Below are 72,089 nucleotides of genomic sequence, written 5' to 3'. Positions count from 1 at the left end.
TGCTGCTGCTTGGGAACTTGGGGCACATGGCCATGCTGCTGCTGCTGCTGCTGCTGCTGCTGGGGAACCTGGGGCTCATAGCCATGCTGCTGCTTGGGAACCTGGGGCTCATAGCCATGCTGCTGCTGCTGCTGCTGCTTGGGAACCTGGGGCACATAAGCATGCTGCTGCTGTGGTTTGGGAACCTGGGGCTCATAGCCATGCTGCTGCTGTGGTTTGGGAACCTGGGGCTCATAGCCATGTTGCTGCTGCTTGGGAACCTGGGGCTCATAGCCATGCTGCTGCTTGGGAACCTGGGGCTCATAGCCATGCTGCTGCTGCTGCTGCTGCTGCTTGGGAACCTGGGGCACATAAGCATGCTGCTGCTGTGGTTTGGGAACCTGGGGCTCATAGCCATGCTGCTGCTGTGGTTTGGGAACCTGGGGCTCATAGCCATGTTGCTGCTGCTTGGGAACCTGGGGCACATAAGCCTGCTGCTGCTGCAGCTGCTTCTTCTTGGGAACCTGGGGCACAAAAGCATTCTGCTGCTGTGGTTTGGGAACCTGGGGCTCATAGCCATATTGCTGCTGCTGCTGCTTGGGAACCTGGGGCACATAGCCATGTTGCTGCTGTGGTTTGGGAACCTGAGGCTCATAGCCATGTTGCTGCTGTTGCTTGGGAACCTGGGGCACATAGCCATGCGGCTGCTGCTGCTGCTGCTTGGGAACCTGGGGCACATAAGCCTGCTGCTGCTGCAGCTGCTTCTTCTTGGGAACCTGGGGCACAAAAGCATTCTGCTGCTGTGGTTTGGGAACCTGGGGCTCATAGCCATATTGCTGCTGCTGCTGCTTGGGAACCTGGGGCACATAGCCATGTTGCTGCTGTGGTTTGGGAACCTGAGGCTCATAGCCATGTTGCTGCTGTTGCTTGGGAACCTGGGGCACATAGCCATGCGGCTGCTGCTGCTTGGGAACCTGGGGCACATAGCCATGCGGCTGCTGCTGCTGCTTGGGAACCTGGGGCACATAGCCATGCGGCTGCTGCTGCTGCTTGGGAACCTGGGGCACATAGCCATGCGGCTGCTGCTGCTGCTTGGGAACCTGGGGCACATAGCCATGCGGCTGCTGCTGCTGCTTGGGAACCTGGGGCACATAGCCATGCGGCTGCTGCTGCTGCTTGGGAACCTGGGGCACATAGCCATGCGGCTGCTGCTGCTGGGGAACCTGGGGCTCCTGGGGCACATAAGCATGCTGCTGCTGTGGTTTGGGAACCTGGGGCTCATAGCCATGCAGCTGCTTGGGAACCTTGGGTTCATAGCCATGCTGCTGCTTGGGAACCTTGGGTTCATAGCCATGCTGCTGCTTGGGAACCTTGGGTTCATAGCCATGCTGCTGCTTGGGAACCTTGGGTTCATAGCCATGCTGCTGCTTGGGAACCTTGGGTTCATAGCCATGCTGCTGCTTGGGAACCTTGGGTTCATAGCCATGCTGCTGCTTGGGAACCTTGGGTTCATAGCCATGCTGCTGCTTGGGAACCGTGGGCTCATAGCCATGCTGCTGCTTGGGAACCGTGGGCCCATAGCCATGCGGCTGCTTGGGAACCTGGGGCTCATAGCCATGCGGCTGCTGCTGCTGCTGCTTGGGAACCTGGGGCTCCTGGGGCACATAAGCATGCTGCTGCTGTGGTTTGGGAACCTGGGGCTCATAGCCATGCAGCTGCTTGGGAACCTTGGGTTCATAGCCATGCTGCTGCTTGGGAACCTTGGGTTCATAGCCATGCTGCTGCTTGGGAACCTTGGGCTCATAGCCATGCTGCTGCTTGGGAACCGTGGGCTCATAGCCATGCTGCTGCTTGGGAACCGTGGGCCCATAGCCATGCGGCTGCTTGGGAACCTGGGGCTCATAGCCATGCGGCTGCTGCTGCTGCTGCTGGGGAACCTGGGGCTCCTGGGGCACATAAGCATGCTGCTGCTGTGGTTTGGGAACCTGGGGCTCATAGCCATGAAGCTGCTTGGGAACCTTGGGCACATAGCCATGCTGCTGCTGCTGCTGCTGCTGCTGCTTGGGAACCCGTGGCTCTTGGGGCACATAGCCATGCTGCTGCTGCTGCTGCTGCTGCTGCTGCTTGGGAACCTGGGGCTCATAGCCATGCTGCTGCTGCTGCTTGGGAACCCGTGGCTCTTGGGGCTCATAGCCATGCTGCTGCTGCTTGGGAACCTGGGGCTCATAGCCATGCTGCTGCTGCTGCTTGGGAACCTGGGGCTTTAAGGGTAGTTGGCCATTCTGCAGTTTTGGGGCTACTTGTGGTATCTTGGGAAACTGGGAAAGTTGGCTATGCTGCTTTTGAGGCATCGGGGGCTCTTGGGGTAGATGAGCATGGAGCCCCTCAGGTTGGTGCTCATATTCCACATCAAACCAAGTCATATAAATGGGTGGATTGTGGCCAGATACCAACATTTCCTCTTCTCCATGGGTCTCATTTGCTCCAACACTGTAGGCTATAGGGCAAATACTTTAGCACACTTCAAGGAACGTTATCAATTAAAAAAAAAAACAACATAACTTACCATTCAGTCCATGCCCTCCAACAACAAACAAGACCAACAGAAGTAACCTAGACATGACAAGGGTGTTACTTTCAATCTTTATGAATAATTTAACGTGGATTAAAGAAAAACTTACCTAGTTACAGTCCCCATAACTTTAACCAAAGTTAACAGACACTGTCGTCCTTTCTGTTAGTTCCAATTAAACCTGAATATTAAGAAGTCAATAGAGAGTAAATCTGTGAGGCTACACTGACGCTTTTTATAATCTTTCCCTTTCTTATCTAATTAATTCAAGTGGACACAACTGTGATTCGTTGTAGCCAGGTGTGGCTAATGATCCCAGGGGAGAGGCCAACTGCAACAACCAGAAAAGGATACTAAGGTTTGTAATTTGATTTTACCAAAACGGTGGAATCGTTGTAGTTCACCAACAGCATGTTTTTTGTTAAGACAAAGGTCATATAAAATTGTTACCATGTTAATAAAGATTTTCTAAATTCTTCACACTTTTAAGAGCAAACTACCTATATTACTTTGATTTAGAAATTCATAATTCCAGATTTTGGAATAGACTTTACTACTTAGTTTTACATCACTCACGAGTAATGTTTATTTTTCTTTTAAATGCTTCACGTAGGGAAAGCCGATTTAAATAAGCAAGTGTAGGCTACTTCTACATCTGAAGATGTAGCCAAAATGTAACAGTTGTTGCATGAATCCTGTTTTTTTTAGTTTAGCAATAAATTGGCTCTGATAATGTTTTCTTCTGAAATTTCCAAATCAATTTGTGGAGAATCTATCCCCTCATAAACAAGCTCCGTCCTTACTCATCACTTTTAAGTAAGGACTTTTATGCAGTCATTCTGTCGTGTGTCCGTATGACCACAAGGGTGGGATGAAGGAAGATTTTCTCCACAGTCAGTACATTCACATGCACTAACAGATAGTCGAATTGTTGCCTTAACCCGACTGATCATAACAACGTGGTAACAGAAGAAGAGGGAAACTTTGTGTGCATCTTACCTGCGACATGATCAGGCTAAGTATGGACGAAATTTAGAAAGCTACTGCATCATTAGAATCCATTTTTTTGCATGTTGTCATCCTTCGCGCTTGTTTACTAATTGTACCGGAAGAACGTCAAGGCGAAAGTGCGTGTGGTACCACCTAGCATCACGGAGTCGAACGCACCTCACTCAATACAATTGTCTTCTCGCATATGTATAGCCTACTTGGATTTCTCTGAACCTCCAGTTTAATCCTTAGGTAGATTGTTGCCAATAGCTTGATATAGATGTGTATGTAACCGCACTGACAGAGGTAGTAACAAAAGTGAAAAACAGGAAGACTGACCATTTTTCAGTTCCCAAGAAGTTCTTGGAAGTCTGTACTTGGTAAATATGAGTCGGGTGAGCGCAGTTTAGAGTACACAAGAACGCATATCAGTCTTTCTGGAATAGGAACAGTGTACTTGTTTCGTCTTGATGATGTCACAGCTCCACTAACATGTATCGCACTGTACACCTATGGGTCAACAGTTTAATTTGTTAAACCCCTAAAACATGAGAATGGGCCATATTGCTTTCATTTAAGTTTTTACAACCAATACTCTATACAATGTTAATTGATTTTATGCTTCTGTATGCTAGCCATGTTATAGTTTGATAGAAGTGAAAAAAACCTGAAAATGTCAGGAAATTTCAAAATAGACCCTTTATACCTTTAACACATACCAAGTTTTAATAATTATATTCTTCCATGAAAATAACTTGGTCATAACTTTATATGCTTTCCTCTCGTTTGTGCAAAATACATTCTGCAATAATTTGCAACTCAAGTATACACAAGCGTCTGCTGGATGCATCCTCGATAAAATGGGCAGAGCAAGAACACAGCCAGGTATTTCTCCCGTTTGGTTAGATGCATTCATGAGACATGGAACATTACTTTGGCCCCAAATAACGTTTCACCAAAACTTACAAATGGCCAAACTCATCCGCCTTAATGACTGAAAAAATCCTGTGGTGCTACCGTTTATGTAAGCAAGTACTGATGTTGCAATGCAGTACTTCGGTTTGGCCCGTGTAAATTTTCAAAGGAGAGCAGCAGCCATTTACTAAAAATGTTCCTTATGTGGCATGACTGCTATGTGACAAGTGTCATCTTCTTCCAGTGTTGCACAACAGAAGCCTTGAAGTTAAATCATTCTGGATGAATGAATATGCAGGAATTGTGTTCTGGTGCCTATGACAACAGTAGGTATATTTGAAATGCAGTTTTTTGATGGCATGAGTGACTGTTGAAATTCAAATCCTAGTTTGACAACATTTTTGCTATGGGTTTTACATCCAAATTACATTTGGTTTGATCCATCCATGAGACATTAAAATACAGTTGTTTGTTCACGTCATTTTATGTTTCTCAGTTCCCCTCCCCCCAGACTAAGTTACAATTGGTACCAAGTAAAAGCAAACGCAATGCAAATTCACAAAAAAGTTTATTTGTTCCTCATTCATTTCTTCACTGTGCCTGTAAGAATTAAAGAAATGTTACTACAGTCAAACCCTACACAAGACAGGTTTGAGATAAGCATTGGACATTAACTGACCCGTTTGGGCTTCTGAAGTTGCTTTATCTGGTGGCGTGGCCTCTGAGGCCACTGTGCCGCAAAGCCTGGACGCATGGCGCGAGGACGTGGCCTCTGGAGATAATGTTTGCGTGCCTTGGGCACATAGCCCTGCTGCTGCTTGGGAACCTGGGGCTCTTGGGGCACATGGCCATGCTGCTGCTTCTTGGGAACTTGGGGCTCATAGCCATGCTGCTGCTGCTGCTGCTTGGGAACCTGGGGCTCATGGCCATGCTGCTGCTGCTGTTGCTTGGGAACCTGGGGCTCATAGCCATGCTGCTGCTGCTGCTGCTGCTGCTGTTTGGGAACCTGGGGCTCATAGCCATGCTGCTGCTGCTGCTTGGGAACTTGGGGCACATGGCCATGCTGCTGCTGCTGCTTGGGAACTTGGGGCACATGGCCATGCTGCTGCTGCTGCTTGGGAACCTGGGGCACATAAGCATGCTGCTGTTGTGGTTTGGGAACCTGGGGCACATAGCCATGCTGCTGCTTGGGAACTTGGGGCACATAGCCATGCTGCTGCTGCTGCGGAACCTGGGGCTCATAGCCATGCTGCTGCTGCTGCTGCTGCTGCTTTTGTTTGGGAACCTGTGGCTGCTGTTGCTGCTTTTGTTTGGGAACCTGTGGCTCTTGGGGCACATAGCCATACTGCTGCTGCTGCTTGGGAACCTGGGGCTCATAGGCATGCTGCTGCTGTGGTTTGGGAACCTGGGGCACATAGGCATGCTGCTGCTGTGGTTTGGGAACCTGGGGCACATAGGCATGCTGCGGTTTGGGAACCTGTGGCACATAGGCATGCTGCGGTTTGGGAACCTGTGGCACATAGGCATGCTGCTGCTGCTGCTGCTGCTGCTGCTGCTGAACCTGGGGCTCATAGCCATGCTGCTGCTGCTGCTGCTGCTGCTGCTTTTGTTTGGGAACCTGTGGCTGCTGTTGCTGCTTTTGTTTGGGAACCTGTGGCTCTTGGGGCACATAGCCATACTGCTGCTGCTGCTTGGGAACCTGGGGCACATAGGCATGCTGCTGCTGCTTGGGAACCTGGGGCACATAGGCATGCTGCTGCTGCTGCTTGGGAACTTGGGGCACATAGCCATGCTGCTGCTGCTGCTGCTGCTGCTGCGGATCCTGGGGCTCCTGGGTCACATAAGCATGCTGTTGCTGTAGTTTGGGAACCTGGGGCTCATAGCCATGCTGCTTGGGAACCTGGGGCACATAGGCATGCTGCTGCTGTGGTCTAGGAACCTGGGGCTCATAGCCATGCTGCTGCTGCTTGGGAACCTGGGGCACATAGGCATGCTGCTGCTGTGGCTTGGGAACCTGGGGCACATAGGCATGCTGCTGCTGCTGCTTGGGAACCTGGGGCTCATAGCCATGTTGCTGCTGCTGCTTGGGAACCTGGGGCTCATAGCCATGCTGCTGCTGCTTGGGAACCTGGGGCTCATAGCCATGCTGCTGCTGCTGCTGCTGCTTGGGAACCTGGGGCTCATAGCCATGCTGCTGCTGCTGCTGGGGAACCTGGGGCTGCTGTTGCTGCTTTTGTTTGGGAACCTGTGGCTCTTGGGGCACATAGCCATACTGCTGCTGCTGCTGCTGCTTGGGAACCTGGGGCTCATAGGCATGCTGCTGCTGCTGCTGCTTGGGAACCTGGGGCTCATAGCCATGCTGCTGCTGCTGCTTGGGAACCTGGGGCTCATAGCCATGCTGCTGCTGCTGCTTGGGAACCTGGGGCTCATAGCCATGCTGCTGCTGCTGCTTGGGAACCTGGGGCTCATAGCCATGCTGCTGCTGCTGCTGCTTGGGAACCTGGGGCTCATAGCCATGCTGCTGCTGCTGCTGCTGCTGGGGAACCTGGGGCTCATAGCCATGCTGCTGCTGCTGCTGCTGCTGCTGCTGCTGCTTCTTCTGCTGCTGCTGCTGCTGCTGCTGCTGCTGCTGCTGCTGCTGCTGGGGAACCTGGGGCTCATAGCCATGCTGCAGCTGCTTTTGTTTGGGAACCTGTGGCTGCTGTTGCTGCTTTTGTTTGGGAACCTGTGGCTCTTGGGGCACATAGCCATACTGCTGCTGCTGCTGCTTGGGAACCTGGGGCTCATAGGCATGCTGATGCTGCTGCTTGGGAACCTGGGGCTCATAACCATGTTGCTGCTGCTGCTTGGGAACCTGGGGCTCATAACCATGTTGCTGCTGCTGCTTGGGAACCTGGGGCACATAGCCATGCTGCTGCTGCTGCTGCTGCTGCTGCTGCTGCTGCTTGGGATCCTGGGGCTCCTGGGGCACATACGCATGCTGCTGCTGCTTGGGAACCTGGGGCACATAGCCATGCTGCTGCTGCTGCTGCTGCTGCTGCTGCGGAACCTGGGGCTCCTGGGGCACATACGCATGCTGCTGCTGTGGTTTGGGAACCTGGGGCTCATAGCCATGCTGCTGCTGCTTGGGAATTTGGGGCTCCTGGGGCACATAGCCATGCTGCTGCTGCTGCTGCTGCGGAACCTGGGGCTCTTGAGGCACATAGCCATGCTGCTGCTTGGGAACCTGGGGCTCATAGCCATGCTGCTGCTGCTGCTGCTGCTGCTTGGGAACCTGGGTCTCATAGCCATGCTGCTGCTGCTGCTGCTGCTGCTGTTGCTGCTGGGGAACCTGGGGCTCATAGCCATGCTGCTGCTGCTGCTTGGGAACCTGGGGCTCATAGCCACGTTGCTGCTGCTGCTTGGGAACCTGGGGCTTTAAGGGTAGTTGGCCATTCTGCAGTTTTGGGGCTACTTGTGGCATCTTGGGAAACTGGGAAAGTTGGCTATGCTGCTTTTGAGGCATCGGGGGCTCTTGGGGTAGATGAGCATGGAGCCCCTCAGGTTGGTGCTCATATTTCACATCAAACAAAGTCATATAAATGGGTGGTTTGTGGCCAGATACCAACATTTCCTCTTCTCCATGGGTCTGATTTGCTCCAACGCTGTAGGCTATAGGGAAAATACTTTAGCACACTTCAAGGAAAATTATCAATTAAAAAAAACAAAAACAAAAACTTACCATTTAGTCCATGCCCTCCAACAACAAACAAGGCCAACAGAAGTAACCTAGACATGACAAGGGTGTTACTTTCAATCTTTATGAATAATTTAACATGGATTACAGAAAAACTTACCTAATTACAGTCCCCATAACTTTAACCAACGTTAACAGCCACTGTCGTCCCTTCTGTTAGTTCCAAACAAACCTGAATAAGTCAATAGAGAGTAAATCACTGAGGCTACACTGACGCTTTTTATAATCTTTCCCTTCCTTATCTAATCAATTCAAGTGGACACAACTGTGATTCGTTGTAGCCAGGTGTGGCTAATGATCCCAGGGGAGAGGCCAACTGCAACGGGAAATCCGGAAATGTCTTGCTTCTAAATTCAGATAAAACAGAGTTTATCATTCTTGGTCCAGAGCATCTTAGGAAGGGATTAGAGGGTGTTGCACTGGCTTCCAGTGCAACTGTGAGAAACCTTGGTGTTGTTTTCGATGAGGATTTGTCGTTTAAACCATATGTTAATCAGGTTTGTAAAATAGCATTTTTTTTATCTCTGTAATATTGCAAAGATTAGGAAAATCCTCTCGCAGAGTGATGCAGAAAAACTAGTTCATGCGTTTGTATCTTCTAGACTAGATTACTGTAATGTGTTATTAGCAGGATGTCCAAGTAATTTGCTGAATAGGCTCCAGCTGATCCAAAATTCAGCAGCGCGAGTGCTGACAGGAATCAGCACGAGAGACCACGTCTCTCCAGTGTTAGCGTCCCTCTATTAGCTATCCGTAAAATTTAGAATCCAATTTAAAGGTTTATTACTTGCGTATAAAGCCCAAAACGGCTTAGCTCCGCATTATTTGCAAGACCTGATAGTGCCTTAAGTTCCTGGCAGAGCTCTCCGTTCTCGGAGTGCAGGTTTACTCGTAGTTCCTTTTTAACAGGTAACTTGTAAACCTTCCACCCCTGCTGATGAGGCCACAGTGTTTTCTATTCACTCACCTGAAAACCAGAATATAAGTGACAAGAGTGGAAGTGAACCTGGACCGCTTCCTGTTCAGAATCAGATTAAGTGAAATGCTGAACAGACCTAAAGTGAACCGTGCATGGTTCTCTTTAGAGGGTTCTGTACTCTTTTGGAGCCTTTATATGTGAGCATAAAATGCTGACAGGTTGCTCTGAATTTATTTGGACAGCTGAAAAGGGAGTAAAAGGGTGTGAAAACACCCTGAAATCCGCTGCTGCAGGAAACTTTTCAGATGAAAATCCCACTCTTTTGGATTTCGTATTCTGTGGAATTGACTTTCCGTTTTAAATAATTGTGAAGGAAATACAGATAACATTTGCTAAGATTCATATTGACCTAAAAATGTCACATTCTAGTAACTTAAACGAGAGATTAGATATGACCTGTTTTCCATGAATTCATTGTGCAGTCCTGGTGTACCAGTGCATCTCCTTTCTAATCTTAATACTAAAGTATCTGTATTTATCTACAGTGAGGTAAATCCAGTGGAATGAAATGTCTGCACATCTGAACCAACCTGTGTTTGTTAAAGAAATATATCATCATCAAACCATCTATATTTAAACAGTTTATATTAGATCAATGTGTTCTTCTTTGGGGATTCTGACCAAATCAGATTCATGTTTAAATGTTAAAAGATAGACTGGTAAATAAAAGTTCAGTTGGGATCAATTCATATTTGAGAGCAATATACTGCAAATGATGTAACTAAAATGAACAAGAACACAATACTGATACTGCTCACGGACATTTAAGAATTTCAAATATACGGTATTTAAGCATGTGCTTATATAAACTTTGCTCTCTTCTGTGTGTGTGTTTCTGCATTTGTGACAGCTTAGTTTGGTGCAGAAAGATCTGTCACAAGCTCAGGAGCATCTCAGCAGCCTTTTGATCACACACAGCGCACCGTTTCACCATAGTGAATATTTTATCTCCTGCTCACTTGCTTATTCACTTATTCACTGCCGAAATTCAGGTCACTACGATGTATTATGTGATTATTGAAAAGTGACAGAACCCAATTTTGCTTATAACCTCTGAAAAGTATCTGGCTTCTGCTGTAAGATTTCAGTTGTTTTCTCAGAAGGCAAACTCCCTTCACTGCAAAAGGAAGCCAGCGGGAGCTTATCATATATCAGAAACTACAGTTTCTAAGCTTTGGTAACTTAATTTTGTCATATTTGCTAAAAATTCCACCAATTACTGATGATATTACATAAACTTGATAATTTGAGAAACAAATCTGCTGCTTTGCCACCACCTGCGGCTCGCAATACAGTTTACAAGTTTCCACCGCTTTCCACCACTCCTCCACCTTCTTTCCACCAGGGGGTGTGTTTGACAAATGTCAATCACAGAGTCCCACCCTTTCTCCTCATGTCCAGTGCTTCATGTACAGTAGATGTTCACAGGTCACCTGTTGAAGACAGCTAGAGTAGATGTTCAGCAGTTGTACGAGTTGAAATGACGGACAGACAAACGCTGCAGGAAAAGTTGAAGATTTCTTATGAACGTTGGCATGAACGTTGTATGTGTTCAAATTTTTTAGCAGTTACTGAAATTTTAGGGTAGTTCCTGACTGCACCTTTAAATGGCCACTTAAGAAACAGTCACAAACTGTTCCCAAGCACCAACCATCCAACTTCCACATTAAGGCCAATGCAGAATTAAGATTCATAGCAGTTCATCACTGGCCGCTGGAGTCAATCTCCACTGACTCCCATGTTAAAATGTCCAACTTAGTTATAAATAAACATATTTACAACCTGGTTCAAATAAAAAATGTTTGTCTCAATCATTCAATTTCACACCCATGACAACTCTGAGGGGGGTGAATTTTGTTGTAGGAGAATTTATAGAAAGCAATACATTGATTTCAAATATGATCGATTGACAGGCTCAGCCATTAGCTAGACGTTATCACTTCCTCATCTGTAATTGTGATGTTACCGCGATTAGCGAAGCATCTATGTGCTATGTACATTTATTAATATATGTCTTATTAATATATGTAGATATATAATGTATATTGTTGTCTATATATATATATATATATATATATATATATATATATATATATATTTGTATTCTGTTTTTTACTTTTTTTGTACTCCTTTTTTGCATGTTCGAAATAAAATCCTCAACCAAATCATAATCAAAAAATCAAATCTACCCATTTGTTTTAAACCAGTGTTGGCTAAAAGTGACCAGCGTTTTTGATTTTGCCATCAAGTCAACATGTTAATGGTATGTCCCAGTGTACATGTCTGATGGCAGCTCTGCAGATATTTTGGCTGGGTTTGGCTGAAAGAGCTAAGAGCAAAGCCAACTTTGATTGACATGCTGTGGGTGTGTTCCTGTTGGCTTCTCGAGCAACATGGCCGGCCCCGTACAAAGAAAAACAGGATTCAAAACCTGTCTTCAGAAATCAGTGGGTCATTTTTGGTTAGAAGGAAGAGGCTTTCTGGTTGGACACTTTTACATTTCATCCCATTCAAGCAAACTTTCAAGGTATCACACTCTCCACCTTTACGTTCAAAATTTTCTAGCAAAAACTGTGTTAGCCCATGGACTATATACTGAATATCCACATCTTTTATGGGCTTATAAAGTCATTCTAACACACGGTGGACATGTTTAAATGACATCAACTTTTTCACTTACAGCAGTGCAGTCTAATTCTCCTCTGATACAATCTGCTCTTTGTTTTACTGATATCTCTAGAGGTTTGAGAAATGTCTGAGCTTCAGTCAACACGCTAGAAATTATTAATTTAATCAAAGAAAAGACAATCTCTTTGAAAGAATTAAGTCAGTTGAATTGCGATCTTATCAAGAAGACATATGTATGACTTCCGTTTTTGTGACCCGTTCATGTTAAGAATTAATCTGTTCAAAATGTTAATACGTAGTTTTTGATGAACAGTTTTTTTTAAATATTATATTGGAATTACTTGTGGTGTAGTGGGTATATTGTGAGGAGTAAAAGGTGCTTCATTGTAAAATGTTTTAGCAATTCTGAATTGTCATAGAGCACAGTCAAAATATTACTTTTTCCATGGAAATAATCATAAACAAAAATGTTCATATTTAAAAAAAACCAAAGGTAAACATACAGTTAATTAAAATATATTACTGATGTGTTGATTTGAAAGAAGCTTAAATATGTCAAGGCCAACAAAAAATAAAGCAATGGAATTGATTTTGTCGCAGAAGCTCCCTCGCATGGGACACGCTTTGTGTACGGAGCCGGCTCTTCTCCCCGGAGAGGCTTTGTTCCCTCCCCTGCTACACGTCATTCAGGCAGCCAATCAGCACAGAGCCTCATTATCATAGCCCCGCCCCTCCCCTCAGAATCCCTCACAGATAATGAGGTTATAAAGCGGTAAAACTAGAGACAGGGCCCACAGGCTGAATTTCTGTTTTATGTAGAAAAAACAAGCTTTAGATTGTTTTTAAGACATTCAAGGCCTGTTTAAAATATACATTAAATGCCATAATATGTCCCCTTTAAGTTCAGGGTTAAATGCTGACTATGAGGTGTGAAGGGAGACTTGAGGGAAATCATTTTCACTAGATCTTGCGTAGAGAAACATTTCATTATTGTTTAATATTAACAAGTGAACCAAATACAGGCCTTAAGGGAGTGTTAAATATACATATTTTTGTAAATGTGTATCAATATGCAAAATGACAATAGAAGAAAAAAAAAGGAAAAAGCAGATTGAATCACAAATGATCTTCCAAAGTCCCTTTAATGGTTGGGATGTGTAGTTTGATAATCGTTTGTGTATCCACAACACAAGCCCACAACCCAGACCCTTCCAACAACCAAAATGAGTTATATATGATGAAAGAGAGGGTGGTCGTGGGTATTTAACAAAAACAATTTTACACTGCAGTTCTCTATGTAGTTATTTTTGCACCTATGACCATAAAAGAACTGTGTGAATTATGTCTGTGGACACAATTTCTCCAATAATCTCCACTTTTCTGGCAAATTTAAGAATGTACAAGACAAAGTATTTCTATGAGTAGTTGAAGTGTTCAGCTTCAGGTTGTATAATAATGTGGTAGAAATTAGCCAGTAAAGATGGTTTCAATGACCAAATGTTTCATTTCCATTTTATATATTTGCTTCATCAAATGAGTACAAGAGAAAAAAACAGAATTTATTTTTAAGTTTATTAACATTGTTGATATACTTTGTACTCCCATTCATTCAAACCACTACTGAATCAAAAATCTGGTCAAAATAAATAACACTTCTTCAGGAGTGAGTTGAGAGAAACATTCATGAAATATTTCTGATGTCCATCTCTCAAATGTCAGCTGAAGCTCTACATAACAGAATATTGGCCAGGACCTGTCTGGGCTGAATGTACGCCGTCTTGTCAGAATGGTGAGGTTTTTTTTTTTTTTTCTTTTTGCATAGAAAACAGAACTAATCGATGTTGAGCAATGAGAGCTTGGCACATCTTTGAGAGACTGAATGCCAGTGAAGTGTTTAAAGTGCAGAAACGGACAGCATAAGGCAGAAAGTCAGGTTGAAAACAACACATCTATTGCTGTAGTGAGATAAGGATGCAGGGAGTTAAAGATGTGTCCAGATAAACGTGAAAGGAAAGAGGTAGAGAGAGCGATCAAGAAAAGGGTAAACAACAGGATCGCTTGGACAGAACTTCACGCAGCATGTTAAAGCAGGGAAAAGGTGGATGATTAGAAAAACTGAATTCATTCTTTCTTTCAATCATCTGAATGGAATAGATAAGATAAAATCATCTTATTCTGAAACATTTATCTTTATAATGCTTGCACAAAACTCCACTAACCTTTGTTGCGTTATCTCTTCTAGGTTAAAACAGTTAAAGCAAAGGCCTCCCTGAGTCTCCAAAGATAAAAGCTCGTCATTCATTTACTATCAACTGGAGAAGCTGGAGTCTTTTCAAAACCTCTGGCAAAAATGTTCTCTTGGAACTCCTGCTGATTGTCAGTCTCTGTCTTCAGTCCAGCAGCTCTGGACGTGTATAACCACATCTCATTCATATTTTCTCCTTGGCTCGGACAAATATGCATCAGCTACTGAGTCAATACAAGGTACATCGGTATCCTCTTCCACACTTGGTTTGTCCACATTTTCTTCAAAGTTACAGCTGATGTCTGAAGCCTGCCTCCTTTCAGGAGATGTTTCCCTCCTCTCTGTCCCTGGTAGTTCTTTCGCAGTCTTTGCTCTGGCTCCTTTGCTCTGCTCCTCATCATCTGAGCCCCCAGACTCTCCCGCTTCTTCTGACAAAGAGTACATCTCTCTGGAAATCTCTCCTGCACCTGAAGTGACGTCTTTGCTGCCGCTGTGGTGTTTCTGGAACAAACCAAAGTCACTACTGTCTTTGGGGTCACTTCTTTTCTGACTTGAAACATCGCTGCAACTCTGGCCTGAGACCAGCGATAAGAGTCCGTTGGGTAGACCGTTGAAGACTTCGGGTGGCCTGGGTGAAGCTGACGAACTGCTTTGCTTGAGAATCGATGTGGTTATCTTAAATCGGTTTAGCTTGCTTTTCACTTTGCTGCTCGGAGTTCCGGAGGAAATTTTAAGTGAGGAATTTGGATAAGCGAGACCGGACTCTACCGAGCTTCCACTGGCTATTGCACCCTGCAGAGAAGGCTTCCCTGTCTTCAACAAGCCCATCACCTCGTAGCGGAAACTGGAGATATCTTGCTTCAGCTCCTGAAAGAGCAAAGCAAAAGTTAGCTTTGTTTTTGCCTTTAAATATGTTTAAAGGTATGAAAACATTAAAGTTTTCAGTTATAATTGCATACATTTTCTATATTTCATTAGTTTATATACTGTCTTGGGGTTACAGTTGCATAAAATTAAAAACCGAAATAGACCAAAAATGGAAAAAAGTGTGGGAAAAAACTGTGGGAAAAATTAAAACCGATTTCATACATTCTGTTTTCTGCCCTGGATCTGTTTGGTAATTCTGACCCACACAATGTTTCTGAAAGCAGTTCTATCAGCATTCTGGGAGCTGATTGGTCCTTACAGCATCATTAGCTGCCAATACTTGCTGTTGAATCTCAATATAATACTAGTATTAATATGTTGCATAACTACAGTCATATAATTCATGCAACAGCTCAAGCAACTGTTTTAATAACATTAACCCAAATCAATATCGGATTGAATCAAATCAAATCTTGATAATCGATTCTGAATCTTAAGAATCGGAATCAAATCGATTCTTCACATTTGAATCGATCCCCAGCCCTATGTATAAAGTAACATGTGTAATGTAAACATTAGTATTCTCAGTCATTTGTATACAGTACTAGTCCAGTTTTCACTCTTCTGCCCTGCCTGAACACTGTTGGACTGTTCTGACCTCTACATCTTAGAACTGGGAGGATTCACATCCAACTGGGTGGCACTGAATGTTGTTTTATGCTTGAAAAAATGACAGTTCGGAAGTCAAATAATATTTGGGTTGATTCGGGATCAGTGATGAGTAACTATTTAGCACTAAAACCAAACTAAAATACATCCTCTATTTCCAAGGCAGGACCTTTTAGCTGAGAAGCTGTATTCAAAAGACCTAAAAAAACCTAAAAAATTAAAAAGGTCTAGACGTTTCTGTCTTTTGCCAATCAATTCTTTACACTTGTTTGGAGATAACACTAACAAAATTAGCTAATTGTCTTCTGGCTAAACAGGCTATAGAGAAACCCAGCTGTGTGTCAGAATAGCATGTAGCTAAAATATATTAAGACTTTATTGACTGTAGAGAGACGTAAATTTCGTCATGAGTGACTGCTTTCACATGTAGGTAGCACTGTTATTTAAGTTACTTACTCTTTGCTCTGTGGCATCTGAACGTACCTTGAAGTTTTCTTCAGTCAGGCCTTCCTCTGTCTTGGCATCTCTGATCATAGCAGCCACATAACGTTTCACCAGATTCCTTAAAACCTCCTGCACAAGATGAAAACAACAACAATATAAAAATAAAAAAAAAACACAGAACTTTTGAAAATATAATTATGTTGTCATTGTAAAAACCTCACAGTCAATTTAACAAGAAGAATAGAGCAAACATATCCACTAAACACTCATTTTTAGCTACATCTCCTATAAAAATACCACAAACAGTCCAGTGGACTCAGACATATAAGAGAATGTACACAGAAAATGGAGATGGAAGTCCTGCTGAGTGTGATTGCCTCCTGTATGTGACGGTGCTTTCATTTTCAAAGTGGACTAGAAAGGCAGATGAAGAGCAGGATGTGAATATCCTAAACTCACACACACGTCTGGGAGACAATGTACCTGATATTGATGGTTTATCCTCAAGTTCTCTGCTGCTCGTCTCTGCGGACAGCAGATCAATTCAGGTTAAGTTGGAAAAAGACAAACAAATTAATAATCAAAGCTAATTAACTTTTACTTCATAGTTTTACAGGTGAAAATGCTGCTTTTGCTGTACTTCAGTTGTTGTTATTCCACTCAACTCTATGATCAGTTTAATGCAACAGGACACCACATTTTAAAAGTGGATGAGTCGAGGTATGTTTCCAATATTCTCTTTTAAAAAATGTTTACATTATTAAGAAATTTTCTTTTGTAATTTCTAAATGAAAAATTGATGACAAGATTCATTTAACGGTTTTATTTAGGGATGCCCCGATACCATTTTTTTCATACCGAGTACGAGTATTTTAATGTGTGTACTTGCAGATACCGATACAATACTTCTACCACAAAAATAACTAGGCTAAAAATGCAATGAAAAATGCAATGAATTGGAAGACAGGTTTTATTTGCAACAGATAAATTCAATAGAAATAAATAAAACGAATAGAATAACTATTTTAAACAGAAAAATAATCTTTCTGTGTAAATAAAAAGTCTCCACACTGGCACTGTCTTCACATTTAAGAAAATATCAAACAACATATCAATGAAACAATTGCACAGTCTCCAACAAAATATCAATTAACTATGAAGTACTGTCTCCAGCGTGGTCTTGCAGTAGCATTAGCAAACTCCATATACTCAGCTTTATGATGCGCCTTGAGATGTTTTATCAAGTTGCTGATATTAAACAACGTATTCTCCTTTCCTCCTCTTGACTTTCCTCCCACGTAGTTTGCAGTCTGCCTTGCTTCTGTCGTCGTCCCTTATTTTGAAATATGTCCACACTGCTGACGTCCCGCTGCATTAATTGTTGCTATCTTGCCTGAAACGGCGCTGTCATGGGTATCACTCTCTTCTCATCACCACGCTGACTGAGGCTCAACATCTCCCCCTAGAGTCACTAATCAGTAACTACAACAACAATGAAGTATCGGTGCGTGATATCGGAGAATTTTTTTGCGAGTACGAATATATGAGAGCAGTATCGGCCCCGATTCCGATACCAGTATTAGTATCGGGGCATCCCTAGTTTTATTTCTACTGTTATGACCATATAAATAAGAGAAAATAAGTATTAAGAAAGGCAAATAGTATCCGTTATTCAAAACAATAAGATCCCTAATGTTTCATATTCAAGGTCCATCCTACATATAAACCAGCGCAACGTCTTCATGTTAAGAGAACTATGTTAAGGGAGATCAAACTTACTCCGAGCGTTCCGATAGTTTCGCGGCACTTGGACCGTCTTCTCTTGCACACTTGTCTCTTGATCCAACACACAAGATACCAGAAGGATTTGGGGCTGGGGATTATGTTGAAAGGGGGGGGCAGAGTGGCTCCTTCCTCGAAGTAGCTCATCCACAGCTTTGTCCTGGCAAACTTCCACTCGATGTCAGCATGATCCTGAAACCACATCAGAGTACATTTATAAGGCGTTTGTACTGTAGTATGACTTGCAGCATCTGTTCCACAAATATAAGGTCTGCAGAAGGAGCTCACAGCAATGTGTTGGTAGGAGTTGTTCATCATGGCTATGAGCATGTTGAGGAGGACCACCAGCGAAATGATGTTGTATGTGCCGAACATGGTGGCCCCGATAAATTCAGTGAACTGGTGGTCTGCATCCACATTGGTTACATAGAGGCTGATGAGCCCAAAGATGGACCAGAAAAGAGACTGTAGGGTCTCAAATAAACTGAAACAGAAAGATACAAATCAAATAAATAACTCCACCTGATGAGCAGCAACACACTTTCACCTGCATGTGGAAGCAAGATAAAGTAATGTAAACTTACGTTGAGAAGGCATTATTCTGCTCCACACAGCGGATGCCCTTGCATTTCCCCCTCTCATCTGAAGCCTTCGTCTCATAGTAGAAGTACAGCTGGTTCAGCCCGTTAGCAAAGGCCAGTAAAACCTGGAGAACCACAGCACGTCACCTCTGTCATATGTACTGCCCTGCGTCTGTATGTTTATTAGGGATGCCCTGATACCATTTTTTCACACCGAGTACGAGAATTTTAATTTGTGTACTTGCAGATACCGATACGATACTTCTACCACAAAAATAACTAGGCCAAAAATGTAATTAAAAATGCAATGAATTGGAAGACAGGTTTTATTTGCAACAGATAAATTCAATAAAAATAAATAAAATGAGTAGAATAACTATTTTAAACAAAACTCAGCCGGCCCGGTGGCGCTGGGAGCTGCAGCCCCCCCCCCCGGCCACGCGCCGCGCTGGTAGCCCGCCAAGTCCCAACACGGCCGTGGGTCGTCTCTTGCCATTGTCTGTCACTTTTGCAGAACCTGAGCTAATGTTGGCTGTTGTGGTCTTGCAGTAGCATTAGCAAACTCTGTATACTCAGCTTTATGATGCGTCTTGAGATGTTTTTTCAAGTTGCTGGTCTGCCTTGCTTCTGTCGTTGTCCCTTTTTTTGAAATATGTCCACACTGCTGACATACCGCTTGCATTAATTGTCGCTATCTTGCCTGAAACGGCGCTGCCAGTCTCACTCATGGGTATCACTCTCTTCTCATCACCATGCTGAGCTTAGCCGACTAGCGGCGGCTCGGCGGCTGCTCCGTTGCCAGGCTGCACACTCATCCGGGAACATCTCCCCCTAGAGTCACTAACCAGTAACTACAACAACAATGAAGTGGTATTGGTGCATGGTATCGGAGAATTTTTGCGAGTACGAGTATATGTCTTGCCGCTTTTAATGTCGATGTAAAGCACTTTGAATTACCTTGTGTTGAATTGTGCTATATAAATAAACTTGCCTTGCCTATATGAGATCAGTATCGGCCCCGATACCAGTATCGGTATCGCAGCATCCCTAATGTTTATTTTAACTTTCCAATATGTGTGGAAACGTCCAGAATTTACCAGACAATAGATGAAGAGGAACTTCAGGATGTCCAGCAGCATTCGCCCGAGAGAGATCTGCAGCGGCCCCAGATGAGAGTTGGCTGTGAAGAGTGAGATGAGGCGCAGGGAGCTGAATATGTTCGCTATGGCAAACAATGCCTCAGCAACAAGAGTAGGGTGCCACATTTCCCACTGGTTCCTGGGTTTACTGCCACTGTACTGAATAGAGGAAAATATTGCATGCCAGATAAAGAGACAACCCAGAAAAATTACTGTTTCTTCTACTTCTTAGAGGCAATTCACCTTAGTGTAGGCTACAATCTTGAGGGAGATGGTGGCCAGGTACAGAGAGTTCATGACGAAGTCCATCAGGTTCCACCAGTCATGGACGTAGTCTTGGAAGCCTCCATCCCACATCTGCTTGATCTCTGCCCAGATGAATCCTAGTAAGGTTTAAATAGAAATTGCTTGATTGTAATTGGTTAGTTGGTTGATCGACTAATGGGCAGATGTGTGTGTTTTCTGCACAGTATTTTTAACTTGGATTGGCTTTTTTTTCTAAGCTCCTACCAGATATATTGACTAAACCTATAGATTTACGCAAATAATTGTAGGAGCTATGAAAAGTTTCTGTGGTATGAAAACACCAAAACTGTAACTACAGCAAATGTAAACATAATTTATTTCATAGGGAATCTCATCATATCGCGCACACTACGTCTTATCACACATGGGCAGAAATTATTAGGAATCTTCCACTTTTTGATTAACTGTAAAAAAAAAATGACTTGGTTACTCCCTAACCCTAAGAACATTCAAATTATTAGTTAAGCAACATCTTTTGAATCAGTATAAGTAACAATTATAGAACATTAAAATAGAGATCTGAGCTGTCAACTGGAGGAGGAGGTTGGACAGACCGGGCAGACCCAAATGGATTGTGAGGGTCTGTTGGGAACGTCTGGCCGAGCCCTCTGTCAGGGACATCTTCAACTCACACATCCGAGAGAAATCTCAGATCCCGGGGGAGGCGGGGGACATTGAGTCCCGGTGGACCATGTTCTCTGCCTCCATTGTCAACACGGCGGCTTGAAGTTGTGGATGCAAGGTCTCCGTTGCCTGTCGTGGCGGCAATCCTAGAACCCGGTGGTGGACACCGGAAGTACAGGATGCCGTCAGACTGAAGAAGGAGTCCTACCGGGCTATGTTGGCCTGTGGGACTCCTTACGTAGTAATTAGGTACCGGCAGGCCAAGCGAGCCGCGTCTCGGGCAGTCTTGGAGGCAAAAACTCGGGTCTGGGAGGAGTTCGGGGAGGCCATGGAGGAAGACTTTCGGTCGGCCTCGAGGAAATTCTGGAGGACCGTTCGGCGCCTCAGAAGGGGGAAGCAGTACTCTGCCGGCACCGTTTATGGTGTGGGTGGGGAGCTGTTGACCTCGACTGGGGACATCGTCGGACGGTGGAAGGAATACTTCGAGGATCTCCTCAACCCGACTGACATGCCTTCCATTGAGGAAGCAGAGAGTGGGGACTCTGGGGTGTGCTCATCCATCACCCAAGCCGAGGTCACTGAGGTAGTTCGTAAGCTCCTCAGTGGCAGGGCACCGGAGGTGGATGAGATTCGCCCTGAGTACCTCAAGTCTCTGGATGTCGTAGGGCTGTCTTGGTTGACACGCCTCTGCGACATTGCATGGAGGAAGGGGACAGTACCGTTGGAGTGGCAAACCGGGGTGGTGGTCGCTCTTTTTAAAAAGGGGGATCGGAGAGTGTGTTCCAACTATAGGGGGATCACACTTCTCAGCCTCCCCGGGAAAGTCTACGCCAGGGTACTGGAGAGGAGAATACAGCCGATAGTTGAACCTCGGATTCAGGAGGAACAATGCGGTTTTCGTCCCAGTCGTGGAACACTGGACCAGCTCTACACCCTCCGCAGGGTGCTTGAGGGTTCATGGGAATTTGCCCAACCAGTCTACATGTGTTTTGTGGATCTGGAGAAGGCATTTGACCGTGTCCCTCGTGCCATTCTGTGGGGGGTGCTCAGTGAGTATGGAGTCCGGGGCCCTCTATTAAGGGCTGTCTGGTCTCTGTATGATCGGAGCAGGAGTCTGGTTCGCATTGCCGGCAGTAGGTCTCAAGTAGTTCAAGTATCTCGGGGTCTTGTTCACGAGTGAGGGAACGATGGAGCGTGAGATTGACAGACGGATCGGCGCAGCGTCCGCAGTTATGCAGTCGGTGTACCGGACCGTCGTGGTGAAGAAGGAGCTGAGTCGAAAGGCGAAGCTCTAAATTTACCGGTCAATCTACGCACTTACCCTCACCTATGGTCATAAACCTTGGGGAGGGACCGAAAGGACAAGATCGCAGATACAAGCGGCCGAGATGAGTTTCCTCCGCAGGGTGGCTGGACGCTCCCTTAGAGATAGGGTGAGGAGTTTGGTCACCCGGGAGGAGCTCGGAGTCGAGCCGCTGCTCCTTCACATTGAGAGGAGTCAGCTGAGGTGGCTTGGACATCTGAACCGGATGCCTCCTGGACGCCTCCCTAGGGAGGTGTTCCAGGCATGTCCCACTGGGAGGAGACCCCGGGGAAGACCCAGGACACGCTGGAGAGACTATGTCTCTCGGCTGGCCTGGGAACGTCTCGGACTCCCCTCGGAAGAGCTGGAGGAAGTGTCTGGGGTGAAGGAAGTCTGGGCATTCCTGTTAAGGCTGCTGCCCCCGCGACCGGAATGGATAAGCGGAAGAGGATGGATGGATGGATGGATGGATAAAATAGTGATCACTTAAACAAGCAGCTTTCTGAGACTGATTGTCTGACATGCTGGAAATTGAAACATAATTGGTTATGACTTGTTGAATGTATTTTGTCTTTCTTTTTTCCTGTATTAGATCAGTTGTGAAGATCTAGACTGCAAATGAAATGAAATTGTGGACTGCTATTCAGACTTTTTGACGAACCCAGATGAACTCTTAACTGTGCAGTGCTTTTGTTTTGTTTTGTGTTATGTTCTCATTTCGCTGTCTTCATTTTTTGGAATGTCTGCTTTTATCTCTGCAAGTATTTTTAATTTGATATTCTTTTTATCTAGTGGAAATTTATTTGGTTTGCTTTTATTATGTTATGTTTTAGTACTGTATTATTTTAAAATGTTGGCGCGCCCCAGGAAGAATAGCTGCAGTCATGCTGGGGATCCTAATTAAACAATTAAAAAATTAAAGTTCTAACAACCATACCTCGACTCATGCCTTTTTACACTCACCCAGCACCCATGGCAGGATCATCCACTCCACGGGGGTCGGTGCAGGACCCTGTCTGTCTTGCCTGCCCTGCTCTGTGGTGACAATATGCTGGGAGGCGAGGAGCAGCAGGAACAAGAAGATCAGGTAGGACGCCGTGTGGCAGATGAACTTGATGAAGGGCTTGCGGATGAAGAGGCCGTAGCGGCTCTTTGGCACGGTGAGGTAGCAGATAGCGAACACGGGGTAGAGGAGGCCGATGAAAACACAGGTGATGAACTTTCCTGCCCAGTGGCGCCGCCTCCAGCCGGGAAACTCATCGTACCACCTGGATGCCAAAAGCTGCTGACAATTCGGCTGAGCAACAAACTTAAACAAACAGGAGAATATAGGGGAGACTCATCATTATTACTGATCTACAGAAATAAGAATGACTCAGAATAACTTTTAATTTGCTAGTGCAACGTATGCCTGCAGCATGTAAGGCTGCTGGGAGAGAACATGTACAGCCTTGGGCTGTTTCCTGGTTTATCACACCATAGTGCCCCAGTGACTCTACAGTATGTCAGAATTGGCTCATAGCGCAAACTCTAGGAGTGGGATGTGTTGGTGGTGTCGAAAATTGAAGGGTTTTCTTATAAAACATTGATATCTTAGGACCTAACAGGTATTTGCAATCCTGATGATGAAGAAAGTGACCTTACACATAAGACGAGGCCTGCTGTCAAGAAACTGGTGCATTATTGTTTGTAGATGACGAGACTCCATTTCTTGGGCATTTTCTTGAGATTTAGTCTTTTCCCCCCAGTGATTTAAGCCTAAATCAGACAGTATTTAATACTCCATACCCACAGCAGCAGAACTGACTGAAAATGTCTGTGTCATAAATCAGTACCGTATTTTTGTGACCATTAGGCGCATATAAACGTCTTATTTAAAAAAAAAAAAAAAGTACTGCGCGCCCAAGGACGCAATGCGCCCATTGTATTATTGTAAGGCGGATGTAATTGAGGCCACCATGTGAACGTTAAAGGGGGAAGCGGGGCACGTGAATTGCCCGTGATTGCCCGGTGGCGGGCTCCGTGGCGGGACACCTGGGGCGGACGGGGCGACTCGGGCTCGCTACCGAGAAGGAGACGTGGCTCCCTATGGGGGCTGCGCTGCAGAGGCGGGCCGGAAGACTGGAGGAACCACCTGACCAAGCGGCAGGCTCGGTCGGCTGCTCGGGCGGCGGGCTCCATTGTTTACTGTTGATGGATTGTAGATGCGAGGGCTAACGTGTCTGCTGGGCTGGACTGTTGTTCGAGTTTTCGCAAAAGCCGGCATCATTTCCGGGAGAGCAGCGCGCTTGGTTACGTGCCCATCGCAGCGTTGATCAGTTCTCCCGGTCTCAGCGCGATCAGGCTGGATGAAGCCCGACGCGCTGAGTCCTGACAACTGTTGCATATTTGATTCAGCGCACCTGTTTAATGCAGAAACGGAGGATGAAGATTTCGATGGGTTTGATTAATGTAATAACTTAAATAAAGTACAATCAAACTAAGTTTTGCTCCCGCTCTATTTTTAAATACGCACTCTTGTATGCTTGTGTGTGTGTGTGTTGTGCGGCACGCGTGTGTGTGTTGTTGTAAGGCGGCGCTCCATGTGTGTGTAGACAGCGCCTTTTCGGTCGGTGTACCGTGTGTGTGTGTTTTAAATACGAAAATGACACACAAAACTGAGGGGGCGCCTTTCCACACGGTGCGCCGTATGGTCGTCAAAATATGGTATGTTGATATTTCATTCCATTCATTGGGCTTATTTGTAAAGTGGGGGGAAAACAACTCAAAGGAATTTTAATGTAATCACATATTCCCCTTGGTAAGTACATGATCTTAAATGCAGTTGTGCTTGAGGACTGCTTCAGGCAAATGAGCTGAAGCTTAATTAGCTGTAGGGGAAGATAGTCAGGAGATTTTTGAGATAAATTCTTGTTACGAAAAATAGTTTTATAAATGAGTCTATCAACACTGGCAAACATTCATATGATAGAGGTGCACACAATATGGGTAAATATCATGCCGAGCCATTATATAAGAGTCAAAGTGTTGACCGGCATGGGTGGGTGCCAATTCACCAACTCTGGAGCTTTGTTTCCATGGGAACCCCAGATACCTATGATATCTGTGTCGGGGTGTGAAGTAGAAAGGGCTCATATTCCCATAACTCAAGTACAGCATTGACACAAAAATGAAAGGGAATGCAGAGAAGGAATTGAAGGGGTGAGTTTCATGGATAAGAGGAGGATGAGTATGTATGAGCTTCAATCACTCCATCTATGAGGAATAAGAAGAACAAATAGAGGGGGCTCTGGAAGATTTATATTTTCATACAATGCCTTTTGAGCATGGACCTTTTAATAGAAACAAAATTGGTAACCTTTTTTTTTCTTTCACCGAGCGGCTAAAGCATGCCAAAGGGTGCAGGAAAATTCCTGTAACAAGCCATTTTTTTTACATAAACTAATAGAATTAAAAATGAACTATTGTTGCACATCCTAAAGCAGCGAGTTTTTAAACCAAAATTTTTACTTGGCATCTTTCATTATGTCCTAATTAAAAACAGTATACGATATATTCTGGGGTTGCTTGGTGTTTTAACTCTGTGAAGGTAAAAAGGGTAGACATTAGGAAATGTACTTATAACAATACGAAATAACTGACTGATGTAATTAAGCAATAACTGGAGTTTCTTAATCTACGCATGAAAACTCGCTGACTGCATCGTTGCGTAATTTTGCAAAGATGACTTCCTTTTCTGCTCCAGACTTCTCCCTGTTCCTCTCGCTCTGAAAGTCTGAAATACAGGCAACAATCAATGTGATGGTGCCCTTCTTTCGCCTGTCACAAGCACTTAGCAAACTTGCTATGGTTTAAGTGCCATATTTGCCCTAGGTGGCTGTTACCCACAACTCAAGTCCAGCCGGAAAAATGTCTCTCCACAAAAAAAATAAAAAATAAAACAAACTTCCAACAATCCACAAGTTTGAGGAGAGTACTTACCTACGGATGAGTGCGGGGGACATTGTCCCTGCAGCTTTACAACATGAAATGCTAAAACTTATCTCGTCTACTTTCACAGACACATTCTGATATAGACAGGTTTTGGAAGCATAATGGTTTTCAGTCCTTGATATTTTACACTGTGTATAAATACACAGTGTGAAGGTGTCTTTTTTTTTTCCAGGTGTCATCCTATCTCAGCTAATTGCACCAGTATACCCACGTCATATGTTGTCGTCTGTTTTGTTTTTCTGTTCTCTTGATTGGCGGCACTGGAAGGTAATTTTGTTGTGTGGGGACACTGGCTCAATGACAAATAAAGCTATTTGTTCATTATATTGTAGCTTAGGGTATAAATGGCTAGCTGCCATCACTCTGACATTCTGGGTTGGTGTCGAAGGCTTGGGGGTGAAAGCGGCTCAACAGCTCATGGCCCTTTCAGGATTTTAAATAAGGTGGCAGCACAAGTGGACGTTTGTCAGATGCAAGGGGCAACCTGTCCAGCCTGGAAGGGTGCAGGTCTTCAGATGTAGCCCAAATGCTGCTGATGTTTGTTGTTTTTTTTGCCTGCATAATTAGATCATCGACAGCAGTAATGGCAGAACATGAAACTCAAATATCAATATTACACTGGCTGTTGGAAATGCACACCTTGCATGCACAAGCCAAAGCTTTTGGCATGGGAAACAGGTCTTCTAAAAAAATACATAAGTAAAACATTTAATGGCCATCATACTAGCTTTATATCAGAAACAATAAACCTTTCAACATACAAGTGAGTGGAGACAATATATTACAGAGACTGCACTGCAACAGGGCCACAACACTGCAGTACTTTGTGTGAATGCATGCAGGCAGTTGTGACACAGCAGGCTGGCAATACCCACACAACACCACACTGTTGATGTGAAGCCACTCTAAGATTCTTTCATTCTTCATATGAAGGCGTATAAATACTTTGTTTTTCTTGAAATGTCAGATCAAGATGGATTGCGTTCCATGCAACTCTGCAGAAATGCAACAAACACACAAACTGTGAGTCAGACTGCAGTCGGTTTATTTCATACGGAATATTTACGGGGAAAACTGCTTTGTTTTAACATAATGCCCACTGGGAAAAAAAAAGTGAAATAAATGGTAACAGGTTGTTTCAGGATTTTAACTGTAACTGTAACTGTTTAAATTCCCACAGAGCCATACATGTAGAGTTACACTTTTGTGTTAAGGGGTACACCTTCGGGTGTGCCTTCACATCCAACGGTATTTCATGGCGAGACCCTTTTCCACCTGGATTTGAGCAAGTTCCCCAAGTGAAGTGGACGCATTGATCCACAAACAAAACAAACACATTACTGGTAGAAGTACTTGAAACTTGAATTATCACTTCCTCTTATTTCCAAATGCACATGATCATTTTGAGGCACCACATGGATGATTTGCGTAGATTGAATGTTTGCTGGTGAAATGACTTCTGAGTGCTAATGGTTCAACAGCGTTAGTGTAATTTCATTCCCGTTTACCGGACTTATGCTAAAATACTAAATTGCAGTTTTTATGAGATATCACAAGGGGGCAACGTGAAACTATAGCATGTAAAATTGATAGGTTCCCCTTGGCACCTCTGAAAATGTTAAATATGGATAAAGAGCCTGTATTCAAATGCCGTCATCTTGTGACTTACAGCAACATTCAGACTGAGGACCGTTATGAGAGCTTGAGCTTTCAAAGACTTTTTAGTGGTTCGCCACCGTTTTATATATCAGTAAAATTAAAGTAGTAATCCATTAACCTGAGAGATGTTGGAGAGATAATCAGTACTTGATTGGCTATATGTTACTGAAAATATTTATCTGGTTTAGTCTTCCGCTGCATTTTGAGGATTTTAAGTACTTGGGGTCAACAGTTCAAAGCAATGGAAAAGAGGTTAAGAAACGTGTGCAGGCGGGATGGAACGGGTGGAGAAAAGTGTCAGGTGTGATATGTGATAAAAGAGTTTCAGCTAAAATGAAAGGAAAGGTGTACAAAATTGTGGTGAGACCAGCGATGTTGTTTGGTCTAGAGACATCACTGAGGAAAAGACAGGAGGCAGAGCTGGAGGTAGCAGAGATGAAGATGCTGAGGTTCTCTATGGGAGTGACCAGATTGGATAGGATCAGGAATGCGTACATCAATTCAATTCAATTCAATTCAATTTTATTTATATAGCGTCTAATACAACAGAGTTGTCTCTAGACGCTTTACAGAGACCCATACCCAGAACATGACCCCCGAGCAGTTATTACATAAACAATGGCAGGTAAAAACTCCCCTGGTGGGAGAAAAACCTTAAGCCAAACAGTGGCAAGGAAAAACTCCCCTTTAGGAGGGAAGAAACCTTGAGCAGGACCAGGCTCATCAGGGGGGACCCTCCTGCCGAGGGCCAGACTGGTGGGTCAGGGACGGCAACAGCACAGCAGGCAGGTGGAAGCAGCAACGGGATGACCGGGGGTGGGGACCGCAGGCCAGCACACAGCTCCCGAAGCTCCGGCCCAATCAGCAAGTCCCAGGTTGGGGTGCAGGGTCAGGAAAAGACTTGTGCTCCGTAATGCAAGCTACAAGCCACCCACGGCCACCTGCAGGACAAAAGAGAGAAAAGGGAGGAGAAGGGGGGGCCAGCAACGGGATGACCAGGGGTGGGGACCGCAGGCCAGCACGCAGCTCCCGAAGCTCCGGCCCAATCAGCAAGTCCCAGGTTGGGGTGCAGGGTCGGGGAAAGACTTGTGCTCCGTAATGCAAGCTACAAGCCACCCACGACCACCTGCAGGTTCCGTTGTCCGGCAAAGGATGCTGCAACATGGACAAAAGAGAGAAAAGGGAGGAGAAGGGGGGGCCAGCACAAGAAACCACAGGAGCGACTCTGACACACTAAAGTTTACACTACCTAGAGATTTACCAACACCAGCTAGAGGTTTACTAAACACTAACTATAGGCTTTACTAAACAGAAATGTTTTAAGTTTAGTTTTAAAGGTGGAGGTGGTGTCAGCCCCCTTAACCCAGATTGGAAGTTGGTTCCATAGTAGTGGCGCCTGATAGCAGAACGCCCGCCCTCCAAATCTACATTTAGATACTCTAGGAACTACAAGTAAACCTGCACTCTGAGAACGGAGAGCTCTGACAGGAACATAAGGCACTATCAGGTCTTGCAAATAATGCGGAGCTAAGCCGTTTTGGGCTTTATACGCAAGTAATACAATTTTAAATTGGATTCTGAATTTTACGGGTAACCAATGGAGCGACGCTAACACTGGAGAGACGTGGTCTCTCCTGCTAATTCCTGTCAGTACTCGTGCTGCTGCATTTTGGATCAGCTGGAGCCTATTCAGCAAATTACTTGGACATCCTGCTAACAACACATTACAGTAATCTAGTCTAGAAGATACAAACGCATGAACTAGTTTTTCTGCATCACTCTGTGAGAGGATTTTCCTAATCTTTGCAATATTACGGAGATGGAAAAAGGCTATTTTACAAACCTGATTGACATATGGTTTAAACGACAAATCCTGATCGAAAATAACACCAAGATTTCTCACAGTTGCACTGGAAGCCATCGCAACACCATCTAATCCCTTCCTAAGATGCTCTGGACCAAGAATGACAACCTCTGTTTTATCTGAATTTAGAAGCAGAACATTTCTGGACATCCAGTCCTTGATGTCCCTAAGACATGCCTGAAGTTTAACTAACGGTTCTGTTTCATCCGGCTTCATAGACAAATAGAGCTGCGTATCATCAGCATAACAATGAAAGTGTATGCCGTGATTCTGGATTATACTTCCCAACGGCTGCATGTATAAACTGAACAAGATTGGACCTAGCACTGAACCCTGTGGAACACCATAACAGACCCTTGACTGTTCTGAAGAAACCTCATGTACATGAACAAACTGGAACCTGTCAGATAGGTATGATTTAAACCAACATAGAGCTGTCCCTTTAATCCCAACAACATGCTCTAACCTGTGCAGTAAAATCTATCTATAGTGTCAAAAGCAGCACTGAGGTCCAGTAGAACCAGTATGGACACTAATCCCTTATCTGAGGCCATAAGGAGGTCATTCGTGACTCGAACAAGTGCTGTCTCTGTGCTATGATGCATTCTGAACCCTGACTGAAAGACTTCAAACAGATCATTTCTATACAAATAGTCACATAACTGGCTTGAAACTGCCTTTTCCAGAATTTTAGACACAAATAGAAGGTTGGAAATTGGTCTATAATTAGCTAAGGTGTCTGGGTCAAGAGAAGGTTTTTTAAGTAAAGGTTTAATTACTGCGACTTTGAAAACCTGTGGTACATATCCTAAACTTAGGGATAAGTTAATTTGGTCCAGTATTGTCGTACCAATAAGAGAAAAAATATGTTTGAATAGTCGAGTCGGGATGGGGTCTAACATACATGTGGTTGACTTAGCTCTATTAACGAGTGAAGTCAGCTCAGGGAGGTCTATAGGATCAAAACAGTCTAGAGACAAGTCAGAGCCTAGGGAAGTCGCTAAAGCTGAAGAAACACCTACAACCGGCTGGTTGATTTCTTCTCTAATTCTCGCGATTTTACTGTTGAAGAAGCCCATAAAGTCCTCACTACTGAGAGCTGCAGGAATGCACGGCTCAACAGAGTTGTGACTCTTTGTCAGCCTGGCTACAGTGCTGAACAGAAAACGTGGGTTACTTTTGTTATCCTCTATCAACGTTGAATAATAAGCTGTTCTGGCTTTGCGAATGGCTTTTTTATATACTATTAGAATATCTTTCCATTCACGATGAGAGTCTACAGACCTACAAGAGTACCACTTCCTTTCCATTTTACGCACGTTTTGTTTCAACATGCGGATATCTGAATTATACCAGGGAGTTAAGCTCCTGTGGCTAGAAACCCTCCTTTTCAAAGGAGCAACTTCATCTAAAGCTGAATGCAACAAATCAGCAGTGTTACTAGCAAGGAAATCAACATCTGCAGAGGTAGAACCCAGGTCACTGGCCTCGACTACATCACTATTTCGCACTGTCGTAAGATAAGCAATGGCCTCCCTAAATTTAACAATAACTTCATCAGACAAACATCTGCTAAAATAATACCTCCTATTTTGCACTTCAACATCAACAAAATTAAATTCAAACGTTATTAAGTAATGATCGGATAAAAGGGAGTTTACAGGTGACACCAACAGACCATCAGTTTCAACACCGTAGGTGAGAACGAGATCGAGAGTATGATTAAAACAGTGCGTCGGTTTATCCACTTTTTGTGAGATACCCATTGATTCTAGAAGAGAATCGAAGGCTAATTTAAGATTATCGCTTTCAACATCCATATGAATGTTAAAATCACCCACTATGATGAATTTATCTGTGCTGATCAATAATCCAGAAAGGAAATCTGAAAATTCAGACAAAAACTCCAGATACGCACCAGCAGGGGGCCGGTACACTACCACTAACACAACTGGCTTCTCTGATTTCCGGCTCGGAAATTTCAGACCAAGCATGAGGCTTTCAAATGTATTATAGTTGCACTTAGGTTCAATTTTTGTTTGGAGACCGGAGTTATAAATTGCTGCGACTCCTCCGCCTCGGCCCGTGCTTCTAGGAATGTGATGATTAAAGTAGCCGGGCGGAGTTGATTCATTCAAACTAACATACTCTTCCTCCTGTAACCATGTTTCTGTTAAGCAGAAAATATCACTCCTGCTCTCTGTAATTATATCATTTACTAACAGAGACTTAGAGCTTAATGATCGTATATTTAGTAGTCCGCATCTAATTTTTCGGTCTGTAATTGGTACCAAATGTACATTGGTTTTAATTTTTACAAGGTTATCTTGGTTAACGCCTCTATAACGCTGCACCTGGTGAACTTTTGGAGGGCGGGGAACTGCAACCACTTCTATTTTGCTAGGCACCTGGCCAGAGTCGCCAATATCATGTAATCCTACAGTTTTAGAGTCGCTAATTACATAATGCAATCCTACAGTTTTGTTGGCAGGCGTTGGTCCTTGAGAAGCAACAGATGTGTCGCTGAGTGGGGAAAAACGGTTAGACACATGAAGCGGGTGGTGGTGTTCTGTGAGCCCTTTAAGACTACCCTTCCTCCGAACCGTCACCCAGCTGCCCTGCCTGGCCGGCTGCCGGGGAGCTGCAGGGGAGCGGTTACGCTCAGCTGCTACGGGCCGGTCCGCAGAGGATTCTATCGGACTATGGTCTAGTTGGCCAAACCGGACCTCTAACTGACTAAGCCTCGCCTCCAGCCCTGTTAAACTACAGCTCTGCATCCTGGCCTGGACCCTGCATTGTCAGGGGGAGTGTCTAATAACATTGGCCAGATTTCTAGACATAAGAGCTGCACCATCCCGGGTGGGATGAATGCCGTCCCTTCTAATCAGACCGGGCTTTCCCCAGAATGTCTCCCAGTTGTCAATAAAGTCCACGTCGTTTTCTGAACACCACTGAGACAACCAGCGGCGGAGCGAGAGCATGCGACTAAACATGTCATCGCTGGTCAGATTGGGGAGGGGGCCAGAAAAACCTACGGAGTCTGACATGGTTTTGGCGTAGTTACACACCGAGACAATATTCATTCTGGTTACTTCCGACTGGCGAAGACGGGAGTCATTAGCTCCGACATTGATGATAACTTTACCATATTTACGATTACCCTTTGCCAGTAGCTTCAAATTTGCTTCTATGTCGCCCGCTCTGGCCCCCGGGATACACCTAACTAAGGTCTCTGGAGTCGGCTTCACATGTCTCACAATAGAGTCTCCAATCACCAGGGTCTGTTTCTCAACAGATGTGTCGCTGAGTGGGGAAAAACGGTTAGACACATGAAGCGGGTGGTGGTGTTCTGTGAGCCCTTTAAGACTACCCTTCCTCCGAACCGTCACCCAGCTGCCCTGCCTGGCCGGCTGCCGGGGAGCTGCAGGGGAGCGGTTACGCTCAGCTGCTACGGGCCGGTCCGCAGAGGATTCTATCGGACTATGGTCTAGTTGGCCAAACCGGACCTCTAACTGACTGAGCCTCGCCTCCAGCCCTGCAAATAAGCTACACTTTAAGCACTTACCGTCTTCACTAAAGGAGTCAGAGGAATAACTAAACATTTCACACACTGAGCAGGAAAGAGGTGAAGCGGTGGGAGCCGGAGAGGCCATGCTAAGATGCTAACGGAGGCTAACGGACAGAAAATGTATCGGTGATTGGTGACAGTGAAAGTTACGGAAGAGAAAATGAGCGAGTGTTGAAATAAAGACAGTAATGTACCAGATATAGTGCTATTTTACCAGAAAACAGTCTAAGTTTTAGATAAAAAGTCGGGAGAGATCTGAGCCTGCAAACGCCGTGAGACGGCAGCAGCACAGACCGCAAACACCAGGAAGTGACGCGATGCGTGACGCAATACGTTACCCAATCAGCAAGCCAGCCTCCAAGATCCAGTCATGATCATCAATCAGAGGGGCAGCACATGTTAGAGGCTTTGGAGATAAAGTCAGGGAGGCTAGACTGAGATGGTTCGGACATGTCCAGAGGAGAGATAGTGAGTATATTGGTAGAAGGATGCTAAGTTTTGAACTGACAGGCAGGAGGCCCAGAGGAAGACCAAATGGAAGGTTTATAGATGTCGTGAAAGAGGACATGAAGGTAGTTGGAGTAAAAGAAGAGGACGCAGAAGACAGGCTCAGATGGAGGCAACTGATTTGCTGTGGCGACCCCTGAAGGGAAAAGCCGAAAGGAGAAGTCTTCTGCTGCATCAAAGCACAGACTGTCTTAGAGTGCTTCCTACAACAGGGAGCCTGTGGAGACTTCTGCTCAGATCACTATGAAAGGTCTTTCAAAACTCTGGCAGCACAGCAGCGACACTGCCCCTGAACACACAGAGATATGATGATAAATCCTGCAGGATTCTGTTCATTGGGAGCAAGTATGGGTTTAATAGATCCCAATACTGTTTAATAGTTTGGCCACCCCATGTTACCCTACTGTGGAGCTGGTGTTCCATTAATTTAGAAGTGAATCCGTCCGTATTAATGGTGCCATCGGTGTAAACCGGAGTCAAGTTCTCTCGTCTGATTTATGTCTGACCTGGCAATAAAGCTTTTCTGAATAGTTAAGGGTGTGGGCTTGCCGTGCTACCTGGGGGGGGGCTGCTGGACTGTGCCGGGCCTCCAGGGGGAGATGGGAGTGGTGAGAGAATGATTGTCCATGTCTTTGTTTGTGAGTGTATGTTGGTGTCTGTGGGGGTGGGTGTCCTGCGGTGGACTAGCGACCTGTCCGGGGTGTACCCCTGCCTCTCGCTGTAGTTGGCTGTGGTCGTGATCCTGCAAAGGATAAGGCGGGTATAGAAAATGGATGAATGGATGGATGAATGGGTGTCCATTGTCCAGCCTGGGTTTGGGGCCCCTTGCTGTTGGGCGTGTCTGGGTGACTCCTTGTTGAGGGGTTCCCGCACTCCCTGCCCGTCTCCGCTTCCCGCCGCTGCCCTTGCAGCTGGGCACGCCTTTGGCTCTGTTGTTCCCGCTTTCATTTGGGTGGGTGCACCTGCCTGCGTCGACGGTTGGGGTGGCCCCGTCTCTCCGGGCAGGCTGGCCTCTTGCCGGATGGGGGTTGTGGGCCTGGAGGGTGTGGACCTCTTAGCCATGTGATTGGCCCATGCCGGGTGGCTGGTGCTCGGCTGGGTCCTGGTCCATCACCGTAGGTTTCCTGGCTGCCTCCGCCCGGGGCTTCACTCTGTCTCCTGCAGGGAGGGGGAGGGGCTTCCTGGTGGTGGTTTCCTCCCACCTTCTTCTGGTCCTCCATGTGGCTGCTGGTGGCCTGGGTTCGGGTTTCTTCCTTGTCGACTTCTGGTCTCTTGGGTAGCGTGGTTGTGCCCTCCTTCCTCCACTATAGTTGCAGTTTAGGTAAAACCTTGTTTTCACTTTGCACACACGCAGTTACACAGACATACACACCTGCTCACTCATGTACATGCTCACCCCACAGTTTCAGGGACAGATAATCGCAGTAGCCTAGTTCTGATTCAGTTTTAGAGACCTGAAATGGTTGCTGTTTGTGTCTCTGCCTGTTCCCGTGTTTGTTTGTTTGTTTTCTCTCTTGCAGATTCCAAAGGCCTGTGTGCTCGTTGTGTGTTTTCCTGTTTCTCTCATTTCAGACTTGAAAGAGATTAAAAAGATTAAGATTAAAATGCATATATATGCTTTAAATTTGACCAAACTTGGTATTAAGCATTAATATATATGCAGACAAGGTAAAAAAAAAAAAAAAAGAAGTGAATAGTTAAAAGACATCCAGGTCTTTCAATCTGGATGTCAAAATGTTTTTGTGTAAGATAGCGGATTCAGTTTCATTTGAATTGTTAAGTGGATGGGTGGCGGGAGAGAAGCAGGATGGCATGAATGTATGTGTAAAAGGTTACATTTTGCCTTCTGTGGAAAGCACTTTAAGTGTTTAAGACAAGTAAAGAGACGTGTTTTTCGACTGCAGTCCATTTGCCATTTCCAATGAGAGCACTTAGAGAGCTCATCTCCACCAAGGCCAATGTTGTGTTTGCAGTTTAAGCAATACTGATGCAACACAATGTAAAAATTTAATGACTTCACCCTTTTCTCGTGCTCTAAGTCAACCAAGATTCCTTACTTTCAGTGTGGTAATTTTCACGTGATTTTGATAATGAAGAGGAAGTTGTTAACACCCACAAATGGCAATAATCATTTAACTCCACTTAAGCTTCTAACCTCAGTGTTAATGGAGCTGTTGATGGAAAAGTTTCTGTGTGTCTCTTGGTCAGAAACAATCTTCAGAGGGTCACAGAATCAAAGTAGATGTGTTTTGGTACAAAACAGCACTCTATTATGAGTACAGATGTCTTAAAGTAATTCCAACTGCATTTAGAACAATCTGGCAACCAGGATGTCATTGAAACTGATAAATAAGAAAAGCTCCCTGAAGGCAACATGATTAATGCCCATTTATTAAAAAAAATGCCAACCTCTGTCAAGGATTTTTCTAGATATGATGGTTGCTTCACTAGAATGAAGTAACTTTGTTGAAGTTAATATAACATCTTTAAACACGTTAAGCGAGAAGGACAATGTATATGTTTGGAGAGAAAATCGACTCAAAACACTTGTGTATGCGTAGTACTTGATTTGTGCGTACTACTTGACTTGTGTGTATTATTAGATTTGTGTGTGCGTAACTTGCTCGAAGTTACGGACAAAACGATCATTACGAATTCAAAAAGCATCCTACACACAATCTTAGTTACCTACCCTAAGTAGGTATACGTACTTCAGACCACCTTAGACCACCCTGATGCCCCGTCATCACCGTCTTCTCCCGATTTAGTGCAGTTTCATCTTTTCTACAATGTGATCTTCACCGCTGTATTGTACCCCACAATGTCTTGTCTGTACGTATCTTGGTGAGCCAAAGACGAATTTCAATAAAATAAAGATTTATTATTATTATTATTTGACCGTCAGTTTGTTCCAGCAAAGAACAAGTCCACCACTTAGCGGTTGTAGCTTTAAATAATCTAATTACATTTATAAGGCTCATAAATGCATATCTGTCCATATAAGGAATTATAGAATAAATGTGTTATAACCATGGGGTCCTGAGATATTTTTACTTACAGAGCCCCACAATTTTTCACAATTTGTTACAAGTTTGGAGGTAACTAAGTATCGAGGGAAATAACACTTGACTCAGATGAAAGTTCATATGACCCAGCTTTCCACCAGTACTTAAATGCACCACGTACGGACGAGTCTGTGAGGCTTCTTGGTGTCTCAAAACCATTTGTGCGTATCTATAACTTTGTATCAGGCGATTTGTGCACGCATATTTCACAATTTCTGTGGTGGAGTCTTTTTGAATTCGTAATTATTGTTTTGTCTGTATGTTCTTTGCTACTATTGTTACTATATTTAATGTATATATATATATATATATATATATATATATATATACGCATACATACCCATACACATACATATATATATATATATATATATATATATATATATATATATATATATATATACACATACAAACCTATTTATTTATTTATTTTATATTTTTTTTTTCGGGGGGGTCCAGCACCGCCAGAAGACACCCCAGGCTGCGCGGCGAGCCCCGCCAGGCCCAGGCACCGCGACCTGCCCGTCTCAGGCCGGCGAGGGAACGCAGGTGGTGTGGGCCCCTCTTCCGCCCCTGGTGTTGAGTGCATGTGGCTAATGCAATAAAGACAGGGAGGGGGAGGTCAGGGTATCATACTGACAATTACCTCCCCTTCCAGAACTAAGTATCCTTGTTAAATGTATTTATTAAATGTTGAGTGTGCGGCGTCCATGGTGTTATTAAAACCGTGAGGCGGGGAGTACCGGGCCACGCGGGACAATGCCCCCCCCCCCACGCCCTGGTCCCCCTGGCCTTCGCCTATGTGCGTATGAATCATGTAGGGGGGGCAGGAGGGGGAGCGGAGGCCAAAGCCAGGAGGCAGGGCCAGCAGAGCCAGCCCTGGAAAGGCGCCCACGCTCCCCCGCCGGCTATCCATGTCGACGGGGGCCGGCCTTCCGAGCCGGGCCAGGGCCCCACCGTACCTCCATGGGCGCCCCCGGTGCCGTCTGAGCCCCCAGGCAGAGGGTGGGGTGGCCCAACATCCCTCCATTCATACTGACGACATAAGACATAGACACCTGAGAATGACTCCACCCCGCCGCCGCGCCTGCCCGCACACCCCCCGGCCAGGGGATGCCCGCCCACCGGACCCAGCCCCGGCGCCCCGGCGGACACCCCAGAGGCCCTGGAGTCCCCGCAGACATAGGGGCACGCGGCCCCCGCCCAGCGACGGCGGACCAAGGAAGCGATGCCCCCCCAGGGCAGACAGCCACCCCCCACCCAGGCAGAGCCGAGCCCTCCGAGTGGGACCCCCACGTCCACAGCCCAGCCCCCCCCGGAAGGGACCGGAGACACCCGGGCCACAGTCCATAAGTTCAAGGAAGTTACGCATGCATAAATGTAATAATACCCACAAATCAGATAATACACACACACAAATTTTCTCTCCATAGATATGATGCAGCTGCAAAACTCTATCTTGTAACATAAACATAAGATTAAAATATCAAAATAAAGACTTCTTGCATGAACACTCAGTAAAGGAACAAGCCAACAGAACAACTTTACCTTGAAATGACTGCCAAGAAGTCAAAGTATCTTGAGCATTTATCAGTTTAAAAGGGCAGCTAGATGGATTGTTACCAGCAACATGACACACTCCTCTCCATCAAAGTCTGAGAGCAATTGTACGATGTTATTGATAGGTTGTAATCGGCATACGGGGACGTCTTTGGGATAATTAAAACACAGCTGGGGAAAGAAGATGCTAGGAGGCACATTTGTGACACTGGCAGCAGGAGGGATGCTTGTTTACAGAGTGTGCAATGAAGGATGGACTGTCAAAAACAGAGATATGGTGAGACGACAGGAGACTGACAGTCCTTCATCATGTCCCCCACTGCAACTGCACGATTCCCAGTTGTCCTTTTTGTAACTCCACAAGCTCACCTGACATGTGTTAATGATGTGCAACCACTGGCAATAAAACTGCATCAACAGCCACTAATTAAGACTCCTCCAGAATAACATCTGCTCTGGCAAAAAAGATGAACTCCTGGCAAAAGCCAGCTGAGTGAAAAATATGTGAAGTTTGTTTCTTTATCATTCTGAACAGGAATATCAGTTTAATCCCCTTTCGTTGCCAGCAGGCTCCCATATGTTTACAAATTCGTTAAGAATGATGTTTTCCATATCCTCCATTAAACCTAGAAGAGCTATAGTTTATGCATGTTTTCCATTTTATTTTTCCTTCTCCTAAAAGCACTAAACAATTACTATTTGTGAATGTACAAATGTAAATGAACAATAGTGGAGCCACATCTTTTGCAAAGGATGTTTACTACTTAATCTCCTACTAAACACTACATAATCTAGAGACAGCATCTACCAAGGCTGGCACAGGGGGAGCAAGAGCAGCACACATTAATATATTTTACAGACGTTAAAAATATTTTGTTTTATGTTAATTATTCCACCCAGTGGAAAAGCTTTTTATGACAGTGGGAGCATGAAATCAATGGACTGATAAACTGAACATTGTTTTTGGAGGGTTTTTTTTTTTACCATTTCCTACCATCCTTTATTACCATCCCCCTTCAGCGTAGCTCTATAGCAGCATCTACAATGAAGCTCTGTTTAAGACCAGCTGCTCTAGTCTGGTCCTGCAGCTGCAGCTATGACTACTGGCCCTAACACACTAGAGTTTACACTAACTAGAGGTTTACTAAACACTAACTAGAGGTTTACTAACACTAACTAGAGGTTTACTAACACTAACTAGAGGTTTACTAAACGCTAACTAGAGGTTTAATAACACTAACTAGAGGTTTACTGACACCAACTAGTGGTTTACTAACACTAACCAGAGGTTTACTGAACACTAACTAGAGGTTTACTAAACACCAACTATAGGTTTATTGAACACTAACTAGAGGTTTACTAACACTAACTAGAGGTTTATTGAACACTAACTAGAGGTTTACTAAACACTAACTAGAGGTTTATTAACACTAACTAGAGGTTGACTAAACACTAACTAGAGGTTTACTAACACTAACTAGAGGTTGACTAAAAACTAACTAGAGGTTTACGAACACTAACTAGAGGTTTACTGACACTAACTAGAAGTTTACTAACACTAACTAGAGTTTACTAACACTAACTAGAGGTTGACTAAACACTAACTAGAGGTTTACTAACACTAACTAGAGGTTTACTGACACTAACTAGAAGTTTACTAACACTAACTAGAGTTTACTAACACTAACTAGAGGTTGACTAAACACTAACTAGAGGTTTACTAAAAACTAACTAGAGGTTTACGAACACTAACTAGAGGTTTACTAAACACTAACTAGAGGTTTACTAAACACTAACTAGAGGTTTACTAAACACTAACTAGAGGTTTACTAACACTAACTAGAGGTTTACTAAACACTAACTAGAGGTTTACTAACACTAACTAGAGTTTACTAACACCAACTAGAGGTTTACTAAACACTAACTAGAGGTTTACTAATCACTAACTAGAGGTTTATTAACAGTAACTAGCGGTTTACTAACACTAACTAGAGGTTTACAAAACACTAACTATAGGCTTTACTAAACAGAAAGGTTTTAAGTTTGGATTTAAAGGTGGAGGTGGTGTCAGCCTCCTTAACCCAGATTGGAAGTTGGTTCCATAGTAGTGGTGCCTGATAGCAGAAGGCCGTCCTCCAAATCTACATTTGGATACTCTAGGACAGGGGTGTCCAAAGTCGGCTCTCGAGGGCCACTGTCCTGCACGTTTTAGATGTTTCCCTGCTTCCACACACCTGATTCAAATGAGTGCTCGTCAGCAGCTTGACTTCAAGGTGTGTATAACTCTGTTAATGACACAGGGTTAAGTCACTCACAGAGACACTGAACTGTTTTGAGTAAGGGTTGAACATTTGGCGCTATCTGCTCTTCTCTATTGTATGACATAATGGACATTTAAATATTTTAGATGACATTACCTAAACAATTTGTAAATGCTCTGAAGGTGTGGCGTTTCCCTGCATTGGTTTGAACTGGAAATGCTGGTTTGAAAAGAAAAAAAAAGGATAATTAAAGCTGCAAGCAGCGATGAACGGGCCCTCGCACCCGTGCACGTTCAGGCGTACTGCAGTGGAAGCGCTTGTATGACTTGCATGTAGATTCTTCAGGCCTGGACATTTAGAGGACCACCCACGACTCTCTATACCAAACCATTCAAAAGTTATGGCAGAAAGTAGGAACTATCACATATTGACCAATCAGAAGAAGGGAATAATTCATGCCAATTATGTTCAAGGACTCAAAACCAAGTCAGATGACACCACCCACGACTCTCTATGTGAAACCATTCAAAAGTTATGGCAGAAAGTAGGAACTATCACATATGGACCAATCAGATAAAGGGGGGGCGCACTTTTTGCCTTCTAGCGTTGCCACAGTAACGCTTTTGACTGAGAAAAGTAATGCGCGTCTTCGCATTACCTTGAAGTACCAAAATTACACGATTAATTCAAAATGGCCGACTGCCTGTTTGGTTTCGGCCATGGCGCCAAGAGACTTTTCTTTAAGTTGCGACATGAGACAGGTGTGTACCGATTTTTGTGGATGTACATTAAACTGTATTGTGGGGCTTGAGGCACAAAGTTCTCTAGGAGGCGCTGTAGAGTCTTCGTGCTACAGACATCTCTTCAGCTGGCTGGTTATCCGGCCCTGAGTTTCTATGGGAACCTGAGGTACTTCAAATATCTAAACGAAAGGTAACTCCTATGAGACATAATGTTGACTGGGTACATGGTGATCCGCTACGGAGAAGGAAGCAGGGGTATCGTGTGGCTGCTTCAACAACGAGGGACGGTAAAAATTAGGTTTTGCATCGACACTTACCCTCATAAAAGGATCAGTACCAACAGTATGGACCCGGCAACTGCACACGAGTCAGCGGTAATTGACGTTATTTTTTTATGTTATTTATTTTTATATATTTTATATTTATGCATGCACATTTTGTAGGTCAGACTTCTCTATTGAACACAGTAGTCGATCAGATATAATAACACACAAAGGGTCAGAGAAGCCGGGGGAGTATCGCCCCCACAGAAGCCCCGCCCCTGGCCTTGTAACTGTAGTGGATGGCTGTGTCTAATTTTATTTGTGGGTAGGTTTCTGCTGTGAGAAGGGATTAGGAAACAAGGGGGAGAAAGAGCCTGTCATTTAATTTCTATACATGGTTTCCATGTTTCTGCCTACCCAAGCTCTAAAACCAGATGTACTATGTTTGCTTTTGATTTTTGATAACATTGAGCAAGTGGGTTCAGTTTGAAGCAGAGCTTGTAGAAATTGTAGAAACATGTTTTACATCTTCTGTGGTATTGAATTTCCCGAGACTACAGGAAAAAAGTAAATTAAATCTACAGTTATTTTCAGTCCGTGCAGATTTAAATATTCATCTATATCCTGAATATTGAATCAATTCCTCATCAGAAGACTTGGCAGTTACATTCAAGGTTTTCTGTACCTATTTGTCATATTTCACATTTCACTGTCTATATTACGTAATTATATATATTTTTGACTGTCTATATTTCGTATTTATATATTTTTTTTTTACTTTTTTACCCCTTCCCTGCATGTGTGTGTTAAGTGTACTGCTGCTGAACAAAGTGAGTTTCCCCATTGAGGGAGAAATAAAGGATTATCTTATCTTATCTTATTTGGAAGCTGCCAAAAAAAACACATGAGGATTTAAAACTGGTGCTAATATAACATCATTATGGCTGGTGGTGAGACCTGGGAAAAGACTTTGCCTTGATACAGCAGAAACTTAAAGTTTGGCATCTTTTCTGAACAACAAAGGCAGAATATTGCCTGGAGCATGCTGCGCTGACAGTGTATCATGAGGCAAGCTGAGGAGAAGCGTAAAAGAATGAGTTCTCGCTGCGCAATTTAAAAGGCTATAACCATAATACTGCATACTCATGCAGCTCAGCAGGTGAAACTGCAGGTAGGTGCACTGAGATGAAGTGTGTTTGTGTTAATTAGAGCCTCCAGCACATATTTTAAGGGTTCAGAGAATCGCACATTTTGAATTGCAAGCTCACTCAAAGTAACATCTTAGACTTCCCCTTACTTTTACTTGAATGTAACAAAAGCCCAAGCCTTGTTTATTAACGGGTGCAATATCATGCATCACACTAACCTCTTTTTGGTAGTACTTAATCGCTAAATTGAGGCGTGCAAGATCATTGTTCCCCTCTTCTTCCAATATGTTGATATCGTCTCTGTAGTTTAAAATCAGCTCCAGCTCCCTGGAGCTCCTCGTCTGGTCCAGGAGATCCTTAGCAAACTGTTTACACTGCTGAGAGAGCTCCTCATATTCAGATTTAAACTCATTCTCCACCTGGAAGATAGAGGCAAAAGCAATACAAAATAAAATATGATTGAAGGGTTACACCAACAGTTTGGGGGTTGGTTTTTTGTGCAGTGCACTCCCGAGGTTTCAAGGCAACAAAACGAATCCAGAGAACAATATTCAGTGTACACATGATGCTAAGATTCATAAATTGACTGCATGTAATCACACTTGCACTCAAGCCAAACTCTTTACAGAGTAAATAGTTAAACAAGAGTTTTTTTTTCTTTGACATATACCTTCATATCATTTTTGTAAATCTGTCAACACACTTATTAGCGCTCCCATAATTTCGGCATGGAGTCACAGGCGAGAGAGTCAGAGGGGACAAACTTTTTAACGTGTGCCGGCCAGGAGGATTGTCACTAAAAATGCACTTCAGTAAAACGCATAGTTTGTGTGTTCAGTATAGTTGTGCATTCAGATGAAATGATGTAGAGGGCTGCATTGGGATTGGGTCCCCCGGGTGCCTGCAGGACATTTATGCTGAGTGCTGCAAAGCATGCAACATCATTAAGGACTCCACTCATCCTTCTCTTGGCATGTTCACATTTCTGCAGTCCAGGAAAAGATACCGAAGTATAACAGCAGGGACTACTGAGCTTCTTTCCCACAACAATCAGATCTCTACAAATATGTATAGATATACTGTATGTTAGGTATTTGTACGATATCATGTAAGTGTTTGTTGATTTAAAAAAAAAAGATTTTGGACCACATGACTGTGTGGAAAACCATTTCATTTTAAATGAAGCTTAAAAATGACAGACAATTGTCAAATTATGAATCAATACATTACGTTTTTGTGTCCATTTGACATTTAGTTTTGAGCCCAGGTTATTTATACGAACCAATTGTCCGGCTTCACCTCCAGTCCCTCAACATCCATCTTTTGAGACTATTTTATATTTAGAAAAAATGTTACAGCTTATTATAGTTTGAAATGAATATAGCCTACTTATCAAATTACATTTCATAGGTGCAACTTTTCACAACAGCACAATACTCCACAGGCTTGAGTCTCCCTCATCATAGTGCACTCATATTGCTGCTGTTCTAAATCTACCAAGCAACAAGTGTCCCAGCTCAAGCACAAACCGGCTCTCTCGTCCTCACCTTGCTGAGCTCCTGCAGCTCCCAGCTGAGCCTGAATGCAGTGAGGAAAGGGTCTTCGCTGGAGAGTGCTATTAATGAGGGGCTTGACAGCGCTTTGTAGATGTTTAAGCGGGAGCGCGAGTGCCGCAAGCTGTCCACGTCTGAACTAGACACACACTCCACACAGTTGCAGCGCACCTGCAACATCAAACACAGCATGGACATGCCTAAATGAGGCTTCACTGTTCAGTGACGACAGTCACAGATTGTGTTCTGGGTGAGCAAAGCAGGCATGACATCCAATTATATCAACTGTTAAAAGCACGGTCATGTCTGGGCGAGATTTTTACATGTTAATGACAAACCAGTAAGCTACCGACTTTACACCTCATGTACGTGCTTACATTTGTTTAATTCACTGTACGAATTGTTACAGATTACTTTTGTAATACTGTATTTGACCCGGTCTTTGTACGTTTTGACCGTATAGAAACGTAATTCTTGCCATTTTAAGAATGTGATGTACCTGCTGTACTTACTTACCCTTACTTTTTAATAACTTGTGCTTTTTATTATTTTGCCTCTTTTCTTATCATTTTATTTCATTTTATTTGTTATTTATGTTTTAATTGTGTCTTGCCGCTTTTAATGTTGATGTAAAGCACTTTGAATTACCTTGTGTTGAATTGTGCTGTACAAATAAACTTGCCTTGCCTTACATAAAAATGTGTAGCATGTTATTACAATTCAAAAGCACCGATAAATACAAAATGATTAATACATATAAAACTATATATATATATATATATATATATATATATATATACCATATACCAAAAATTATATTTTTTTGTATTACACTGATTTACACCTGTACTTTGGGTTATTTGTGTTGTGGAAATTGAAAGGACCAATAAACTTAACTAAACTAAACTAAACATACTTTATTGCATCTTAATTACGAGCCAAATCGAATAGATACTGGTGAAAGTATTGACTTTGCGGTGGTTTACTTACCTCATGTGGCTGTGGCATAGACACACCTTTCTGCACCAGAAGCTTGATAATTTCATAGTTATTGGTGTGTGCGGCGAGGATGATGGGAGTGATGTCAGGGGTGAAGTCTGAGTACTGCTTGTCCAATAAGATAGGAGGGACCTTTTCAGAGAGGGGAGAAAATAAAACCTTCAACCACACACATACTGAAGCAACAAAGCAACTCATTAAGCCTTGGCCCGTGATCTGTCGGCAATTTAAACCCCTCATAGCCTGTTTCTACTTCTGACAGACTGCTTTGTGGATATTAGAGGGAATGTGCTGTTTTGAACCCAGAACTGGAAAGAAAACAGTTTATGGCTCTTAGAAGCTGCAGGGAAAACAGAATGCGTAAGAAAAAACACGCTTGATTAAAAGACATAGACCAAATGCCAACCGCATCCAAAGCAAGAGTCTATAAAAAATATCAGCACCTTACACCTTTCCAACAAAACAAAAAAAAGGTCTTATTTCCATTTCCATATCATTCATTGGGAATGTGCACCCTATCCGTAGGCAGCAAACCTCCCTTTAATTGCAGGCCTATTATCTGATTCATTGGTGTGGGAGAAAGGGAAGTTTGTCAGAGAACAGCTGCAGGATCATTTTGAGACATTTGAAGACGTCAACATGAGGCAGTCTCATGATGCTCTAGATATAGCGAGAGAACATTAATGAAATTATTAAAAAAAATTGAGAATTTGTTGTTGTTTGTCTGCTGTTTTAGGTCTGTCAAAAATACCTAACTAATGCTATAATGCATCAGTCTATGGACCGTACAGAGTTTTTATGACTGCTACATACAACTTTTAAATATACTAATTTGATACATTTACAATAAAATATCAATTTGAATCCACATGTTGTACGTTTTGAGAGGTTTTTAATGAGATTACGTAAGAAAAATTATGAAATCTCTCTTCCCCTTCTATTTTGTGTTGGGAAATCATGTTTCTGAGACAATGAACTATTTGTTCACAGAATGACTTTTAAAAGACTTACCCACTATACCCACTTGTGCTACCAAGACTGAACTGATAATAATTAGTTGCGACAGGGTCTTATCTCTCGCGCTCTGGATTATAGTCTTTTGTTGGCCCTTGTCAATCGTATTTTTAAAAAGTGTCGCTGGTATTACACCATTACATTTTTCAAGTGTTTGAAGGTAAAAATGTTTGACCTCGTTGGTCTAAAATTCCATGAACGAGAGACGGATGGAATTTGTACATGTAAGTTATGAATTTCTAAACTATTTGGCAGAATTGAAGCACATTGTTTTGCAGAACAATATAATACTATAGATTTGGCAACTTTCAAAATGAATAAAAAAAAACAAGCAAAGGAGATAGATGCATGTATATCATAAAGCTCAGCTTCAAATCTGTACTTAAAGATTATATTTAAAGAGAAAGGTATTGTGCCTTTGAAATATGCAGCCATAACTGCATATTTCAAAACATCTATCAATACCCGTAATGGTGGGCCAGGTAAACACTCAAATAAAAGGATCAGAGCACGTATAAATGTTGTCAATAGCATGAAACCAATTATGCTTAAATATAACTTGACCTCCGTGACTGACTTCTGCTGTAGATGTACATTGCATTATGGGATACAGTATACAAGGTAGTCAGTTGTATACTGGAAATGTGCACAGAAGTAACATGCCACCCAGGTATCCTTTGGCAGACTGTAGATTGTGCATCTACTTGCAAACAGCATACTCCCTAGTATATTTTGTCAAAAGTATTAAGCACTACAAGTATAGTTTCTGGTTTCCACTTCACTTCAGTTTCCACTTGCTAAGGATACTTTTATTCTTATTCTTTGTGATTGCATTTCCATGCTTTGGTTGTTCACTTTGTATCAGAAAGACTCAGTCTGCCCAGTCCTGTTATTTTTCTATACCAGCACTTGTCTTGAAGAAAGGCCTCCATCGCTGTCTTATCTGTGACTTTTTCTCTTAACAGTCTTACATATCCACACTGTTAGTCACACTTCAGTGGTTTGTAAGCTCCATTGGTTCTGTTGAAATACATTGTACTTTGCAAAGAATAAACATTACTTTGTATTTAGACACTTTGACATGTCTAAATTCCAGTCTCACCATACCGTTATCATATATTTTTATGTATTTCTTTGTAACACTAAAGCTAAACTTGGCTAAAGTTAACTATGTTACTATAAATTAAATGGACAATTTCATATTCTGCCACGATTAACTACTTTTTCATGTGAAATTAACCTAATATCTGAATGAATGACAGTGAAAATCATGAAAATTTGTCATCTTTTGGTGGGAATCTGGTACATCTTGGGACTTCTTGGCAAAGCTCAATATGTATTATTATTTGATTTCAAGTAACTCTTATAGATGAAAGACAAAAATGCACAGTTCAGAGTTAAGAACAGATCCTAGATGTACTATACTTTGAGTTTCATAATACTCGTGTTTAAAAAGGAACAGAAATAGTATCGGTGAAGCTCTGTCACGACTCCTCGCTGAGAAGACACTATGAATAACTATTGTCTATTGTCTGTCTTTTTCTACAAGAACAAAAAAGGAAAAAAAAGAAAATGCAATTTTTTCATATTGTTGCACCAAATAGTTGTTTTATCACATAAACCCAAATTCACTTGTGTAGTTCAGCTCTCCAGCAATGACTCCAGAAAGTGGCCCAGAGCCATGTCTGAGAGTTGTCAAATTTCACAGAGGAGGGCGATATTAAAGGCTTCAGTGTATATTCGGATCTCATTCTCTACAAGGGAGGTGGATGATATTCAGAAAATCCACATCAAACAGTCTTGGCCTCCACCCAAGCACGAATTAGATGGGAAAAAGCAAAAACTGGTGGAGGTGAAGTTATGATAATTGCAGAGAAAAGTGTTGAATTTACAGCCCACTCTTCTGTGTTATGCATATTTGTTATGCACATTAGAACGAGGCCTCTGCCATCTGCATAATAATTGAACATGCAACATTAGCATCTGCAAAAGCTCTGAGTGTAGCTTTACATTGTTATTGATGTGCTCTATTTTGAGCTGCCACACTGCTTTTCACCTGTCATCCTGAACAACAACATCACAAAGACTCAGTTAAAGCTGGAAGAACCAGAAAATAGAACCCCGACAAGCTCTTATTCCATTGTGTAAAATAAGCTCAAGGCTATGGCTGAAGAAAGCATGACTATGCTTATTTTACATCAAGCTCTCTGTTATGTTGGAAACATATCTTTACATAACTACACTCACCGGACACTTTATTTATTAGGTAAACCTTGCTAGTACCGGGTTGGACCCCCTTTTGCCTTCAGAACTGCTTTAATCCTTTGTAGCATAGATTCAACAAGGTCCTGGAAACCTTCCTCAGAGAGTTTGGTCCATATTGACATGATAGTATCAAGCAGTTGCTGCAGATTTGTCGGCTGCACGTCCATGATGCAAATCTCCCATCTCCTGGATGGAGATCTGGTGACTGTGGAGAACATTTCAGTAGTGAACTCATTTTCATGTTCTAGAAACCAGTCTGAGATGATTCTTTATGACCTGTTATCCTGCTGGAGGTAGCATCAGAAGATGGTCCACTGTGGTCATAAAGGGATGGACATGGTCAGCAGCAACACTCGGGTAGCTGTGGCGTTGACACGATGCTCAGTTGGTACTAATGGGTCCAAAGTGTTCCAGGAATATATCCCCCATACCATGACACCCCCACCACCAGCCTGAGCCGTTGATACGAGGCAGGATGGATCCATGCTTTCATGTTGTTGACGCCAAATTCTGACCCTACCATCCGAATGTGGCAGCAGAAATGGAGACTCATCAGACCAGGCAACGTTTTTCCTTCTTCTGTTGTCCAGTTCTGGTGAGTCTGTGTGAATTGTAGCCTCAGTTTCCTGTTGTAAGCTGACAGGAGTGACCCGGTGTGGTTCTGCTGCTGAGGCCCATCCGCCTCAGGGTTCCAGTGTTGTGGTTCAGAGATGCTCTTCTGCACCTCGGTTGTAACCAGTGGTTATTTGAGTTACTGCTGCCTTTCTATCAGCTCCAACCAGTCTAGCCGTTCTCCTCTGACCTCCAGCATCAACAAGGCATTTGCCCCCACAGAACTGCTGCTCACTGGATATTTTCTCTTTTTCGGACCGTTCTCTGTAAACCCTAGATAGGGTTGTGGGTGAAAATCCCAGTAGTCGGCAGACTTGGCGTGCTCACTCAAAAAGAGTAAAAGTGTGTCACCGGGTGCCAGTCCAAAAAAACTTATCAAAAAATCAAAATCCGACAGCACTCTCTTAAGTACAAAACTTTAATATAGTTTCAATCACTGCACAGCAGCAGGAAATCGGACGCGTTTCGGCTTGCAGCCGTCCTCAACAAGGATTGTTGAGGACGTGATTGAAACTATATTAAAGTTTTGTACTTAAGAGAGTGCTGTCGGATTTTGATTTTTTGAAAATCCCAGTAGATCAGCAGTTTCTGAAATATTCAGAGCAGCCCGTCCGGCACCAACAACCATGCCACGTTCAGAGTCACTGAAATCCCCTTTCCTCCCCATTCTGATGCTGGTTTGAACTGCAGCAGATCGTCTTGACCATGCCTACATGCATTGAGTTGCTGCCATGTTATTGGCCGATTAGACATTGTGTTAACGGGTAGTTGGACGGGTGTACCTAAAAAAGTGGCCAGTGTATGTCAGTGTGAAAAAACTTCAAATCCCCTTGACCCCTAGACCCCTGATACCCCTGCAGTCCTCAGCAGAAAACAAATCAGCCACTACACTTGTTAGATTAAAACACAACATCCGGACAAAACTTGAAAGACAGATATGCACAATTTTTGAAAGGGCAAATAATAAATAAATCTCCTGATTAATAAATCTTAGACAAGATGCTGGCAACAGATAGGACGCATCTTTCCCAGACAGCTTTTTAATCAAATCAGTGGGAATCTCTTGTGGTGATTTGGTTTCACTAGATAGATCTATTTTCACAGCCTACTCAAGTGGTGGGGAGAATCGCAATCTTTCAGAAGCATTAAAGTAAAGAGGTAATGCCTCACCTGATTAATGTCACAGCTGAGACATTAGGACTGGGAATTATTTTTCTCTTGCATTATCCTTTAAAGCGTCCCGCCCTTTTCTTTTCTGACACATTCAAAATTTTCCTTATTTTTACAATTATACTTTATTCTCTGAAAGCCTAAAGCATTGATTCTGATCAGACACAACAAAAAGTTCAATTCTCCCCACGAGCTGACTGATGAAGCCAAAAACACAGGTGTGTGCCTGCGTTCCAGCGTGTTTGGTTCATGTGTGGCAGATATATATGTATGTATGATATATATGTGCAATATATATAATTATAGGAATTCAATATTAAACAAGCAGCTCCATCTGCTTCAAGAAGGGCATTTTTGAACAACAGCAATCTAATTTTGCCAAAATCACATTGTCTCTTGGTGAACATGCTCATCGAGCATTTTTCTGTATGAATTATTACTTTTTTAAGAGACAGAAAGAGGCTTTTGAAAACAGCTTTTTGATGTCCCAGCTATTGTTGTTGCCAAAAATACCAGGTCAATTATTTTGGATTGTATGAAAAAAGCTGCAAGCAACAACATACATCATATAAGAGAAGCAATGAGTATGTGTTTTTTTACCGGCTGACGCAGCACTCCTCTCAGCTGGAGTCAGAAGTTCTCCAGTGTTTTGTTCATGTGTACCTCTGTGTCATGGATGCTGTGCATCTATTTTGGGTTTAATGCTGGGACGCATTTCAATTAAAACAATAATCCATTTTAATCTAATTATTTATATGCATCCATAATTGAGCTGAATCCAATTCTGTTTCATTATAACTGTAGTCATATAATGCCATTATTACATAAAAAGCAGCCGAACTAAGGACATTCCAAACAAAATATCTATTTAATTCAGTCCCTCATCCTGCTGAACTACTGGATTTTGCCGACCATTAGAGGCACCGGGTTATGAGGAGCAATATCAATGAACGGCTTTATTTTCATCCATAAGTGCATTGGTGTAAAAAAGCATGATAAATCATATATAAAGTTAAACAAAAAAACATTCTGGTCAGTCGAACTTCTTCAATTAATTCACAATAATTCAGAATATCGTTCGGTTGTAACTAAAACAGAAAAATACTCTCACATTTTAAATAATTTGTCTTCCACGAATCCACAAATAAAAAGTGGAGGAGGTAAGAATCGTACTACGTCCTGTACTCTGATTGGTTCATCGCATAAAACTGTCAGTAAGCACAACAAAATTCATATATAAGGTGCCCCGGATTATAGGACGCACTGCCGATTTTTGAGAAAAATTGATTTTGAGTGCGGTTTATAGTGCGTAAAATACGGTAACATCGACTTCATACTTAAACCGAAGCTCCATTCCTCCCTCTTAGAGCCCAGATATACTTGCTGTTTGAGCTTGCGTTCTCGTCCGTTCGCGTGCACCACCAACTGCAACGTCGCTCGCGTAGTACGCAAGGAGAGAGCGTCGTACCGGCGGTGACCGATTGGGGGCGGTAAGCAAAGCAACAGTTGTAAAACTGATTAAGCACCACCCGCGGCCACAGCAAGAACTGCAGGTACGCAGTTCAGTGTCTTTTTGAGAACGTGCACGTCGACGCGTCAAATGAACGCAGGATATGCATGATGTGTACGCGTTCTGAACTGCAAGTATACTTGGGCTCTCAATCATCTCCTCACCTGCATGCCCCCACTGGGCTTCTTGTGAATGAGCAGCAGCTCCACGGCTCCCACCACTTCCTTCCGGATGGCGTGCAGGAGGGCATCACCAACGTAGACGTTGAAGCTCAGCAGGAGCTCAATAATTTCCAGGTTCTCGTTCTCAATGGCAATCAGAAGAGCCGTGCGGCCGAGAGGGTCGATGCAGTTAATGTTGATCTTGAAATAAATCTCTGCCTCCTGGCAAAAATAAGGTAGGGAGTGAAAGTTAGGGTGGCTCTCAATAATTCCTGCTCTTGGACTCCAGGGGGTTAAAAAGATGAACTTGATTTGTGAAGAAAGCCCACTCTTTTCGGGTGTTTTCAGAGCTGTGGCCCGTTTGTTTTGTTCAGATTCAGGGGCTAAATCGATACAGTTTTTTCGTTTTTCGTTTGTGGCGTTTGTGTTCACAAGGCTGTTAACTGTTAACAAATGCCATGTGGAACCAACTGTTCTCGGCTCGCTGGTTTTGTGCCGCATCTGAGCGATTGCTGTGTTCACATATACCAAACGAACCGATCTTTAGGGGGAAACGCTCCCTGTTTCGGAACAACTGCTCCAAACGGGACAGGTGTGAAAGCACCCTAACACTTGTCTTTGGAAACATCATATTCCATGGTTTTGGAGTTGCTGAACCCAACAGGTCCATGCCAAACCAGTTTCCCTTGGTTAAACACAGGACGAGCTGAACAGGAACATCTAGAGTTTAGGCCGCAGCTACACAGTGGAACCAGCATACGTACAAAATTGACTCATAGGCCAACAAAATAATATCTATCCATTGTTATGAATATAGATCACCTATTGAATCCTGTCATCATTAAAGCATTTGAAAGGGAGCTAAAATGATGATTTAATCATAACAATTTCAAATGCTTGTGCTTGATTAATAATTATGTAAAACAACACAAGCATAAATTATCAGTCTAAAATTAAAATCAACGGCTTAAAAGCTGTATATAGTTTAAATATGCATGCCCATCGGCAGAATCTGAAATGAAATCAGTCAAGTCGCTCTTATAATTAACATCGGCAGTTATAAGTGCAGGTGCACAAGACCTGTTGCAGCTTATCTGACTCACACAAGTTAAAATGTGCTTGTTGAGGATGAAAAGAAGCTGCAAGCTGTTTTAGATTTGGTGCATAAGCAGTGTCTTCTGCAGAATTAAGGCAGCATGAAAAGACAGTATGACCACAGTGAAGAGCAGGGCTGGTGCTGGTTCTGTGAGCGTACCCAGTAGCACTGAGATAAGCACGGAGGCTGGGGTGCAGAAAGTGCTCGGTGAGTTGTTTTTTAACCATAAATTATACATTGCAAGTACTGTGACAGCAAAAATGAAAAAGAAAAGCAGTTCACTTAATCATCAAGTCTGATACTGACGAGAGAAAGGATCAGCTATCATAATGGTTGCACAGGCCACCCGTGATATACTTCTCTAAATCATCCGAGCTAGGGTTCGGCTGTAGTGTCCATTAGCTCCTCCATGATTTAGACCAGTGATCATCAACTGGCGGCCCGCGGGCCGAATCTGGCCCGCCGAACCATCCAATCCGGCCTGCCGCTGGATTCCATAATTATGAGGATCAGCAGCAACAGTTTCGTTGCAAATGAGGCATACAGCTGACGCATTTCGGAAGGTTGGCATGATAAATGCGTACTTTTGTCAGTGTTTGACATTTCCCCCAGTTTGTGTTTTCTGTTCTGCCCCGCCTATTTTCCGTCTGCCCTGATTGTTCACACCTGTGTTTCGTTACCCCCTGTGTATATCTGGTCTTGTCTTTCCCTTGCTCCCTGTCGGTCCGTCCTGTTTGCTCCCTCCATGTTCTCGTCGTCAGTTTTGTTATTCATGATCCTGGTTCTTGTTTTGATCCTGCTCTGCAGCGTTTTTTGTTCTTTTGTTTTTGTGGAATAAACCCTGTTTTTGCTGAACTCCTGCCTCCCGCTCTCCTGCATCTGGGTCCTCAACCAATACACTCCGTGACAACTTTTCAGTCCAGTCATCGTTAAAGGATCTGTTTTCCACATCAACTTTTCGTTTCATGGCCTTTGAGAGTGCAATTTTACCTGTGTTAAGAGGCCTTTTCCTATCACTTCCTTGGCGTTGCCTTGAAGCGTAGTTACATTTTTTGGGAGGTGCACGTCAGGCTACGGCGTAGGCTACGGAGAGCCTCCCGCGTAGCCTACGGCGTAGGTTTAACGCAGAACCATAATTCAGCCTTTACTCATAAAGGCTAAAAATACCTTCAGTTTTGTAATGAAATGGAAAAAAATATAAACAATAAACATCAAATAATAATGCTATACCAAAATCTTATTTTAACTTGAGGGTCCGGCCCCCAAGGTGACTGTGCGGTAAAATTCTGGCCTTCTAAATAAGGGGTCACCAACTATATTTGTTAGACTCTCCATGCAATCATTCATCAATTTAGCAATGAATGTTTCCATTCTTTCATAGTTACACATGCACACACACACACCTTCAAAGCTTGCTTCACACTGGCATAGTCTCCTTTCTCCACAGCGCCGAGGTAGGCTTTCTCCAACGCTGACAGCTCCGACTCTGCCCGCACAATTCTCAGCGGGATGCGGTCCCGGTATGAAGAGCTGTCAGTCCGCCGGTAGTACAGCTGTGACATCTCCCTGGGATCAGCTTACCAGCACCCTCTCAACACAGCTGCTGCCAGCCTGGGGGAAGTCACACTACAAGGGACAAGGGCAAAAGGATTCAAAAAATAAGTGAACCTGTTGCTTCTGACCTTCTCAAGCAGGAAATGGATGACTAAAGGCATAAAAAGAGACCAAAGCAAAAGCAGAGAAGAAGCAGGAATTCATAACATGATCCACAATGGTGCTTAAAATTTTCACACAGGTTTCAAACGTACATTAAGAAGCCCCATTTAAACAGCTGAAATACAGTTATCCTCTGTTACCTAGACTGAGAATCATTGAAATAACCTGCAGTTAACTTGATCGTAAAACCAGCATCAGGTATTTTCAAATGAGAGACGTGAATATATTGTGGCAAGCAGTGCTCTTAAATTGGGATTGGATCTGGTGGAAATGCTGCTTTTTTAATGGGGCATTGTCCAACGGAGAATTTTTACTATTAAAAAAGGATAAAAAAGATATTTTCCCCATGTTAGCTTTAGTTCTCATCGCAAAGAGAACAACTAAGGGAATTTCCTGTCATATGAAATGAAACTCAAACCCAAACACTTGAACCTGAATATAACTCGGGGTCATAGACACAAACAGCATAAATCATATTAATAAATATTTACTAGTGAATTAAAAAAAAAGGTTTGCAGGATTAACCATTTCCCATGAGTCCTTGCGGCTGTGTTCTCCTAGAAAGCACAATATTGCCCTGAACTGATGCTGTTGCCAGAACACACAGTGTCTCATGTTTCTACTCAGAAGTTCTTTGTTGTAATAAGAAGGTCAGGAAACGCCTGCGTGAAGATGCCGCACGCATCTCTCTCAGGTCAGGCAGAGTCCTGCATTTTCCTTCACTGACTAACGCAGCTTCTTACGTTCAATAGACTCCCACAAAGAGAGGGATTCAGTCTGAGTCCAAACTGCTTAATTTATTGAAAGTGCTTCACTTTCACTTTTGCCTGCTTTCACCATTCCTGTTCCTCCTGGCAATTGACTGGAGGGAAACTACTACAGGCAGGAGAAATGGAATCCAGTGGACAATGTGGGATCAGCTGGATGATCTTGATTTTGCGGATGACATAGCTCTCCTTTCACATACACATACACAAATGCAAGTGAAAACGGAAAGGCTGTCACAAACTGCAATAAAACTCGGTCGCAACCCCAATATAGCAAAAACACAGGTAATCAAGATCCATTAATAATGGATCTTGATTACCTGTGTTTTTGCATATAAAAAATATAATATGATCACAGTGTTGCAGCATCCTCTGCCGGTGGTGAAGAGCATCTCTGAATGCACAACACCGGATCCTGCAGTGTGGGAGTGGGGGGGCAGGGTAACGGCCCGGGCAGGCGGGGGAGAGGTTTGTCCGTCAAGACTCTTCTCCCTGGTCCTGCCCCTTTTCAACCTTTCCCCGACCCTGCACCCCAACCTGGGACTTGATGATTGGGCCGGAGCTTCGGGAGCTGCATGCTGGCCTGCGGTCCCCACCCTGGGTCATCCCGTTGCTGCTTCCACCTGCCTGCTGTGCTGTTGCCGTCCCTGACCCCCAGTCTGGCCCTCGGCAGGAGGGTCCCCCTTATGAGCCTGGTCCTGCTCAAGGTTTCTTCCCTCCTAAAGGGGAGTTTTTCCTTGCCACTGTTTGGCTTAAGGTTTTTCTCCCACTAGGGGAGTTTTTACCTGCCATTGTTTATGTAATAACTGCTCGGGGGTCATGTTCTGGGTATGGGTCTCTGGAAAGCGTCTAGAGACAACTTTTGTTGTATTAGCTATATAAATAAAATTGAATTGAATTGAATGTCAAAACCGCCAACCCTATCCTTATGAACAACACTGCTCTAGAGGAGGTACAGTCTTTCACCTACAGTACCTAGGTAGTGTTGTGGACAACACCGGAGGGACAGATGCTGACATCAAAAGCAGAACCAACAAGGCTAGAGTGGTGTTCAACATGCTTAGGAAGATCTGTAGCTCCAATAACATCTCCTTAAACACCAACATGTGCATCTTCAACTCCAGTGTGAAACAGGTGATGCTGTATGGAGCCGAGACCTGGAGGACAACAACACTCACAACGCACAAGTTGCAGACTTTTATAAACACCTGCCTCAGGAGAATCCTCCACATCTGGGACAAAGTAATCAATGTGGACCTCTGGAAAATAACAAGCCAGGATCCCATTGACTTACAAATCCGGAAGAGAAAGTGGAATTGGATTGGCCACACCCTCAGAAAACCGGCGACAAACACCACCAGACAAGCGTTGAAGTGGAACCCCCAAGGAAAGAGGAGATGAGGTCGCCCCAGGAACAGCTGGAGAAGAAGCACCGAGGCAGAAATGGTAGAGAGCGGCCTCAACTGGGGAGATCTCCAAATAACAGCCAAAAGCCGAGTGAAATGGAAGATATTTGTCAGCGGCCTATGCACCCTAGAGGAGCAAAGGGCTTAAGTTAAAAAAAAAAGCTTCACTTTCGGTTTCGACGTTTTGTGTCTTGGTCAGAATTGGCAGTTTCCTGTGGTCATACAGTATGTTACGCTTTTTACACGTAAGAACATGGATGTATAGAAGTTTGACTTTCTGCTAAACTTGGCACTTAATATGCGGTGGAGGAAACTGAGGACCATTTTATATCCTTCCCAAGAGTGGTAGACAAAATACAATTAAAAAAACCCCAATCCTAAGGCAAGGTGTGTACTAGTGTGTGAGTTCTCAAAGCAACCCAGTGTTGCCTCTAAGCAGCTAAAGGCCTCTCTCACATTGTTTATATTTATGTCCATGAAGCCATTTACGGGAGGACACTCAACAACAATGGTGTGAATGCAAGATCCAGAATAAAGATTTCCACCCAACCACAGCTTGCTAACGACTATACATGTCAGGGAGCTGGTGAACAGCTGGATCAAAGCAGAATTATCTGGTCAGATGCCATGTTTCCTACACAAAACTCCAGTGCAAGAATTTTATGAAATCTGTAAAACATGGTGGATGCAGTTTCAAGGATTATTGGAATTATTTAAACCAAAAGAAATTCTTAATTATTCTGGTAAATTAAGACTTATATACCAAACAAGCATCGGGAACTAGGGATTATGTTAATTCCTCTGCCACTGTCTAGGAAAAAAAAGAAACCCTGTACAAGACATACCTTTGCCAGTAAGAAAGGAGCCAAATCAATTATTTAACAAGACTTTCAACAAAATCAGTCAATCAATCAATCTCACTTGTTTACACTCAAAAAGTGGCTTTTATTTACAAAACAACATGGTCTGTTTTGTGCATTTTTTTGTGCATTTTTCTGCACTGAAATATAACAGTTGATGTCAAATTAACATATGGAGCTCATTCACTGCACCGAGAAACAAATCAGAGAGATTATTCTTATTGACAGACCCGAGGCACTGGGAAAAAAGAAAAGGCTGACGTGACAAACGACGGATTAAACAGTGCGTTACATACAGAAAAAGACAAGAGTGACAGATGTTCTCCAACACTCCTAATGCTCCCAGCAGCAATCTTTTGGATTGATACAGGGGTCAGAGCATGTATACGTGAACAATATTTCAAGAAAAAAAGATCAGTTGGCAAGACAAGTTTTCTTATCACACAAATCATTTCATCAAAGAATGATTGAAAGGAATAAATACTTTTTTTTCATGGGCAAGTCAAAGCCCTGACTGTAACTCATCAGAAATATTCAGGAAGGACCTCACATGAGCAGTTCTTGAGAGGATACCCACCAATATTCCAGACTTCATTTTGGAAGCACCTCTGGAATTCTATAAGCCTGTGGTGATATGGTTCACAAAATTCCAGGGTAGACAGACATAATTATGCCAGCATCATTTTATGTCCTTAACTGAAGCGACGCGTGAACAAAACTAATAGGCTGCTTTATCTGGTGTTCTGTATTAACAACCTCAAGAGGTGGAGAGGACAAGAAAGCAAGGAGAGAAGAAATAGCAGGTACATGAAAGATATGAGTTTAAAAGAAAAAGAAAAAAGAAACATGTGCTACAAATCACTTACTAAAATTAAAAAAAGCTGGGAGTCAACATGGCAAGTGCGTAATGCCCATCTCTCTTCCTACTGTCTGAGGAAAACTCATAGAAAATTGATGAGCAGCCCTTTATTTGTTGAAGGAACAAGAGAAAAACAGCAATTCCAGTATATATATATATATATATATATATATATATATATATATATATATACATACATATATATACACACATATATATAAATTGAAAGTGAGTAAGCAAACACTTTCAGTTTAATAAATACATCTTTTTTCTTTGCCTCATTCATCCTGTTCAGAGGCATAATAGCACTAAAGTCTATCCCAGTGGTCATTATATGAAATGCATATGCCATATTAATGGTTTATTGCTTCAAAGTATTGATTTTTGAGTTCCATGAATCTGTTAAGTCAAGAAAAGGTCTACGAAAGGATGAAGCTTTCACCTTACAGTTATTCTCCCACTGAAATCACTGCTCCTGGTTCCTGAATCAGTGATTATTGCTTTTTTATTTTTCCTTACTGCCATATATTAGCATTATGGCTGCTTAGTGGCCTGATTGGCTCACTCTCAAATAATGAGCAGCTGCCTTCCAGAGGGTTGTTTTTTTTAAAGTTATTAAAGGGATATTTTGTTGTTGTTTTTTCCCTTAATGGTTCAAGAAAACGCCATACTGTGGGTTTTTGTGCCACTTGATTTTTTCATCAGACAAACAGTCATACAGACTTGGTCCATCAGGGTCTGTATTACAACATGAACTGTGTTATAAAAACTAGGTTGTTGCAGCAGAAAAAGCAAATCAAATGCTTGTTGCATAAGGAATGAGATGTAAATACACTGTTACCCATAGAGTTGGAATCATTTTGCTATCAGAAACATTACTCTTATATTGTTCTTCTTTTTATTTACTGGCAAAAATGTATATCTTAATCAAAATTAGTTTGAATACTAATATTCAAATTAATTTTGATTAAGATATACATTTTTGCTTGTTTATTGTTTTAGATGAGGAAAATTCCCTCATGAATGGATCTCATTCTTTTCTAACTGTTATCCTTGCTGCCTGACCCTGAAACCAGAAGAACTCTGTGATATTTTGAGATTGCAATGGCCTCCTGTGCAACAATTCCAATTTAAATCGAAATATATCTAGGCACACCTGGTGCCTGTTATTCAGTAAAATATAGATACTGGTTCCAGTTCAGGGTGTAATTTGTGGTAAAAAACATGATAGGCTTCTTCAGTTCAGTTCATTCATAATCTATCCCCACTTCTTCCTATTCATGGTCGGGGGCAAGGTGAGGCAAGGCAGGTTTATTTCTATAGCACAATTCAACAAGTTGGTGATTCAAAGTGCTTTACGGAGACATAAGAACATCACATAGTAGAAATAAAAAGCATGATTTAGAATTAGAGAAAAAAGAACAATTGATAAAATATGATAAAGTTTTGAAACTTGTAACAGTTTAAAAGTAACAGTACAGATGTGGATCTTTATTCAAATGCAGGGTCTTCAACCTGGATTTAAATGAACTGAATGTTTCAGCTGAGCTGAGGCTTTCTGGGCGTCCATGTCTGGTTCTGACTCTGGGAACTGATAAAACACCAGATCCAGGTGACCTGGGGGGTCTGGAGGGTTCATACTGGGTCAGTGTATTCTGGTCCTGGACCATTCAGATCTTTATAGACCAGTATCAGGATATTAAAGTCTATCCTCTGATGGACAAGCTGCCAGTGTAAAGAGCTCAGAGCTGGACGGATGTGGTCCACTTTTCTGGTCTTGGTGACGGAGCAGCAGAGTTCTGGATGAGCTGCAGTTGTCTGAATTTTTAGGTAAATTTGTAAAGGTGCTGTTACAATAATCAAGCTACTAAACATGAATGCTGGACTAGTGCCTTCAGGTCCTACTGAGGCATCAGATCTTTTAACCTTGATATATTCTTAAGATGATAGTAGGCTGACTCTGTTATTGCCTTAATGTGTTTTTCCAAATCTAGGGCTGAGTCCATCACTACACCCAGATTGGTGTTTTTAGGTGTAAAGGTTAAAGGTCTGTGGTGATCTGTAATAATTTCTCTTTGGTTCCAAAGACAATTACCTCAGTTTTCTTTTGTTTAGCTGGAGAAAGTTGTGGCACATCCAGTCATTAATCTCCTCCATGCCTTTACCAAGAGCCTGACAGGTTCTCCTGGTGACATTGTAATATACATCTGTGTGTCATCTGCATAGCTATGGTAGTTTATGCTGTTGTTCTATAATCTATATAATCTGTGCCGGTGGGAGCATGGAGATGTTAAACAGAAGAGGTCCCAGGATGGAACCTTGGGGAACTCCACGTGTGATTCTTGTCTGCTCAGATGTAAAGTTACTTATTGACACCAAGTACTTCATGTTATCAAAGTACGTTTGAACCAGTTTAGTACAGTTCTGGAAAGACCCGCCCAGTTCTCCAGTCGTTTGAGTATATTTTGTATCACATGCAGCACTGAGATATTTGGTCCGAGCAGTCTCAGTGCTGTGGTGCTCTCCAAAAGCTGACTTGCAGTTGTTTTGTGTTAAAACTCATTTAGCTGTTGAAAAACTGCTTTTTCAGTGATCTTACTTAAAAATGGGAGATTTGAGATCAGCTGGTGGTTGTTAGAGAGGTCTGCTGGAGGCGATCCCAGCTCTCTTCAGACGAGAGGCAGGGGTACGGCCTCTGCGCCAGTTCATTGCAGAGCCACACACTCACTTCTATGGCAATTTAGATTCAGCAGTTAGCCAATATACATGTTTCCCCATGTGCATGTTGGCTAATGAACATGTTTTTGCATGTCAGAGAACATGCAAACTCCACGAAGAAAATCCCCAGCTAGAATTTGAGCCAGGAACCCTGTGTGTGACTGTGAGGCAACAGTTATCAACCACACAACTGTACTTCCCCCAAAACAATGCTCAATACAATGCTCATTTCAATTCAATTCACTTCACCTTTCAAAATCCCTAAACGGAAATTCAACTGTTGTCGTGGAAAGTCAATCAATCAGTAATATAAAGTTACTGTTAAGAGTCTTTGTAGCACTTAACAAGGCCATTTTATGAGTGGAATCAGTACATATCACATGAGAACTAAATACAGAAAGGCTCTGAAATGATATTCAGTTTTGTTCAGAAAAGCACAGGTTTTTCAACAGAAACTCCACTATAAATTATCCCTTCAAGAGGTTTAAGCATGAGTTTGGTAGCTGCTGTTCAGCTGAAGGCTATAAAAGATCAGACACATGACCTAACAGTATATTTACTACCCAAAAGTATTTATTATACCAATTACACTTCCTGTAATCCTGTTTAATATGACAGAATTAGTCAAGAAATATATCCAACATAAATGCCACCCCCTGAGGAACGGTACAAGATAATTAGTAGATGATCTTCATGCGAGTAATAATATATATATATATATATATATATATATATATATATATATATATATATATATATATATATATATATATATATATATATATATATATATATATATATATATATATATAAATAAATATTTAAGAATTACAGTTTCATGGAATGAAGAAATCATTTAGATATTATAAGAAAGTCGGATTTTTTTTTAATTAAGAAAAGCCTATATTTAGCCAAAGAAAAAGGTTTTATTCTGTAAATTGCAGTGGTGAGAGCAGCTACTGAAGATATTGTAATCCGACCAGATAACCATTCCCTGACCTTTAAACAGGGTATTAAAAATAAATAAATAATTTAAAAAAAAAACATAAAAATGTCAGTTTGGTTCAATTCAATTTCACGTCACAATGTTGACAATTTTTATTTAAACATTTGTGTGAGAGAGTGATAATGGTTGTATGTAAGGACGCATGGATTTTGCAGGCTGCCCTTGTCTCCCTTGTGTTGCAAAGCTTTCTGTAGCCAAACATTTAGACATGTCAAGGAAACATGAACAAAAAGAACAAACCTTTGGGGTGCAGCGCATTGGAACTTCGTTCAGGAAAATTAGGGTTCTTCTTTTGGTAAATCAATTTTTTTTTTTTTAATCCTTTGGCTCAACTTCTTGAGTGAAGCATCTCTCCAGCCCCAGATGTGAAACAGCTGCGTTGGTCTTCGTGCAGACTGCTTGTTGATGTGTTGTTGCCCGAGTCGCCAGTTTGTCTTTTCCTTGTTTGTTTTTTTTCTCCTCCACCTAATCTACATTCAACACTTTTGTTTTTGGAGACTTGGCTGCTTTCACACAACGCATCCCTATTGGCTCCGTTTTAATCACGATTTCCATTGTTTGGGGGTTTTTGCGCGAGGAGAAACGCCGCATCCAAAGCGTCACCCGCACAGAGAGACGATTAAAAACGGGCAACAACAACCACGCAAGTTTCCTCGGTAGATTAGATCTGCTTTTTGCAACCTCTCCGGTTTTGCTCTCTGCAGGGGCTGTTTTTGCCTTTGTTCTTTTCCCAGTCGAGCTAATCCACCTGTTGGGGGCAGCTGAGCGGAGACGCGGCGCGTCCAGATGCGTGTCGGGTCTGCAGAGCGCTCCTGCAGCGCGCTGCTGCTGCTGCTGCAGAGGGGCCGTGCGCACCACGGAGACGCATTCAACAATGTGCCACTGCAAGAGGGAGAAATCTTCCAAAGAGCAACGCACACAGATGCCCAGGCTCACTTCAAACACATACAACTTATATAACACTTCCAGTTTCACAGACAGCTGCTTGAAAGCGAGGTGAAAAAAAGGCACGAACATGGAAAATGTGTTTTCCATATGTCTAATGTAAATGTGAATGTAAATGTACTTTATTTATATAGCCCTTTACAGCCACCTCTAGGTGAGCCAAAGTGCTTTACAGAATAAAACATACAGAAATACAACATACAATCATGAGACTACGGAAGAGTATTACGGCCATGCAGGAGAAAAGATATTTGAGAGGAGGAAGATTTTTTTTTATTGTGCACTTCGAGAAAAAAGTCGAAATGTTGAGAAAAAAAGTCGAAATGTCGAGAATAAAGTTTTTTCTCGAAATTGTACTTCAACATTAATCTCGACATTTCGACTTTTTTCTCGACATTTTGACTTTTTTTCTCGAAGTGCATAATGAAAAAAAATCTTCCTTCTCTAAAATATTATTTTTATTTTTCCCCTGACTGGCCCTTATACTCTTCCGTATGAGACAGAGCAAAAAATAAAATAAAATAAAAAAGAATAAGAAGAAAAGAATAAAAAGTGTCACCACACTACTGGGTATTAAAAGCCATTCTAAATAAATAGGTTTTAAGCCTTGATTTAAAAAGGCCCAGGTCAGAAGGACCTGTTGAAGGGGCTAATAGAGGACTTGGAGACGCCAACATATACTGGATTACAATAGTCTTCTCAAGGTTTGACATTCCCCCCAGCTTTCAGTTTCTGTTTTGCCCCGCCTGTGTCCCATCTGCCCTGATTGTCTGCACCTGTGTCTCGTCGTGTCTCGTTATCCCCTGTGTATATCTGGTCTTGTCATTCCCTTGTTCCCTTTCGGACCGTACTGTTTTGTTCCTCATGTTTCCTGCCACGTTCTTCCTCAAGTTTTTGATCCCTGTTTAGTTTGTTTTGATCCTGCTCTGCAGCGCTTTTAGTTTGGTTTTTTGGTAAATAAACCCTTTTTTTGTTGAACTCCTGCCTCCTGCTCTCCTGCGTCCACACCTTACCCCCAGACGTGACAAGTCTAATCTGGAGCTGATTAGAGCGTGAACAGCTTTCTCCAGGTCATGATGATTTCAAAAAGATTTAATTTTGGCTAGGAGGCGTAACTGATAAAAACTTGTCCTAAAAACGTTATCAACTTGTTTGTCGAATTTTAAAAAAACTATCAAAAATCACACCCAGACCGTCGTGAGACCGGTTAGTTTTACCCTACTGATGAGGTGTTGTTGCAGTGGTAATTGACTAATGGTCAACTTCAGTGAAAAAGAAGGCATAGAGATCAACTCTATATTCACAAGATCTGTTTATTTTAAGATGTTTGAGGGGTTGTGAATGTCTGAAAATGCCAGAAGAAAGAGATTTGACAGGGAAAGCTACCATTTGTTTGCAAATATTCGTCAGAGTTGGATGGATTGCACATGCTTGAGTTGGAGCCAAGTGATGTATGATGGATTATCATATCTCACTGGTCATACTTCAAACACACTGTTAGTCTAACAGCCTCACTCTGTTTGGTGCCTTTAAGGGCTGATAATGTAAAGTCTAATGGTGTGTAATCATGTTGAATGTTCCCTGACATGATCCTGGAGTCTCAGACTCATTCCTTGTTTGCAAGTGTGTGTATGTGAGTGTGCTCCTGTTAGGATGGTAATGCTAAAGCATTTGTTTGGGAGGACAGGACAGAGATGAGGTTTCATTATTCTTTCTCATGGGCTTCTGTCTCTAAGTCAATGATAGCTATAGTCAAATAATTAAATATTCACTATGCTACTACTGTCACAACATAAAGTGCATATCTTCTGTAGTTTGACTAAGGTAATCTGAAAATAATGTATTAATATTATTATTATTTATTATATTATTCATTTAAAGCTGCTCATTTCTTATGATCCATATAATCAAATTAAACAGGGATACAAGAGGGATACCAGGGTTACCTGAGGTCAGACTTTAATAGGAAAAGTTGTCTTCATCAACTCCACATTTTTAAACATCTAAAGTTGTGTAATGCTTGTTTTTCAAATTTGGGAGAACTCTACATTTTAGAAAGTTTCCTTATTTTTATCACCAGGCCAGAGAGGGGACAAGTGTACCATTTTACTTCCAAAAACTACTTCTAATACTTCTAAAAACCGTTACTGGTTGTGACCCAGGTTCTGTGGTTACATGGAAAGGTAATAAGGTAATTATTTTTACGGATATTACTGCAGAACAGAAAAGAGGGAAGATGCAGGAGTTGGTCTTTCTGAATGTTGAACCAAAAGTGGAGAAAAAGCGTGAAAAGCTGCAGAAGAATATACATTCGTATTACGAACAAGACTGTACAACCCACATTTTTATTTCACATAAGACTTCACATGAAATGGAAGGGGATCTAGACAATGATTGGACTGGCATTACTTCAAATCAAATCAAGCTTTATTTATATATATATTTCATGCATATATAAAAATGCAACACAAAGTGCTTTACATTATAATTCACTATAGGAGGACCACTCGACAAGCCCTTATGGGTTTTTTTGGTTCCTCCCGCACATTTTCTGTTAGGGTGTATTTCTTTTTTTTATATCCTTTTTTTTTTCTACATACTGTTCGTCTGTACTTTTTTAAAACTGTTGTATATTTTTATGTGCAATTAAACTAAACTAAAACTACATAAAACGTTAAACAAACATAAAACTTATGAGGAAAACACTGGAGCTAAAAGCTAAAAGAAAGCAGGATAAGATAGGCTATGAGGTTAAAATACACACTAAAGGAGTATAAAAGTATAACATAAAATCCTAAAAGTATGTCTAGAAAGCAACACATTAAAAACTGAGAGAATAAAACAAAATGTATAAAATAGACCATAAATAACGACTAAAACATTTAAATATAACATTGGGATAGAACAATGAGATAATAAAACAGGACAAATTAACTTAAAAATTATATAAAACAGAGAAGTAAGATCAAGTAAAAATAGGGGTGAGCATAAAAAATTATAAAGAGTTAAATGAGTCAGTTAAAAGCCTGATTAAAGAGATGGGTTTTGAGCCTCTTTTTAAAAACAACATTCTCTGCAGCCCTGAGGACTGCTGGCGTACTGGAGTACACCAGCTAAAATATACCATAAATAACGACTAAGACATTTAAATATAACATTGGGATAAAACAATGGAGTACACCAGCTGGTACCATGGGATCAGTCCCAGCTGCTGAGGTCACGATCGTTGCAACGAGTAGACAAATCTAGGTGACAAAGTAGATTTGACATCAGTCTGACATTAAAACATAAATGAATCGTACACCAGCATGGACTCTAAATGACTGCGCTGTGGTTAGAAACCTCGAAAGAATTTTGTCGAATTAATCCAATCAGACCCAATAAAAGTATTTCCAAGAAAATATATTTACATAAGCCTGTCTCGTTTATCTGTTTCATTGAGAATTCTTACAATACATTACTATAACAAAGGCCTGGTAAGCTGGCATTTCAGAGATAGATAACTATATTGTACTTGTACTTGGGGACTGCTGCTGTATATTAAAAATGTGCAAAGTAAGAAGGAACTGACCACAGTACTTGAAAACCTTGAAAACCTATTTGGGATGTCTGGCATTATGTTGTTCTAGCAGATCAAAGATAATTAGTTGTCAGGAAAGCCGAGCTGCCACATCAGTAAATCCTGCTGGTGTGTTCCCAGGATTAAGGAAGATTTGGTCAAATGCAGTGCATGTTTAAATAAGCTTCCAAACATCGCCAAACATTTGTGGTTGACAGGTCAGAAAACACAAAATACACTTGGAGTGGGAAATAGCCCCAGAGCCAGTCCTTCCCCTGTAGGAGGAGATTGAAATGGGACTGATGGAAATGGAGATTTGAGTATCATGAAATGGCTTGTGAGCTTAACAGGCAATGATTCTGCTTGGCTCACTTCCTCTGATTTATTCAGTTTTTCAGAGGTGCCTCGTGGCAGCACAGACATTTTTGTTCTAATGAAGGTAAAGTCTCTTGCTCTGGTTGATTACAGTTCTCCCCGAGGGGGAACACGGTATGACTTTGGCAGCAGAAGGATTTTGAGACAAGAGGCTGCTTTTCTATTTTTATTCAGCAGTTGTCTGCTGAAGGTGAGTTCCCCTTGTCAGACGTGCAATTTTACAGTATTTGCTGCTGATAAAAATGTGACAGCACATTGCAGGATGCATCAAGATAGCATCGCCGCTGTGATTGCTAATGTTCAAGACTTTATTTCCAAAAGTGGCCCTACTGCTTTGCGACAGATTCTGAACTTCATGGGATGTTGGTTTAGTCATATTAATTTTCTATTAACGCTCTGGTGTTTCACACAAAAAAAAAACCCCAAAAACTTGTAGATGCTGACTAACAAACCACTGAACAGGCAGGTAGTCTTGAGCCCGGTGAGATTCAACAGATGGTGCCGTTCACCTCACGGTATGAGGAGACTCCAGAGAATGGCAGGCAGTCTGTAAGCACAAACCAAACAAGCTGGCGCTGGTTCTGTGAAATGGAACAGGTCTGCTGTTCCAATTCATGCATCCAGTTGGCAGTGACATCTCCCTTTGAGGCATGCCCTCTGTCCATCTGTATCCTCCATCTTCCCCTTTTTCTCATCCCTATCTGTCCTCCACACTAACACAGCCGTGGGTGGAACCTAGTTTGTCAAAGAGCTTGACAAACAAATGGACTGATCTCTGCAGAAGTCTGTTTCTTTCGTCTAAATGGACCTCATCCTGTCTCAATCTTCTGAAAAAAATCGGTCACCTCCCTCAGTGAAGTCACACAGTCACACAGTCAGGTTTTGTGCAACAGCACAATTATGTAACTCCCGGGTTTTCATAATCCTTCTTTGTCCTGGGTTCTTCTGCGGGAGATGTGCTGTATTTTTGTATCAGCGCTTGTGAGGGTTCCCTAAAGGTAGCGTGCCAGTCGCTGTTTAAATAACTGTTTCTCATTCTCTCCTAGAGACTGCTGGATCATTAATGCTGATTGCTTTGTCTATTTCTGAGTCTTCCGATTGTAAGGTATATTGACATTGCTAATTCACTGCATTGTGCTCTTCAAACCGAGAAAGAAAAACTATCTTTTAAAACAAATGTGCTTGCCCCGGAGTTAAAGAAATGTATTTGGTCTTTGTGTTTTTTTCTTTCAAATTAGGAACTCTTTGCAGTGGGGTAACCTCGTTTGGTACAGAAATTGCATGAAGGAGGTTAGGGTGAATAGTTGAGCAAACAAAGAGCATATCTTGGCAACTCAAAGCCCAAAAATTGGAGTGTTAGACAGAGGACAGGCAGGTAATATCAACCCAGTCACAAGCGCTTCTGATGCATTTCATCAGTGATTTGACAATCAAAATAATAAGACACACAAGGTTTCCTTTCAATGTTTATATCACGATGATTTCCTGATGTAGTCTAGTCCGATCCCATGAATGATGCACTCTGTTCTGACTTTCATGGTCAGTTCAATTCAGCAGTGCAGCTCTAATTGGATTCGTTCTGGCCATTTCCTCCTCATCCTCCTTCACCATTCCCTGCCGGAGATTCACCCGTTTTTTTTAGGTTGTAGGCCCAAATTTTACAGTCTTTCAACCTTTTAAGTTTCCACTTTAGTCTATAGGAGCTTCACTTACTTTCCCACCTGCACTGGGACTGTTTAAAAGCTGTGTTCAAGCAGGGCATGAGAACTTCTATCGTTCTGCATGTGGTCGGCTCAAGCGAAATATGTTTGTTGTTACTGTGACGCAGATGAAAATCAGATCACATGTTGTAGCAGATTAATGCAGGAAATCCGTAAATTGTTCACATACTTAGATACATTTTTATTTTGTAAAATGTATTTAGCCAAAAACTGGATTTTTTTTTTTTTGGAACTTATTTTTTATTGAACACAAACAGATTAATAGACATTTACACTCTTTATCCATATTAACAGATACTAACAGAACAGGTGCAATCGTGTACAATGAAATAAAAGACATGAAAATAATTACATACACATGTCTTATCCTCTCTCTCCAGTGTGTCATGCTTGGGGACTGTGGTTTCAGCCAAAACACTGGATTTTGATAAATAAGTTGACCATTGAGCAGTTATTTATTCAATTTATTTATTATTTATCCAATGTTCACAATAAATCAATACAATATCTGAATCATTTTATCTTTCTAAAAGAACATGTGGAGCATTTATATCACAAACAGGCTGTATGTTAACAATGTCAACAGTTTACAGCGTTATTACTGCTCTGGCAAACATGTAGTTTGTACTCTACCTGAAGCATCGTTCCAATGTTAGCATTTGCCACGAAAATAGCGCTTTACATTTTCCTTAATAGTGTCCTTATTGGATGTTTAAATACGGTATGAAGATGATGCACCATGACAAACAAATGTTTTAAGTCTTCCCTATTTTTGTTCGTATGAAAACCTCAACTAATGTGATTCTCTAGCTGCCGTTTACATACAGTAAGTAATGGCTTTTAAATTCCAGATACTTTAATAAGCTGTTTTCTCTGTACAGTAGCATTCAAACCCTGCAGTTATTTAAAGGGGACCTATTATGGCATCTAATACCTACTTTAAACAGGCCTTGAATGTCTTAAAAACAAGCTTTTGATAGTTTTTTGCTAAATGAATTAGAAATTCTGCCTCTGAGGAATGTCTTTATCATCCCATTCTCTAACCTAATTATCTATGCAGGATTCTGAGTGGGCGGGGCTATGATAATGAGGCTCTGTGCTGATTGGCTGCCTGAATGACGCGATACACAGCTACGAAAAAAATGGCGGAAGCTCCGGCCGGCGGAGTTGTTGTTGTTCCGGCCAGAGTTAGTTGTGGGCGTGGTTTCACGCATCGCTCCTGTCTTTACGCAACGAAAGGAAGCAGAATCTGAACGGCTTGTAGAAGCCACTGGATGGCTCATCCGGGCGGCTGTACAGACACTGCAGAATTTCGTTGCTTTCCTCCTTCTCTGAGTTGTCAGGCTGAGGGGAGACCACTTTATATATGTTAAAGCAAGAAAAAATGTGTTTTTCATAATAGGTCCGCTTTAAGACATGCTCTTCTGGATGAGTGATACCCTGAGTGATGCCAAGGCTGAGTAAACTGTGCTCTTCCTTAGAAACCCCAGCCAGTAACAGTGGAAATGGCTAACTCTGCTCAGTTATCATCCTCCAGACCCCTAACAGAATAAACAGTTTGTCTCGGAGCACACACATCTTGTGTGAGTATATCCTGCATGGCTGTTCACAATCCTAAACTGTACTAGGCTGCAAACTTGACTTTGGTGCAGCTTAACTTATATCAAAGAAGACACCTGATTTTTTTTTCTTTCAAGGTGATATAACTATAGTGAACTCACATTAAGGCTATCTGATCATTAATGTCATTCATGCAAAGGAATATTTTTTGTCCAACTCTTTTAAAGGCAATAATTGGCTGCTCGTTTGGTTTTTGCTCTCATTATTAGGGCCCTTTATCTTTGTGACAGTTGTGCTGTGCTTGTCTGTTTTAAATAGCATTTAGGTTCAGGGTAAGGAACAACGTAAACGAGACTGTATTCCATCATATGTGTTACATGCGTTTTCAAAAACTAATGTATGTATGTGCTTTTACTGGTTTACAGAAAAATAACTTAAAGGGGACCTATTATGACACGTAAAAAACACGAAAAAACTTGTTTTTTCTTGCTTTAACATATATAAAGTGGTCTCCCCTCAGCCTGCCAGCTCAGAGAAGGAGGAAAGCAACCAAATTCTGCAGTGTCTGTACAGCCGCCCAGGTGAGCCATCCAGTGTGATGTGGATCTACGAGCCGTTCAGATTCTGTGCCTGTCGTTACGTAACGACGGGCGTGATTTACATCGGTTGGCCTCCGATGCGTGAAACCACGCCCACAACTAACTCTGTCGGCCGGAGCTTCCGTAATTTTTCCGTAGCGGTGTATCACGTGGACGGCACAGATCATCGCTTTCTTTCTTTCTTTCTTTCTTTCTTTCTTTCTTTCTTTCTTTCTTTCTTTCTTTCTTTCTTTCTTTCTTTCTTTCTTTCTTTCTTTCTTTCTTTCTTTCTTTCTTTCTTTCTTTCTTTCTTTCTTTCTTTCTTTCTTTCTTTCTTTCTTTCTTTCTTTCTTTCTTTCTTTCTTTCTTTCTTTCTTTCTTTTTCCGACGAAAGGAGGGCCTTTTTGCCCCCCTAAACGTGTCCCAAAAGTCACCAAATTTTGCACGCATAAAGAGTCGTGGGTGGTGTCATCAGACTCGGTTTTGAGTCCTTGAACATAATTGGTGCAAATTAGCCCCGCGCCTTCTTCTGATTGGTCAATATTTGATAGTCCCTATTCTCTGCCATAACTTTTGAACGGGTTGTAATAAAGACATGTGGGTGGTGTCATCGGACTCGGTTTTGAGTACTTGACCTTCATTGGCATCAATTAGCCCCGCCCCTTCTTCTGATTGGTCGATATTTGATAGGTCCTATTTTCTGCCATAACTTTTAAATGGTATGACATACAGAGTCGTGGGTGGTGTCATCAGACTTAGTATTGACTCCTTCACCTTAATTGGTGCAAATTAGCCCCGGCCCTTCTTCTGATTGTCGATATGTGATACTTCCAATTTTCTGCAATAACTTTTGAATAGTTTGACATAAAGACTCGTGGGTCGTGTCATCCGACTCGATTTTGAGTCCTTGAACATAATTGCTGCAAATTAGCACCGCCCCTTCATCTGATTGGTCGATATCTGATAGTTCCTACTTTCTGCCATAACTTTTCAATGGTTTGATATAGAGAGTCGTGGGGGGTGTCATCCACTAAATGTCCAGGCCTGAAGAATCTACATGCAAGTCATACAAGCGCTTCCACTGCACTATCAGGATGATCAGAGAGGAAATAACCCTGAACAATTTATTTCCAAGGAGGAAGATTCGTAATTAGAGCAGGATGTCAAGCTAATACAGACAGGCTGCCACCTTGTTGATGCTGCAGTTTGATTGAACCTAGATATGCAAAAGACATATCTTAAAAGCGGC

General features: G+C 42.6%; 1 protein-coding gene across 1 annotated transcript; it reads right to left on the bottom strand.

Moving 5' to 3' along the window:
• Nucleotides 1-13,193: 13,193 nt before the first annotated feature.
• LOC133459436 (short transient receptor potential channel 4-like) lies at nucleotides 13,194-62,491 on the bottom strand. Its single transcript, XM_061739354.1, has 15 exons — nucleotides 62,343-62,491; nucleotides 54,174-54,396; nucleotides 51,678-51,896; nucleotides 44,934-45,074; nucleotides 43,938-44,114; nucleotides 42,609-42,809; nucleotides 22,723-23,068; nucleotides 19,770-19,909; nucleotides 19,485-19,685; nucleotides 18,391-18,512; nucleotides 18,095-18,290; nucleotides 17,804-17,998; nucleotides 16,508-16,549; nucleotides 16,064-16,153; nucleotides 13,194-14,911 (listed from the first exon to the last, which is right to left on the bottom strand). The coding sequence occupies exons 2-15, from the start codon at nucleotides 54,330-54,332 to the stop codon at nucleotides 14,225-14,227; spliced, it is 2,916 nt and encodes a 971-aa protein (XP_061595338.1). The 5' UTR covers nucleotides 54,333-54,396; nucleotides 62,343-62,491; the 3' UTR covers nucleotides 13,194-14,224.
• Nucleotides 62,492-72,089: the final 9,598 nt, after the last annotated feature.

Source organism: Cololabis saira, chromosome 14, assembly GCF_033807715.1.
Source record: "Cololabis saira isolate AMF1-May2022 chromosome 14, fColSai1.1, whole genome shotgun sequence".
Classification (NCBI taxonomy): domain Eukaryota; kingdom Metazoa; phylum Chordata; class Actinopteri; order Beloniformes; family Belonidae; genus Cololabis; species Cololabis saira.
The sequence above is the reverse complement of the archived record's forward strand: the minus strand, read 5'-3'. Positions and strand labels throughout refer to the sequence as shown.

Coding starts and splice junctions, on each gene's coding strand:
- LOC133459436 (XM_061739354.1), bottom strand. CDS start 54,332: ATGTCACAGCTGTACTACCGGCGGACTGACAGCTCTTCATACCGGGAC. Junction 45,075..51,677: donor AGCCCAGTGGGGGCATGCAG/GTGAGGAGATGA, acceptor CTCTCTGAAAAG/GTCCCTCCTATCTTATTGGA. Junction 18,513..19,484: donor TCCTCTTCATCTATTGTCTG/GTAAATTCTGGA, acceptor GTGGTTCTCCAG/GTTTTACTGGCCTTTGCTAA.